The following is a 72,089-nucleotide window of genomic DNA, read 5'->3' as shown; positions in this document are numbered from 1 at the left end:
ACTTTTGGATTGTGTGAGGCCCACTGAATATCTGAGCGCTATGTCACAGGCTCGATGGCACAGCTGTGACCAAAGTGACTAGAGGATAAGGGAGATTTTGAATTTCTGCAGACACTTGTGGACGCTGGACACTTTTGGATTGTGTGAGGCCCACTGAATATCTGAGCGCTATGTCACAGGCTCGATGGCACAGCTGTGACCAAAGTGACTAGAGGATAAGTGAGATTTTGAATTTCTGCAGACACTGGACACTTTTGGATTGTGTGAGGCCCACTGAATATCTGAGCGCTATGTCACAGGCTCGATGGCACAGCTGTGACCAAAGTGACTAGAGGATAAGGGAGATTTTGAATTTCTGCAGACACTTGTGGACACTGGACACTTTTGGATTGTGTGAGGCCCACTGAATATCACAGCGCTATGTCACAGGCAGAAATTGGCTAGTGTATCACAAACTACAAGGTGTATGTAGAATTGGGCAGAGTAGGAATCTCCCTAGAGTGCAGGTCTGTAAGAACGGAACATGTCCTCGACTTATTCTCACAGAGTGACACAGATAGCTTCACTGTGGCTGTGATAACAGCCGTTACACGGTACTGTGTGAGGAGCGTACACCGCTGTATGGTGTGAAAAAATGCACGCTCAGTACCTCAGCAGGACAAAAAAAAAAAATTGGGATTGCTTTTAAAAAAGCAGTTTGCAGCTCAGTACCTCAGCAGGACAAAAAAAAAAAATTGGGATTGCTTTTAAAAAAGCAGTTTGCAGAGCAGTGGGTAAACAGCAATGCAGCTGTCAGGAAGCCTTAGAATGCAGCCCAACAACCAACACCACTGATACACCACAATATAGCCTCCCCTTGCACTGCACACACAGTGACTGGTGTGTTGTACAGGCACAATCGCTAGCAGCAGAAGCAGTTTTTTTTTCTTCTTCCCTGCCTAACGCTCTCCCTACAGAATCAGCAGCAACCTCTCCCTATGCTAAGATCGGCAGAAGTAAGATGGCGGTCGGCGTGCACGCCCTTTTATACCCCCTGTGACGCCCACCAAAGCAAGCCAATCACTTGCATGCCCTTCTGAAAGATGGTGGTGACCCGTGCCTATGTCATCACGTTGCCCACAGTGTCCGTGGATCCTGATTGGCTGAAAAAGAGCGCAAAACAAACTTTTGAAATGCGACTTTGGCGCGTAAGTGGCCGACCTCATCCTAGGGTCGGGTTTCGTTTCATGAAACCCGACTTTGCCAAAAGTCGGCGACTTTTGAAATTTTTTGACCCGTTTCGCTCAACTCTAGTCACTACTTCCCTTCCGAGCCCCGACACGTACCCAAACAGTGGTCCCCCCACATATGGGGTACCAGCATACTCAGAACAAACTGGACAAGAACTTTTGGGATCCAATTTCTCCAGTTACCCTTGTGAAAATAAAAAATTGCGGACTAAAAAATATTTTTTAGGAAAAAAAATGTTTTATTTTCACGGCTCTGCGTTATAAACTTCTGTGAAGCACCTGGGGGTTCAAAGTGCTCACTATGTATCTAGATAAGTTCCTTAGGGGGTCTAGTTTCCAAAATGGGGTCATTTGTGGGGATGCTCCAAAGTTTAGGCACACAGGGGCTCTTCAAACACGACATGGTGTCTGCTAACGATTGGAGCTAATTTTCATTTAAAAAAGTCAAATGGCGCTCCTTCCCTTCTGAGCCCTGCCGTGCGCCCAAACAGAGGTTCCCCCCCACATATTGGGTACCAGCGTACTCAGGACAAACTGGACAACAACTTTTGTGGTCCAATTTCTCCTGTTAGCCATGTGAAAATAAAAAATAGCGTGCTAAAAAATCATTTTTGAGGAAAAAAATGATTTTTTATTTTCACTGCTCTACGTTATAAACTTTTGTGAAGCACTTGGGGGTTCAAAGTGCTCACTACACATCTAAATAAATTCCTTAAGGGGTCTAGTTTCCAAAAAGGTGTCACTTGTAGGGGGTTTTCACTGTTTAGGCACACAGGGGCTCTCCAAACGCGACATGGTGTCTGATAACGATCGGAGCTAATTTTTCATTCAAAAAGTCAAATGGCGCTCCTTCCATTCTGGGCCCTGCCATGCGCCCAAACAGTGGTTTATAACCACATATGAGGTATCAGTGAACTCAGGAGAAATTGCCCAACAAAATTTAGGATCCATTTTATTCTGTTGCCCATGTGAAAATGAAAAAACTGAGGCTAAAAGAAAATTTTTGTAACAAAAAAGTACTTTTTTTATGGATCAATTTGTGGAGCACCTTGGGGTTCAAAGTCATCACTATGCATCTAGATAAGTTCCTTGGGGGGTCTAGTTTCCAAAATCAGGTCACTTGTGGGGGAGCTCCAATGTTTAGGCACACAGGGGCTCTCCAGACACGACATGGTAGCCTCAAAATATTCCAGCATATTTTCCATTCAAAAAGTCAAATGGTGCTCCTTCCCTTCTGAGCCCTACCATGTGCCCAAACAGTGGTTTATGATCACATATGAGGTATCGGTGAGCTCAGGAGAAATTGCCCAACAAAATTTATGATCTATTTTATCCTGTTGCCCATGTGAAAATGAAAAAACTGAGGCTAAAAGAAAATTTTTGTGAAAAAAAAGTACTTTTTTTTTTACGGATCAATTTGTGAAGCACCTGGGGGTTCAAAGTGATCACTATGCATCTAGATATGTTCCTTGGGGGGTCTAGTTTCCAAAATGAGGTCACTTGTGGGGGAGCTCCAATGTTTAGGCACACAGGGGCTCTCCAGACACGACATGGCAACCTCTAAATATTCCAGCATATTTTCCATTCAAAAAGTCAAATGGCGCTCCTCCCTTCTAAGCCCTGCTGCGCGCCCAAACAGTGTTTTATAACCACATATGAGGTATCGGTGTACTCAGGAGAAATTGCCCAACAAATCTTAGGATCCCTTTTATTCTGTTGCCCATGTGAAATTGAAAAAAATGATGCTAAAAGAAAATTTTTGTTGGAAAAATTAAAATGTCCATTTTTTCCTTCCACGTTGCTTTAGTTCCTGTGAAGCACCTGAAGGGTTAATAATCTTCTAGAATGTAATTTTGAGTAGCTAGAGGGGTGCAGTTTTTAGAATGGTGTCACTTTTGGGTATTTTCTGCCATATAAACCCCTCAAAGTGACTTCAAATGTGAGGTGGTCCCTAAAAAAAATGGTTTTGCAAATTTTGTTGTAAAAATGAGAAATCACTGGTCAACTTTTTACCCTTAATACTTCCTAACAAAAAAAATGTTTCCAAAATTGTGCTGATGTAAAGTAGACATGTGGGAAATGTTATTTAGTAACTATTTTGTGTCACATAACTCTCTGGTTTAACAGAATAAAAATTCAAAATTTGAAAATTGCAAAATTTTCGCCAAATTTCTGATTTTTTCACTAATAAACGCAAAAATTATTGACCTAAATTTATCACTAACATGAAGCCCAATATGTCACGAAAAAACATTCTCAGAATGGCTAGGATGCGTTGGAGCGTTCCTGAGTTATTACCTCATAAAGGGACACTGGTCAGAATTGCAAAAAATGGCCAGGTCATTAAGGTCAAAATAGACTCGGTCATGAAGGGGTTAATGTCCCTCACATGCTCCCTAACCCTGATGCGAAGTTCTCAGGAGGTTAGGCCCACATAAATCAGATTACAAGTACAGATTGCATAGTACACCATGTAAGTGGTACTACAGGATATATAGCTTGTGATCCGGTAGTCCCTACTACCATCTGCCATTGTGAAAGTGGTTGCTCTGACAATGTTGTTGCAAGCCATGCAAGAACCACACGGATAACATCCCCATCTTTGAGGTCCCACACCGAATGGATTAGTTGGTTTAGCCACATAGTGACTTCTCACAAGCAAGACCTTTAGATTTTTTCTCCTCCTTGCTGTGAATAGGTGTCTATCTGGCAAAATCCTTTTCAGTGTAGTATCTGTTTGCAACACAGACCAGTGTTTATCCATGATTTCTCTGATTTTCCTCCACTGGTTGTTATATGTTATAATACATCTAAGTGGTGGGTCCCTAGAGATATTATGTTTTTTTGCTTCAAGGAGTTGATGGCGGGGAGTCCTCCTCACACAAGAGCAGCACAGCTTGATGTTCCTCATGCTGTATCCCCGATCCCGGAATCGCTGGGTCAGGTCCCGGGCCCGGTCCTCAAAGACCAAATCTGTGGAACAAACTCGTTTCATCCTCAAAAATTGACCTATTGGAATGGCATGAATAGTTGATGTCGTGTGTGCAGATGTTGCTTGTAGTAATGAATTGACTGATGTTTCTTTACAAAACACATCGGTTTGAATAGTACCATCTGCACACAACATTATTTTAATATCCAAAAAATCAATCTCCTTCGTCGCCACTCTATAGGTCAACTTGATGTTATGGTTATTTTGATATAAACCACGGATGAAGTCCAGAAGACCAGACTCGGAACCCTGCCAAATGAAAAAAACATCGTCGATGTAACGATACCAACACTGTGCATGGGACGTGGCCCACACGTCATCCCCAAAGACTTCCCTCTCCCAGTAACCCAGGAAGAGGTTAGCATAGGATGGCGCGCAAGCCACGCCCATCGCAGTGCCGCAACACTGCAAATAAAATTTGTCCTTGAAAGTAAAATAGATGTGTTAGGCCAAACTCCAGCAACTCCAGGATCAGGGAACGCAATACTGGATCTAGGTTACTCATGCTGAGAAAAAACTCAACAGCCTCCAATCCATCCCTGTGTCCTATGCTCGTATAAAGGGACTCTACATCCACTGTTGCAAACAGCATACAGGGTTCGAGATGGAAACCATCCAACTTCCTCAGGACATCCGTAGTGTCCCTGACATAGGAGGGCAGGATCTCCACTAAGGGGTGAAGATAATAATCAATGAATTTACATATTGGATCACAAAGCCCTCCTATGCCAGAGACAATAGGACGTCCAAAAGATACTGCTGGTATTGCCGGGCAGAGGAAGCTGCTAGTAAGAACAGGGCCTGTCCAGATGACAGGGAAAGAAAGGAAGATGACTCTGTGTGTAATGTATGTCGGCAAAGTAAAGACTGCTAAATTCTTAAGTAAAGTTATACTGTTGAGCAAGAACATTGATTACTGAGTGATTTATAGGACTTATGCATCAGAGGCTGAAGTAACAGGGAACACAGAAACTCCAGCAGCTGAAGTGAGTACAGTACTGCATGCAGAGCTGAAAGGACTTGTTTCATCTGTGAGGCCCCAGGGTGTGGGAACTGAACAGCCAGTTGCCTCAACTACCACCCTGGCCACCTTACACATATGTACAAAATCAGAACCACCATCAGTACATGAATCCGGCACTAGAAACATGGTCAGTACATAAATGTGGCAACAGAACCACCCTCAGCACATGAATGCAGCGCTCGAACTACCGTCACTACATGAATGCATTGTCAGAACCATCATCATCAGTGCCAGAACCATGGCCAGTACATAAATGTGGTGCCAGAAAAACTGTCAGTATATGACTGTAGTGCAATAAACTACCATCAGTATATGAATGTGATACCAGAACCACCATCAGAACATGAATGCGGTACCATAACCACCATCAGTACATGAATTTGGCACAGAAACTACCGTCAGTACAATAATTCAATGCCAGAACCACTGTCAGTACATGAATGTGGTGACAAAACCACCATCAGTACATGAATGTAGTACCAGAAACAACTGTCAGCACATGAATGTGGTGCCAGACACTGCCATCCATAAGTGAATGCATGGCAAGAAACTACTCTCAATACATGAATGCAGTACCATGATCACTGTCGGTACATGAATGTGGTACCAGAACCACCATGAGTACATGAATGCAACACCAGAAACTACAGTCAGCACAGGAATGCAGGGCCACAAACTACTGTCAGTACATGAATGCAGTACCAGAATTACTGTGCGTACATGAATGTGGCAGCAGAACCACAGTGTGTACATGAATGAAGCACCATAAACTACTGATAGTACAGGAATGCAGGGCCAGAAACTACTGTTAGTACATGAATGCAGAGCCAGAAACTTCCATCAGTCCAAAAATGCAGTGCCATAAGTACCATAAGTACATTAATGCAGAGCCAGAACTACTATCAGTACATGTATATAGCAACAAGCTTACTACAGAGATCAATTGCAATGTCACGTTAGCCCTATATTACCAGTATGTCCGTAACAAGGGTAAGAAGATACTGGCAGTTGTTGCTATCAGTTATCATTAGATTGTGGACCACACAGGAACCACAGTACTGAGATGTAATCACTATCAAAAATAAATATTTACATCCAGGTACTTTATAGACAACATCTTATCTTATTATTATTATTATTATTTATTGTTCTAGCGCCATTTATTCCATGGCGCTTTACATCTTATTGAAGTCATTCTCCTTTTTTTTCTATATTGTCCAGACCCCATGATGAGATTCCACACCCAAAGATTTTCTTTGTAGATTTTCCTCTTCTTAGTATTCAGCAGCACTTCCCGGCAATATGCCCTCAAAAATGAAAATATCATTTTATTGAACCATAAATCAATATATCTCCCATGCTGTGCCCCTAAATAAATAATTGCCCCTCACTGTACTACATAATAAAAAATATCCCCCCACACACTGCCCTTCTCCAAAATATCACCCCAAACTGCTCCTTTCCATATCTCACCCACAATGCACCTCTCCATAATACCACTCCAAATTGCTCTTTTCCATATCTCACCCACAATCCCTATCTGCAAAATGCCCCTGCCACTTCCTGTACTATACCCCCTTCCACAATCCTCCAATTGCCCCATTATGTGCTCCATTGCCCCATATTGTACCCTCATAGTAACCCCAACTCTTCTCTACCAAGACCGATCTATCCAAATTCCTGGGCATAATCAGTATTAAGTGAAGAGACCTCTACATTATTAAGATAGGAGATGGAAGATACTGCTGGTAAGACTGTGTACAGACATGAGGGGTAGGAGAAGGAAGGAGCTCAGCAGGAGCCACTCTCTTCTCCTTCCTTCCATCTACATAAAAATTCATAAAGAAAATGAGTCGGAGCATATGTTGGTATAAGTGCAATACATAGGTGTGCATTCACACTGTTGCCAGTTAACAGACAAAACCCAACAAAAAAAACAAATTGACCAAATACCTTGTAATAAGTAAATGAATGGTAATAGCATATGTAAATAAAATAGGATGCTTAAGGGGGTTTTACACATAGCGATATCGCTAGCAATATCGCTATAACGTCACCGATTTTGTGACGTTATAGCGATATCGCTACATGTGAAACTTACCTCCGACCGGCTCCCCCGCTGTCCATCGCTGATCACGCGAGATCGGCCGGCTCCATTTCTCGTCGGGCGCTTCCTGCTGGGATTCCTGTGGCGCCAACAAGCGACGTGTGGACGCGGGCGGGAGGACGTCTACATCGCCGCGTCTGAAAGGTAAGTATCGTCCGCTGTATCGCTGCTGCATCGCTGTGAGATCTGCCTGTGTGACAGCTCACTAGCGACCATTTAGCGATGCACCAGCGATCCTGACCGCGTCATATCGCTGGTCGGGATCGCTGGTGCATCGCTAAATGTAAAAGGGCGTTTAGTTTAACACCATTTTCATCATAAAAGCATAAAAGCCATCCCACCACGACAAGGTGTACCCAATCGGGACAGTATCTAACTCTTGTAGTCCACCTCACTATGTGTTAACAGACATCCAAACAGAATCTCATCAGCGGTGGTAACTGCCATCTCCTATCTCAGTAATGTAACATTCTGGCTTCACTGACTGTTACCCCTGAATTGAGAATGCTGAAAATGAAAGATCAGTCTTGGCAGTGAAAAAAGCTAATCTCTCTGATAACATATACTGCAAAGTTTTTATTTTTACGTGTAGTATTCATTTATGTAACAGAAATTTAAAGGACGGTTATTCTTTATCTTGTGGACCATTCTCTGGACAACTCCATGAGCAATGCACTGAGACTTCTCAAGAATGCTGAAAGAAGCTGATGTCTGGCTATAATCATGATAGCAGTGGGTCATAATAGCCAAAGGTGCTCTATTAAGTACTAAAGATCCTAGTCATGAAGGGGTTGGATAAGGGGTTGGATAATTTGGCATTTTTGTGTTGAATTTGATGAAAACAGTTAATTTGCTTGTTGTGTTAAGGTTAAGCCATTAATATTGTTCTTATTTGGTTAGTTTATTGCAAACTTTACAATAAACCTTGCAATGGGGGTTAAGTAATTTTGATTTACTAACATGTTTTTATCTTTGTTTTTGCTTTCAGTAAAATAATATTCCGAATACCACATTTCCCATAAACTTCATTTAGGACTGTGGTAATGTAATTGTTTACTCAGTGTGACTATTATTATGTTACTATGTGACCTCATGCTGGTTTTTAAACATTTTCTTGGGGCAATTATTATTAACAGATTTTTTTTATTTATGAACCTTCCCCAGTATTATTTCTTGTGAAAAGTTTAATTCTAAACCTTCTGTACAAGCAGCTCTATATGGTCAATGATTACTTAATGTACCATAGTCTCAAAGTAAGACAACTGGCAGATCATCTTGGACTTGTAAAACCTGTTTGAAAGGAACTTTGGGTTCTACTTGTACCATACTTCGGAGCTGAAAAGAATGTAGCTGATCTTTTGCCTATATATCAAAGAGATGTCAATTTTATGTGTCTCTTGTCATTAGGTTATTGTGTCAGACTATTTTCCTAGTCATTTTTTCAATTCCTGGTGTTTCTTCAGGCAAGCTTAGATAATTCATATATTCTGCATGGCAAAAAATTATGAAAACATAAATGTAACATAAAAATGAAGTAAATTTTCACTATGATCAGTATAATTCCACTGAAATCAAGGGGAACTTTAACCTCTTCATGACTGGAGCTTTTTTTCAGTTTTGCGTTTTCGTTTTCGCTCACCTCCTTCCCTTTTTTATTTTTCTGTCAATATGGCCATGTGAGGGCTTATTTTTTGTGGAACAAGTTGTACTTTTGAAATACACTATTGGTTTTACCATGTCGTATACTACAAAATGGGAAAAAGATTCCGTGCGGTGAAATTGCAAAAAAAAGTGTAATCTCACACTTGTTTTTTGTTTGGCTTTTTTTTGCTAGGTTTACTAAATGCTAAAACTGAGCTGCCATTATGATTCGCCAGGTCATTACGAGTTCAGATATTAGACTTTGGTCTAGGAGAGAATTCACATTAGGTTCCCATAAAGTTGTAGATTGTCTAAGAGATGATTGGCAATGTTAGGTCCTGATATATGAGAATCGCCTTACCGTGTCTACCAGGTACACATGAATTGGCCAATTTATGCGCTAAGCATTCTCAATTTTTCATATTTCAAGTGCAGTAATGCAATTTAATTTTCATGTTTCATTTTTGCATGCTATAGCGCTGCAGTGTGCTGCCTTGTTTGTTTGTATACGAGTTGGCATCTCTAGGTAGGTACCTGTTCACACCTAATTCATGTTTGGATGTAACGGTCACTTTTTTGATTTGTATGCATTGGCCTTCTGACTGAGCACTCCGCCCCTTATCCTCAGGCGGTTTTAATCACAGTAGGATCACTACCCCTCCATGAAGATTTTAGACTTTAGTCTAGGAAAGAATTCACATTTGTTCCCATAGAGTTGTAGACTGTCTAAGAGAGGATTGGCATTGTTAGGTCCTGGTATAGGAGAATCGCCTTACCGTGGCTACCAGGTATACATGAAATGGCCAATTTAGGCGCTAAACATTCTCAATTATTCATATTTCCAGTGCAGTAATGCAATTTAATTTTCATATATCATTTTTGCATGCTGTAGCGCTGCAGTGTGCTGCATTGTTTATTTGATTATGAGTTCATAGTCACCAAACATGTCTAGGTTCTTTTTTATTTAAGAGGTGATAAAAAAATTCCCACGTACTGGATGGCCACATGAAAACCAAGTTCACATTTTTAATTTGGTACTCTCATATTGTTTGCTTATGTATTGAATGCAAGGCCTGCCCCGCACCAAAGTTACACGCACCCCAATAAGCCTTTGAGCTCACATACTGGATGGCCACATGAAAACCAAGTTCACATTATTCATTTGGTACTCCCATACTGTTTGCTTATGCATTGAATGCAAGGCCTGCCCTGAACCAAAGTTACATGCACCCCAAATCAAAGCACCCATTATTCTGATTTTTTTTAAGTCACCTAAAGTTTGCCCATCAAGTGAATACAAGGTCTGCCCAAAATTTGCACGCACTCTAATCCCCCAAAGAAGAAATGTGGAGGATGGTCTCCGAAAAAATGTTTTCCCAGTTTAAAGAAGCTGGTCTCCTATACTTGTAATGCCCATACACTAAGTGTATGGACTGAAAAATATTTTCCACTGGGGGATACACATCAGCCTACTGTGTAAATATTTTTTTTACGGCCATCATAAACACCCTTGCAAAAAATGATAGTGGCTGTTGCATCACGGAACACATTCACCCTGGTGATCTAGTGGTGGTGTCGGAAGAGATGTGGAGGATGGCTTCCTAAAATGTTTTCCCAGTGTAAAGGAGCAGGTCTCCTACACTTGTAATGCCCATACACTAAGTGTATAGGCTGAAAAACATTTTCTCATGGGGTAAGGGCACCTCAACATACAATGTAAGCACTTTTGGAATGGGCATCACAAACACCCTTGAAAAATATTACTTGGCTGTTGCGTTACGGAACACTTTCACGCTGGTGATCTAGTGGTGGTGTCGGAAGAGACATTGAGGATGGCCTCCGAAAAATGTTTTCCCTTTTTGAAAGGAGCAGGTCTCCTATACTTATATTGCCCATACACTATGTGTATAGGATGAAAAACATTTCCCCCCGGGGAGTGCACATCAACATACTTGTTAAAAATTAGTTACGGGCATAATAAACACCCTTGCAAAAATTTCTAGTGGCTGTTGCATCACGGACCACGGTCACCATGGTGATCTAGTAGGGGTGTCTGAAGAGACTTGGAGGATGTCCTCCTATAAATCTTTTCCCAATTTAAAGGAGCGGGTCTCCTATATTTGGAATGCCCATACACTAAGTGTATGGGCTGACAATCATTTCCCACTGGTGGGTACACATCCACATATTTATTAAAAGATTTGTTATGGGCATCATAAACAGTAAACACCCTTGCAATAGTTTCTAGTAACTATTGCATCAAGAACCACGGTCACCATAGTGATGTAGTGGTGGTGGATGATGAGGATGAGTAAAAGGAGGAGGCTAACACCAAATTGCCAATATCAGGAAGTGTTTACCCATGTGTGGGTGTAAAGAGGTGCATGGGAATACACCTCCCAAAAAAATACACTGTATTGGAGGTTATGTTTCGCTGTTATCATTCGTTCAACTTTATAAGAGATGCTTACCTGTATGAATAGGCCTCAATACATATGCACTAAACAGGGTACAGCGGACCCAAGTAAAATAGCAACTGCACAGGTGCAAAATACCAAATGAGACAGCCAGCCTACAATCAGGGATTGGCCGTATGGAACACCAGTGCAAAAATGGATGGAAATGTTTTTAAAATTCCGCAATAATGACTCAAAGTTACTGTACCATTTTAGTACACCTGTCTGCCTCTGGAAGAAGATATTGAAATTTCTCCTTGTAGCGTGGGTCTAGAAGTGTCACCAACCAGTAATGAGTGTAAGCGAAAATTTTGATAATACGAGGGTCACGGGAAAGGCAGCGCAACCTAAAGTCAGCCATGGTGCCAGACTGCTAACAGGCAAGACTTCCGTGTCCTCACCAAGAGGATGATTGACCATGCTGTCCTCCTCCTCCTCCCCCCTGGCCTCAGGCTATCTGGGCTGAACAGACGGTATGACAGTTGTGCTTGTACTAACATCTATAACTCCTGTTCTTCTTCCTCCTCTTCCTCTTCCTCATTGTCAACCAATCCACATTGGGATGACATGAGGTTGGGCTGTGTGTAATCACCCTGTATGGTTCCTTTCTCCATCTCATCGTGCTACGCCTGCAATGCATCCTCTTTCTTTGAGCAGAGAGCTTTTCAGAATGCAGAGAAGCGGGATGATGATGCTAATTATGGCGTCATCGCTGCTCACCATCTTAGTGGAGTACTCAAAGTTTTGTAGGATGGTACATATGTCTGACCTCCATGTTCACTCTTGAGGTCTTATGTGTGGAGTCTGAATTGAATACTGATGGCCTTGTTGATGCTGGTAGTCAACAACTTCCCTCTTCCGCTCACAAATCCTTTCCAACATCTGCAGTGTAGAGTTTCAAAGTGTGGAAAAATCACACACCAGTCGGTGAGCCGGAAGATGCAAACGCTACTGAAGCATGGCAAGGGCAGCTGAAGCTGTAGCTGACTTTCTAAAATGGGCACACAGGTGGCGTATTTTCACAAGCAGATCCGGCAGCTTCAGGTAGCTTTTGAGAAACCGTTGAACAACGAGGTTAAGCTCATGGGCCAGGCATGGTACGTGTGTGAGCTCGCCTTGCCTCAGAGCCGACACCAGGTTCCGATTATTGTCACACACAACCATGCCTGGCTGTAGGTTTAGCGGTGCCAGCCACACATCTGACTGCTCTTTCAGAGCAGTCCACAACTCTTTAGCATTGTGCGGTTTGTCACCTAAGCATATTAGCTTCAGCACAGCCTGTTGCCACTTTGCTGATGCAGTGCTGCAGTGCTTCCAGCTTTTGACTGATGTGTTTATTTTGGAGATGGAGGCTGAAGAGGAGGAGGAGGTGCAGGAGCTGTAGATTGTGGTGGCAACCCTGATTGATGTAGGGCCCGCATCATGTTCCATCCCAAGTTCTGACTGGGTCCCTGCTTCCACCATGTTAAGCCAGTGTGCCATCAGTGAGATGTACTTGCACTGCCCACAAGCACTTGTCCAGTCCATGTGTCCATGGTTAGGTGGACTTTTCCAGTAACAGCATTGTTGAAGGCACGGGTAATGTTGTGGGACACGAGCTTGTATAATGCCACGATGGCACATCAGGAGAAATAGTAGCGGCTGGGGACCAAGTACATTGGGACAGCCGCCGCCATCAGGTTGCGGAAAGCTTCCGTCTCCACTAGCCTAAAAGGCAACATTTTGAGCGTAAGCAGACGAGAAATGTGTGAATTTAGTACTGTGGCCTGTGGGGCATTGGCTGCGTATTTCCACTTGCATTCCAATGACTGGGGTATGCACAACTGAAGGCTGCGCTGGGATAAAGACGTGGACGTGCTTGATTATGGTGCTAGTTGAGTGTGGACAATGACAGGTGCCTGGCAAGAGGCATCTTCGCATGCACCATGGACAGTGGATTGGATTGCACGCACAACAGTGGAAGAAGCAGTGGTGTCACCCGCAGACACTATTCCTGGAGCCTGGGGTTCGGCCCCCAAATTCGGGTCCTTTCGCCATGTGCCTGATCATGCTGGTGGTGGTCAGGCTGGTAGTTTTGCTACCCTTGCTGATGTGGGCATGGCAGGTGGTGCAAATGGTCTGTTTGGGGTTATCGGCAAACTCTTTAAAAAACAACCAGACTCGGGAAGACCTAACAGTTGGACTGGCAACTTCCTTAGTGTTGGTGTTACGGGGAACCGTTGCCCACCTTCTTTCTGCGACCACCACACTGCTTCTTCCTGTCTGTTGGGGTGCTATGCTTCCCTGTCCCTGAGTGCTGCTGTCCTCGATCTGCATGTCCTCCTGCCAGGTTGTGTCAGTTACTATATCATCCACTACCTTGTCTTCCACCTCGGCACCTTGGTCCTCCTCCTGACTTTCTGGCAATTGTGTCTCATCATCGTCCACCTCTCGTGACACGTTCCCACCGTCACTTCGCGTGATCGTGGCTGCTCAAATATTTGCGCATCGCTACATGCAATCTCATCTTGCCCTGCTTCAAGTGGACTGAGAGAGAGGCCTGAATCTATAAATGGAAAAGTGAACAGCTCTTTGGAGTGTCCAAGTGTGGGATCAACTGTCTCCGGAAACTCAGCATGGTGGGTGGAAGGAGAATCAGGGTGAGGAATATGCAGTCCTGACTCACGGCTACTCAGACATGAACGTGTGGAAGTCAAGGTGCTGGTGGTGGTGGAAACATCACTGGAAGCATTATCAGCTATCCAACCAACAACCTTTTGACACTGCTCTGTCTTCAATAGTGGTGTGGTGCTGCGGTCCCCTAGTAATTGGGACAGGAAGGTCGAACAAGCAGATGTGGGTGTTTGTTGTGGCCCAATTTCAGCTTGCCCACGGCATCTGCCTCTACATGCACCATAACCATCACGTCTACTTCACCGTCCCTTGCCATGCACCTTGCCCATTTTAAATGGACTACAATATTTTCCACGTTCACTACAAATGGCTTAATTGGGAGTGAACTTAAGTGTGATCCATGTGCGTGAAAACCACACTTTAAAATATCTGGACTGTAGGAAATTATTTTTTTTTGTTTTTAGCAAACTGGTGTCTATAACTAGGGTAAAACACAGCAAAAACAGTTGAATGGAGGCCTCAAATGCCACAATTTTTAGTCCACAGATAAATGAGGCATCTGATGGAGATACTACACTGTTAAATATGTGGCCTGTATTTTTTTGTTTTTACCTCAAAATAGTCTATAGAACAGGGGTAAAGCCGGTTTCACATTTGCACTTTATGGTCATCGCTGAACGCAGCATGTTGCATTTTGGCGCGCACGGCGCACCTTCATAAGTGCGCAGCGCACGGCAAAATCATGCTAGCACACGGCCAGCGCACGATCTGTGCACCCTATGCTAAAGATAGGGTGCGCAGATCGCAAGCGTCCATGTGTGCTAGTAGGCGGCGATGACCGGATGGGGCGGGCAGGGAGCCGGCAGGGGGCGGGGCTTAGCGGCGGCCATGCGCAGGCCGTCGCAGTGCCATAAAGCGCAAATGTGAAACTGGCCTAAGACACAGCAAAAAAAAGGGGAATGTAGGCCTGAAATGCCACAATTTGTAGCCCACAGATAGATGAGGCATCTGATGGAGATACCACGCTGTTCAATATGTGGCCTGTATTTTTGTGGTTTTTTTACAGCAAAATAGTGTATATAAATAGGGTAAGACACAGCAAAAACAGTTGAATAGAGCCCTCAAATGCCACAATTTTTATCCCACAGATAGATGAGGCATCAGACAGAGATAGCCCACTTCAAATATCTGCCCTGTAATTTTTTTTTTACCTGCAAAATTGTGTCAATAAGTAGCCTATGACACAACAAAAAAATTCCATGGAGGCCTGAAATGGCACAATTTTGCGTGCAATGATATGCAATCCATGTGGCGTACAAAACTCAGTGTAAAATATCTGCCCTTTAGCTAAATATTTTTTTGGCAGCTAAATTTTTTTTGGAAGCAAAATGGTGTTAAAAATTGTATAAGACACTCTACAAAAATCTACAGTGCCACAAAAAATGGCAGATTTTTCTGCGCACTCAGATGTGGTGTCTGGGACTGTCAGACCAATTAAAATTGCTGGATTTTTACGCTGTACTATGAAAAGGATCTGACTGTAGAAATGAAGAAAATAAAAGGGGTTCTAGATTGTTTTGGAATAAAATAATCAGGATTAAGATGCAAACAAATTATTCTTAGCCACTGATACCTGGGGCTAAGTGTATACAGTCAATATATGTAGTAGGCAGCAGCAGAAGCAGACAGTAATGAACTGGACCCTCTTGATGTATGCAATATTATCTATATACCCACATAAAGTGCCTACATGCCTTGCACTGATATGTATTTAGCCACATACACTCCCTTGCCTACCTAGCACTGCAATCTATATACCCCGTAATTAGTCCTTAGAAGGACTGTTGGTTTAGCTGGATTTGTGGATTCTATGATGGTATACCCACACTAACTTATAAACAGCCAAATCTGACCCTATCTCAGAAGCAGCTTTCCCTCACTGTCTGATTCCGGAGGTGACTGTGACGAGCAGGGTGGCAGCAGGTCTCTTATAGACCTGATGACGCTGTGCGGCCAGCCAATCACTGTAATACCACAACAAAGATGGCTGCAGCATTACAGTGTGTGGCAGACAATCCCTGCATGTTGATTGGCCCTCTAAAGAGCGCCAAACATGCAGGGCAGGGACCTGAGCTCCCACCGAATAATACCAGAAATGCTTGGCTCTCGCCGAGTACCGCGATTACAGCGATGCTCGGGCGAGTACCGAGCATTACCGAGCATGCTTGCTCATCACTATTATATTTCTCAAGAAAGGCTTGTTTTGTAGTGTAGTGAATCAACCATTGTAAAATCATTTAGCAGACAATTCCATGATCTCACTGCTCTTACTGTAAAGAATAACCATCTGTGATTATGATTGAACCTTCTTTCATCTAGACATAGATGGTGCCCCCTTGTACCCGTTGCAGGTCTAATTGTAATATTCGATAATCATTAGAAAGATCTCTGTACTGTTCTTTCATATATTTGTATATTGTACTAAGATCACCCTTAAGCCTTTGTTATTCTAAACTGAATAACCACAAGTTTGATAACGTCTTGGTACTGCAGTTCATCTATTCGCTTAATAATCTTGGCTGTGCTTCTCTAAACCCACTTGAATTCCGTTAAGTCCTTATTATATACTGGAGCCCCAAATTATACACATCATTCTAAGTGTGACTTATATACTGTAGAGGCAAAACTATGTTCTCATCTTGAGCATCTATGCCTCTTTTAATGCATCCCATTATTTAATTTGTCTTGGCAGCAGCTGCCTGGCACTGGTCACTAAAGTTTAGTTTGCCATCCACCTATACACCCAAGTCTTTTTCAGTGACAGTTTTATCCAGAGTTTTACACATTAATTCCATTATTTTCAGCATTTGCACTGTATGAAAATTATCAACTTTATTTAGAACATTTAAAAAAAATACATAAAACAAACCTAGCTGGGTCACGTCCTAGGCTACTTTCTGTAGTTTTGATACAATCACTATTTTATCTGCTGCAGCTCTGCTAGTTCTCTCAACAAAAGGCTATATCTAGTCACGTCCATGGCATTGATTGATAGTAGACACGAGTGGATTTTTTGAAATTTGGATTTGACAACTCTGCCGCATTTACCCCAAAATTTTGATTTGCAGCGAATAAATTCACATGAATCTAAGTACTGAAAAGGTTGTAAATGCTCGTAAAATACATGCTGGGAAGAGGACAGAGAGCAGGAGAGATAGAACCTTACTGACCAATAAAGCTTACACTCTACAGGTCAGAGAAACATCCCCGCTGATCATAAAAGATTACTTACTTCAGGAACGAGAGGACCCGTCTGACCACATTAGCTTACACTCTACAGAAAAGAGAAGGAGAAAGAGAGATGGAGGTCTCCACTTCTCATAAGAGCTTACCTTCTACAGTAGAGAGAGAGAGAGATGGAGGTCTCCACTTATCATAAGAGCTTACCTTCTACAGGAGAGAGAGAGAAATGGAGGTCCCCACTTCTTATAAGAGCTTACCCTCTACAGTAGACAGAAAGACAGAGAAGACCCAGCTGATGATAAGATCTTACACTCTACAGAAGAGAGACATAGATGGAAAATGACTCTGCAGTACAAAACTGTGTTCCTCGGGGAACCGCTGATCTGTGATGTCCCAGGTACTGACCGCCACTGAACAAGGTATGATAATGCACAAGATGTCATAGTGACAGGGCATTATGGGAAAGCTCATGCGGCAATATAAAATTACCAGTCTTTGATTCTTCAACGTTATTACAAATGGTGTGCAAATTTTTTTTTTTGCAAAATGCAAATTGAATCTCAAAATGTTCGAATTCACTTAAAACTGTAGATTCCAGAATATTCAACTTGATCCTCCGTGGAACAGTCCACTCATATCTAGTTAACATCTTTATGCCTACACCATGCACTGAAAGAAAGCTGCCACTCAATGACAGGAGGCAGATAGTTGGAGATGATTAATGATAAGAAAAAATAGCAGGAGCCCGTCAGTGAGAGGGTAAGCAGAGCAGCAGCAGGAAAAGCAGTGTTTTTAGCAAAACTAGAGCAAGCAGCCCAGAAAATGATACAACGTTAGATTTAGGGCCTCTTTCCCTATTTTATACTTTTCTTAGGAGGGGCAGCATAAACCTGTGGCAGATTCTTTTTCACTATTACGGTAATTACAATTTTATGATGAAAGGAACATAAACTTACATTTTTTAAGTTAACCGTAAGCATATAAAGCCTTACCTTTGGATATATTTGCAAGTTATATGCATTCTCTTTAACACATTTCTTGTACCATTTTGGCACAGGTGTTATTTTCACATAAAAAACAGAAACATGGCCAAAAATGGTGTGAAGGGAGCCTAAGGTTTTCATAAAAAAAAGCAGCGAGACTTGCTGTAGTCTACAGTGTGAGCCATGATAACCTTCCTACTAAAGATATTGTGCAGAGTTCTAGTACAACCTGCTGGTGGTGGGAAGAATAGCAGCGGACATGATAAGGGTTTCTTTTTTTTCCATGATTAAAGGCAACACTATAATTTTTTATCTTAAACCATAAGTTTTAATCGTAGAACAATACAAAGGAACACATAAAAATAAAATAATCTGTGCAACAGTTTCAAACCTTACGGTAACGATGAAGAAGGGAAAGTGAATTCTTGAAGTATGATCCTACAAGAATTGGAGTGTAGAATAAGGAAATAGGAGTTACGCAAACTGGACTTGTGGTTTTCCTCAATATGCATCTTTTGACTATAAAGACTATAACAGGTTAGTTACTATATTATTACAGAGATTTGGTAGTAGGGATGAGCGGACAGATCTGCCAAGGATCGCATTTGAGTCCAACTTCCTGAAACTCGTGATTTCACATGAGTTTGAATACCTTGACATTAGATATGTGGTTCATAAAAAAAATGCCCAACTTTATTTCCCATACTGCTGAAGCATCAGAGGGCAGATTCATTTGATTTTGTGTTGCCGCACTGACCACTCCATAATGCTGTGCAGATATGGCATCTAGCAGATTATTACACCTTGTACATTGGTGGTCAGTATCTGGGTCATCACTGATTAGCAGTTCCCAGAGCACCACAGTTTCTAAGGCAGAGTCGTTTTCCATCTCTAGCATCATTGGGTAATACTTTCTTTCCTGTAATGTGTAAGCTCTTATGATCAACAGGAGCCTGTCTCTCTCCAATAGAGAATAAGCTCTTGTGGTCAGTGGGGTTCTCTCTTTCTCTCTATTGTAGAGTGTTAAGCTATTATGATCAACAAGGCAGTCTCTCTATATTTCTTTGTCTCTTCTTTAGCGTGTAAGCACCCATGATAATTGAAGTCCTCTTTCTTTTTCTACTGTAGGGAATAAGCTCTTATGATCAACAGGGTCTTTACTTTCTCTGTAGAGTGCACCCGGCGAGATCTGCACCCGGCAACAATAGAACTTTTCCTATTGGTTCATTTTGATCACTGTGATAGACCCTATCATAGTGATCAAAAAAAAAAAATAGTAAATCAACCCCCCTTTATCACCCCCTTAGTTAGGCAAAAATTATAAAATAAAAAAAATTATTTATTTCCATTAGGGTTAGGGTTGGGGCTATTGTTAGGGTTGGGGGTTAGAGCTAAGGTTAGAGTTGTGTAACGAATGGAAGCGGAGGAACAGATGGTGAAGTGCACATTCGTTTATTGCTATTTTGGTGGAACCACTGGACCACGAAGGGGGCTTGACTATTCGAACCCCTGACACCCGTAGTAAGACCACTCAAACAGGATCAGAGTGGAATGTCAGAGGGACACAGGTGCTACCTCCAGTTAGACCCCGGACACATGGAAGCTGGCCCAGCGAAACAGGTGCTCAAACAGGGATAACAGACAGTGTAGAACTCAACAGGCGGGATGAGGCTGGGCCGGATGGAACTGGCAGGCAGTACTGACGTCGTCGTAGGTAATGAAGAGACGGATGTCTGAGCCGGATGGAATTTGCACAAGTAGTACTGGTGCCCTCCCGAGGATGGAGTAGCAAGCTACAGGTAATCTGAGAAGATAAGCAGTATTAGCTGGGTACTGTCAGGACACAGGCAAAGCACAACAGGTTACAGGAATGTCATATCACAGAACTGGAAACTAACAACAGGAAACACTTGTTGCTCCGGCACCCTCTCTATGGCAGAGGGGCCAGAAATAACACATGTGAGAATATCATTGGTTAACAACATTTAAAAAAGTGCACTGTCTCTTTAAGAGACCGGGATCGTGTGTGACCTAAACACCATACCAGGGCATGTGCTGGCCGCACACCAGGAAGAAGGAGCAGGGGAGAGAGCTGAGGCAGAGCGGCAGGGAGCAGACTGAGAGCAGGGTCCCTGAACTGGGGCCTCACGGAGGTACGGATGTCACAGTGGGGGAATGGGAACCCCGGACGGGGACTCCGTGCAGGCACAGGTTTTACAGGTTGCAGTTATAGTTGGGGTTATAGCTATGGTTAGGGTTGGGCTAGGGTTAGTGTTATGGTTGGGGTTATAGTTAGGGATATAGCTAGGGTTAGGGTTGGGTTAGGGTTAGGGTTGGGGCTAGGGTTAGAGCTAGGGTTAGGGTTGGGGCTAGGGTTAGGTTTGTAGTGTTGGGGTTAGGATGGTTTTGGGGTTAGGGTTGTGATTAGGGTTATGGTTGGGATTAGGGTTAGGGGTGTGTTGGGGTTTAGGGTTGGGGTTAGGGTTATGTTAGGGTTGGAGTTAGAATTGGGTGTTTCCATTGTTTAGGTATATCACGGGATCTCCAAAAGTGACATGGTGCCCACCATTGATTCCAGCCAATTTTGCGTTCAAAAAGTCAAACAGTGCTCCCTCACTTCTGAGCCCTGCTATGCGCCCAAACAATGGCTTTCCCCCATATATGGGATATCGGCATACTCAGGAGAAATTGCACAACAAATTAGGAGGTCCATTTTCTCCTGATACCCTTGTGAAAATAAAGGTTTGGATCCAAAGTAAATTTTTTGTGAAAAAAGTAAAATGTTCAAATTTTCCTGCCACATTGCTTTAGTTCTTGTGAAGCACCTGAAGGATTTATAAACTTCTTGAATGTGGTTTTGTTCACCTTGAGGGGTGCAGTTTTTACAATGGTTTCACTTTTGGGTATTTTCTGTTATACTGACCCCCGAGCTCACTTCAAATGTGTGGTTTTGTAAATTTTGTTGGAAAAATGAGAAATCATTGGTCAACTTTTAACCTATGTAACGTCCTAACAAAAAAAAATTGTGATTCCAAAATTGTGCTGATGTAAAGTAGACATGTGGAAAATGTTATTTATTAATTATTCTGTGCAATATGACTCTGATTTAAAGGCAAAATAATTAAAGGTTTGAAAATAGCAAAATTTTCAAAATTTTTGCCAAATTTCATTTTTTCCATAAATAAATGCAAGTCATAAAGAAGAAATTTTACCACTACCATGAAGTACAATATGTCACCAATAAATGTTCTCAGAATCAGTGGGATATGTTGAAGCGTTCCAGAGCTATAACCTCATAAATTGACCGTGGTCAGAAATGTAAACATTGGCTTGATCATTAAGTGCTAAATTGGCTCTGTCACTAAGGGATTAAATAAGGACATCTAAAGTGGACCTAGGAGCAGGGGCACACCTACCATGAGGCAAGTTGAGCACTCTGCCTTAGGCGGCAGTGTGTCCCTGAAGAAAAGGGGCCACATCTGCTCGGGTTGCTCATAAATGGTGGTTCTGTGCGCACAGGACCTGTGATGAGGTCACAGGATGGGAGGAGTAAGGGGTTACATGATAAGGGGCCTCGGTGTATGCAGGACTCTGCTGTACTGTTGTCATGGTGCTGGATGAGGGGAAGTTTCTGTGTGGTTTCAGGAAGGGTTTGAAGGGCGGATGTAGCAGAACTGTGTGTACGAGGTGTACGGAGTGGAGCCGTGTGTGTACGGGGTGTGTGGAGCGGAGCAGTGTGTGTACGAGGTTTGTGGAGCTGAGCCGCGTGTGTACGAGGTGTGCGGAGCTGAGCCGCATGTGTACGAGGTGTGCGGACTTGAGCTGTATGTGTACTAGGTGTGCAGAGCGGAGCAGCGGGTGTACAAGTGTGCGGAGTGGATCCGAGTGTACGAGGTGTGCAGAGCCACATGTGTGTAAGGTGGAGGCTAGCTGCGCGTGTACTTGGTGTATGGAGCGGAGCCATGTGTGTACTTGGTGTTAGGAATGGAGCAGTGTGTGTACAGGGTGTACGAAGCGGAGCACAGTGTGTACGAAGTGTACGGAGCTGAGCCTTGTGTGTATGGAGCTGTGTGTGTATGCGGTGTATGGAGCGGAGCTGCATGAGTATGAGGTGTATGGAGCAGAGCAGCATTAGCACAAGGTTTACGAACTGGAGCCATGTGTAAACGAGGTGTACATAGCGTGGCCATGTGTGTACAAGGTGTACGGAGCAGAGCCACATGTGTACGAGGTTTATGGAGTGGAGCCATATGTGTACTAAGTGGAGCTGTGTGTGCGCGAGGCATACAAAGCAGAACCGTGTGTGTATGAGGTGTGCAGAGCCGTGCGTGTACGAGGTTGGTGTATGGTGGGGAGCATTCATACCTCTCAACAGTCCCGGATCCAATGGGACAGTACCGATTTTGAGAGTCTGCCCTGTTGTCCCGGCCTGGAGCTTACTTTTCCCGGAGACACAGGTGTACATGGCGGAGCCCCGAGAAGCATGTGACGTTCTACCGGAAGTGACGTGCTGGAAGCTGACAGAACCATGGAGGCACTTCATGGAATGCATCAGATCCATGACCATGTCCTCCTCTGACAGAGTGAACAATGGGATCACCTTGGAGATGGGGATGCCGGCCATGTGAGCGGATCATGATATGTCCTGCACTGGGAGGCTCAGGTGGGCACTACAGTGGGAGCCGGGCTGCTATAGTATCTTTATAGAAACTTTCTTTCTTTCTCTGTTTCTTTCTCTCTCTCTGTTCTTTCTTTCCCCTCACTTTCTTTCTCACTGTTGTTTCTTTCTCTCTGTGTTCTTTTGCTCTCTGTTCTTTCTCTCTCTCATTTCTTTTTTTCTCTCTCTCTGTTCTTTCTATCTTTTCCCTCTTTCTTTGTTTCTCTCTCTGTTCTTTCTCCTCTTTCTTTCTTCCCCTCTTTCTTTCTCTCTGTCTGTTCTTTCTTTCTCCTCTTTGTTTCTCTCTGTTCTTTCTTTCCCCTCTTTCTTCCTCTATCTGTTCTTTCTTTCTTTCTTTCTTTCTTTTTCTCTCTATTCTTCCTTTTTTCTCTCTGTTCTTTCTTTCTCTCCATGTTCTTTCTTTCTTCCTTTCCCCTCTCTTTCTCCCTCTCTGTTATTTCTTTCTCTCTTTGTTCTTTCTTTCTTTCTTTCTTTCCCCTCTTTCTTTCTCTCTGTTCTTTCTTTCGCTCTCTGATCTTTGTTTCCTCTCATTCTTTCTCTCTCTGTTCTTCCTTTCTCTCTCTGTTCTTCCTTTCTCTGTTCATTCTTTCCCCTCTATCTTTCTCTCTCTCTGTTCTCTCTTTCTCTCTCTGTTCTGTCTTTCTCTTTCTGTTCTCTCTTTCTTTTTTCTCTCTGTTCTTTCTTTCTTTCCTCAGTACCAGTCAGTGTGATCAGCAGTGATAAATGGGTGTGATTGGGGCGTGGATATGGGTGTGACTAGTTGTGAAATGGGTGTGGTCTGGGGCATGGTCTAAAATTTGCCACAGGGCGGAATGGAGCACAGGGCGGCGGAATGGAGCACGGGGTGGCAGAATGGAGCACAGAGGGAGGCAGAATGGAGCACGGAGACAGAATGGAGCACAAAGGGGGCAGAATGGAGCACGGAGGGGGTAGAATGGAGCACAGAGGGGCAGAATGGAGCACGAGGCAGGATCATGGGGCAGGATTGGAGACAGATGGGGTAGGATGATGGGGCAGGATGGATAAGATGGAGACAGATGGTGCAGGATCATGGACATCACATGGGAGCAGAATGGATACTCATGAGGGCAGGATGGGAGAACATATGGCTGGAGCCATAAATTTGACCCACGGGGGCCAGGATATACCATAAGGGCTAATTAAGGGATTATCTGTGTAGCAAGTTGGATATTAAAATTTAACCTTTGTGATGGAAGTGCCCTTTATCTAATGAACAGAAAAGGTGGGGGGTTGTTAAATAGGTAATTCTGGCCTCTCAGATCCTCAATATTAATCTAACCTGATAGCAAAATGACTATAGTTGCACTTCCTATACTGTGGTACCCCTTTGTTTTTGTTTGACTAATTTGTCTTTTTACAATTTTACCTAATAAAGGTTAAGTTTTAATATCCACCTTGTTACACAGATAATCTATTTTGTGGATTGTTCTATTCCTGGTTTATATGCAAATTAAGGGAAATTATTACTGCATTGAAGTATTTATTTTATTTTTTGAGGATAATGTTTTAAATGGGTGGGCGGTCCTGTTAATGTGCAGAGCGACACTGTCGCTTTTTTTCTTCATCTGATGTAGTTTAGAATTTGGGATAATCTTAAGTAATGTATTCTGGAAGTGGTGCTCTAGATAACTGTTATTTCCAGCAGAGATGAGCCCTGGCTGGAAGAAGTGACGGTGGTCTGTGCTGGATGAAAACCAAAGATGAAGAACTTCACCTAGAAACATCACTGGTGAGTTAGTGTGATACCTGTACACTGACACTGTACACTGCATGCTATATACAGTGGTCCGGTGTATAATGTCACCGGTGATCACTGTATTACCTGTACACTGACACAATATACAGACTTCGTGTGTATGTCACTGGTGATCACTGTATTAAATGTATACTGACACTATAAACAGAATTCCTATGTATAATGTCACCAGTGATCACTGTATTACCTGTACACTGACACTATATACAGAGCTACTGTGTATAATGTCACCAGTAGAGTTGAGCGAAACGGGTCAAAAAAATTCAAAAGTCGCCGACTTTCGCCAAAGTCGGGATTCATGAAACGAAACTCGACCTTAGCGTGAGGTCGGCCTCGAGGTCGGCGACTTTAGCGCCAAAGTCGCGCTTCAAAAGATGCTTTAGCTCCCTTTTTCAGCCAATCAGGAAGAACGGACACTGTGGGCAACGTGATAACATAGGCAGCGGTCACCACCATCTTGGAGAAGGGCATGCAAGTGATTGGCTTGCTTTGTGTGGTGTCACAGGGGGTATAAAAGGACGGGGACGTCGACCGCCATTTTATTCATGCTGATCTCAGAATAGGGAGAGCTGCTGCAGCTGCTGATTCTGTAGGGAGAGCATTAGGAAGGCAAAAAGAAAAACAAAACTGCTTCTGCTGCTAGCGCTTTTCACTGTAGTTACTGTGCAGTGAAAGGTGAAGATTTTTGCTTTTGTTCAGCAGCGCTGGTGGTGATTAGCCTGCCTTTTAAGGCTAGCTGCATTGCTGTGTGCACACTGGTGTTCAAACTGCTTTTTTAAAAGCAATCCAAATTGTATTGTTTTGTCCTGTGAGGTAGTGAGCGTTCATTTTTTCACACAAAGGACAGCAGTGTACGCTCCTCGCACAGTACCGTGTAACGGCTGTTATCATGGCCAAATTGAAGCTATCTAAGTGTGTGACTCTGTAAGGAAAAGCCGAGGAGTTTGTCCATTCTTACAGACCTACACCTTACAGTTTTGTCCATTTTTCAAACAGTTTAGTATATTTGTTGTTTGATTACATTCAAAACTAGAGAGAGACAGCGTGCTTGACAATTTTACATACACCGTACAGCGGTGTACGTGCACGCTCCTCTCTCAGTACCGTGTAACGGCTGTTATCACGGCCAAATTGAAGCTATCTACGTGTGTGACTCTGTAAGGAAAAGTCGAGGAGTTTGTCCGTCCTTACAGACCTACACCTTATAGTTTTGTCCATTTTTCAAACAGTTTAGTATATTTGTTGTTTGATTACATTCAAAACTAGAGAGAGACAGCGTGTGTCAGTCCATATACAAAAACACGGAGCTTGACAATTTTACATACACCGTACAGCGGTGTACGTGCACGCTCCTCTCTCAGTACCATGTAACGGCTGTTATCACGGCCAAATTGAAGCTATCTACTTGTGTGACTCTGTAAAGAAAAGTCGAGGAGTTTGTCCGTTCTTACAGACATACACCTTATAGTTTTGTCCGTTTTTCAAACAGTTTAGTATATTTGCTGCTTGATTACATTCAAAACTAGAGAGAGACAGCGTGTGTCAGTAAGTATACAAAAACACGGAGCTTGACAATTTTACATACACCGTACAGCGGTGTACGTGCACGCTCCTCTCTCAGTACCGTGTAACGGCTGTTATCGCGGCCAAATTGAAGCTATCTAAGTGTGTGACTCTGTAAGGAAAAGCCAAGGAGTTTGTCCGTTCTTACAGACCTACACTCTAGGGAGATTCCAATTCTGCCCAATTCTATATACACCTTGTAGTTTGTCATACACTAGGCAATTTCTGCCGGTCACATTGCGGTGTTATAGACACAGGACCTGACAGAATCCAACTGTGTCCTGAAATGTAGAGAGATTCCAACTCTCCACTGTCCTCTATCCACCTTTCTTACAACATCCAGAATCTGCCTGTTACATTGCGGTGTAAAATAAAAAGGGCCTAACAGAATCCAACTGTGTCCTGAAGTCTACAGAGATTCCAATTCTCCACAGTCCTCTATCCACCTTTATTACACCATCCAGAATCTGCCTGTCACATTGCGGTGTAAAATAAACAGGGCCTGACAGAATCCAACTGTGTCCTGAAGTCTACAGAGATTCCAATTCTCCCCTTTACTATATACACCTTGTTTTACAGTACCATATAGTTGGTGGGTTTTTGGGTACATTTTCCCCAAAAATGAGGAAGTGTGGTGGAAGAGTCCGTGGAAGTGGGTGGGGGTTGGCAGCTGGTAATGATGGTGTTGGTGTTGGTGGTGGATCTGCTGGTAGTGGCAATAGCAAAATAGCACCTAATGCAGGAGGTGTTGAGCCTGCATCATCATCTGGCTCCACAAGGCCTCGAAGGCTCCCCTTTCTGGCAGTAGATAAACCGCTTTTAAAGCCGGAGCTTCAAGTACAAGTTTTGGCTTACATTGCTGGAACAACCACTTTCCTTGTGTCCTTCACCCCCACCAAAAGTGAAGGATGCGGCAGGCCACACTACAGATTACTCCATGGAGCTGTTTTCACATACCATGCCTGAGTTATCAAGTCAAATCGTGAATTACCCAGGCAATGATGAATCTGTCATGGAGAGTACTGATGCACAGCCACTGATAGATGATTCTGCTGGTACAATCACTCAGAGCACTATATTGTCCTCGCAGTGTACTGAGCCAGAATCTGACCCAGATGAAACTCAGGTGCCCCTTCCCGCATACTATACCACCATACAGGGTGACACAGAGGAAGGTGCACATGACATTGAAGAGGAGGTGATGGATGACCCAGTTGTTGACCCAGATTGGCATCCATTGGGGGTAGAGGGTGCCGCTGCCAATAGCTCAGAAGAGGAGGAGGAGCATCCGCAGTGGGCATCGACATCGCAACACCTGTTATCTGGCAGGCCCGGAGCAGTAAAAAACGGGTTACAAAAACCAAAAGAGTTGCAGGACAGCTTGGCCAGGCAATCAAAATAGCACAGCGTGCAAGGCCTCAAAATGTCTTCCATAGTAGGAAGAGTGCAGTGTGGCACTTTTTTGAACAAAATACTAATGATCAGGCAAAGGTTATCTGTAAGAAGTGCGCAAAGACCTTTAGCCGGGGGAAAAATCTCAGAAATTTGAATACCAGTTGCATGCTAAGACATTTAACCACCATGAACTTGCAAGCGTGAACGGACTACCAAAACTCACGTACCACATGTGCTACTGCTCCCAAAGAGCAACGCTACAATGTTTCCCCCACTGTAAGTCCACCGGTTAGCACACCACCAGCAGCAAATGTTGAGTTGTCGTCGCAAGGGCAAATCAGTCAGGGAATCACACTGTTATTGCAATGAAAGACTGAATCTAGGCCATCAGAAAGAACACCAACTCCATCACCATCATCTACCCTATCTCAGTCCACCATGTCCACCGCTAGTTCGACCATATGCAGCTCTCAAGTCCAGCTCACCCTACCAGAGACTATGAGTAGGACAAGAAAGTACTCATCCTCTCATCCGCGTACACTGGGTATGAACGCCCACATTGCCAAACTAATCTCGTTAGAGATGATGCCCTATCGGTTGGTTGAAAGCGCAGCTTTCCACGAACTCATGGCCTACGCAGTACCACGCTATGACCTACCCAGTCGCCACTTCTTTTCTCGCAAAGCCATCCCAGCCCTCCACCTTCATGTGAAAGACCACATTGTCCATGCACTCAAGCAATCAGTGAGTGGAAAGGTGCACCTCACAACTGATGCATGGTCCAGTAGGCATGGCCAGGGCCATTACGTGTCCATATCTGTGCACTGGGTTAATGTGGTGGATGCAGGGTCGACAGGGGACAGCTGTGATGGCACAGTGCTGCCTAGCCAACGGTATAGGAAACAGTTGGCTGTAGGCATTCGACCCTCCTCCTCCTCCAGATGCGAAAGCTCGTCCATAGAGCGCAGTTGCACGAGCACTGCATCCGCAGCTGACAGTGGTGCACACGATGTGTCCCACTATTGATCAGCTAGTAGAAAGCGTCAGCAGGCTGTGTTGCAGATGATGTGTTTGGGCGACAGACACACGGCGGAGGTACTGGCCGACTACTTTCAGCGACAAACTGAGTCATGGCTGGGCAGTCTACATCTTGAGGCAGGCAAGGTAGTTAGTGATAACGGCCAGAATTTTGTGGCAGCCATAGCCCTTTCAAAACTCAGACACATACCTTGCTTTGCTCACACCATGAACCTGGTGGTGCAGTGCTTCCTCACTAATTATCCGGAGTTAACAGCCTGCTCCATAAGGTTCGAAGACTGTGCTCGCACATCCGCCAGTTGCCGGTACACTCCAGTCGTATGCAGAAGCTGCAGCGATTGCTCCACCATCCCAAGCACCTCCTAATTATCGAGGTTGCAACAAGGTGGAACTCCACCCTGCACATGGTTGCGCAGCTGTTCGAACAGAGGCAGGCCGTAATGCATTTGTGGGAGGATACACGGGCAGGCACTTTGAGGGCAGACATGGAGTTGACAAGTGTGCAGTGGTCGAAGCTGAATGACCTCTGTAAAGTGCTTCAATGTTTTGAGGAATGCACATGGCTGGTAAAGGCAGACGACGCCATCATAAGCATGAGCATCCCACTTATGCGTCTGCCCATGCAAACTTTGACGCACATCAAGGAGCAGGCGTCTGCAGCTGAGAATGATGAGGAAGAGGAGGAGGGAAGCCTTGATGACAGTCAGCCATTATCTGTTCAGGGAACTGTCGTAGACGAGGTGGAGGAAGAAGAGGAGGAGGAGGAGGATGATGATGGGGATGATTATTTATGTGAGGCAAGAGAAAATGTTGGCATGGAAAGGTCTGGTACTGGGTTTGTGCGTGACTGGAGGGATATAGATTTGCCTGAAAGTGCTCCTCCACCCAGCACTCGCAGTGCATCATTGACACCGGGAACATTGGCCCACATGTCAGATTATGCCTTGCAGATCCTAAAAAGGGACCCCCGCATTGCCAAAATGATGACCGATGATGACTACTGGTTGGCCAGCATCCTGGATCCACGCTATAAAGGCAAATCCCAAAACATCATGCCACAGGAGAACCTTGAACTAATATTGGCTAACAAACAAGCAACTCTGGTAAACCGGTTGGTTGAGGCATTCCCAGCACACAGCAGTGGTGATGGTTGTCACACGAGCCGTAGGGGCCAGGGGCAATTTGGAAGAGGTGTTGGTGGTGCACACATCAGAAGTGGCATTGGACACAGGGGTTTCATGACCATGCTGTGGACTGATTTTTCAAGTCCCGCTCACACGACTGGTAATACTGCATCAATTGAAAGTGACAGGAGACAGCACTTGTCAACTATGGTTACAAACTACTTTTCCTCCCATATCAATGTTCTCCCTCACAGGTCATTCCCATTTGACTATTGGGCAGCTAAACTGGACAGCTGGCCTGAATTGGCACAATATGCCTTACAGGAGCTCGCTTGCCCAGCTACAAGTGTGCTATCGGAATGAGTCTTCAGTGCTGCTGGATCAATCCTGACAGAAAAAAGGACCCGTCTGTCAACCCAAAATGTGGATGATCTAACCTTCATTAAAATGAACCATGCATGGGTTTCCAAGGATTTTGTCACACCTTACCCTGATGACACATAGGGTGACAGAAAAATGGCTTTCTTTGGTCCGCCTCTTCCTTGGACTTGACCAATTTCGCCATTAGCAGCAGGTGAATGTCCCACATCAACATATGCCATTTTGTAAACCTCCCTAACTGGGCTGCCTCCTCCCCCCCATGGCCGGAGTCACCACCTAGCGCATGCAACCGTACGAGTGCCGTTGCCCTGGACAGGTGGGTGGGCCGACTCTTGGGCGCAGGCACTGGCACAGGGTCCCTCATAGTGCAATCAAGTGTCTCTGATGGTGGGGGTGCACACCCGCTGTCAGACACACCGCCGTACTATGAGGGGCCCAGTGCCAGTACCGACACCCTCGAGTGGGCCCCCCTTGCTTGGGCAGGGCCCCAGCATTTGCAATATTTACCTCTCCCTGCTCCTCCGCTGTGTAGTCTGGGCTGTCAAATCCTTCACTGGGACTGCCACTACAAATTTGGTGAACTGATAGAAGATGATGGTTAAGATGTAGCTATGCCCTGTCCCGCTGGCCGGGATCTAGCTTCAGATGATCAATGGCTTCCATTTCTTATGGACGTTGACTCACAATGAGATGCAGTGGTGGTTTCTCATCAGCTTTCACAGTTTTCCTACCCACAGACGTGTGACATTCCAGCGCACATTTTTAAATGTGTCCTCTCATGCTAATCCAAATGAATCGCCTGTGGCTTCTGTCTTTTGCACTCCAAAGTTACGTGACAGAGCATGATAGGCAGTGAGCACCATGTTTACATCTCTCCCTGTGATCAAAATTATATGGACATGAGTAATGGCGATGGGATCAACGGTACTGCGATACAGCAACACTTTCTTCACAAAGAAAGGTTTTCGCTGTCTCCACACACTAATTAATTGAGGGTCTGCATCGCCTCTGAGAATTGTGACGGAAGTTTATCCTGTGAATAGGAATTCCTAGATTTCTGCAATCACTAGAATTTATGTCAGTAATTGTATGCATCTCATTTCCTATTGCGGAGAGTCTGGACTGTCTTACTGAGACAGAAATATATATGAAGATTTAAAAATACTCCCAAAAGTGTATACTGGTGTACGCTTCAAATACATTTCCTTTTTTCTACTTTTTAGATTGTTGTCTAATCCATACTGAGAACATGGAGATTTTAAATATTTAAACTATGCTATATATACCTGCTATCCAGTGATAATGTACCCTTTCTCAACTTTGTACAAGCTGGTCAAATCCATACTGGGCCTGAGACCATCTGAGCCTGCCTCCTGATCTATAGACATAGGTTTTTAATGTGTAAACTATGCTATACATACCTGTAATCTGGTGATACGTTACCCTTTTTCACCTTTGTCCAATCACGTCTAATCCATACTGGGCCTGAGACCGTCTGAGCCTGCCTCCTGATATATAGATCTACGTTTTTAATGTGGAAACTATGCTATACATACCTGTTATCCAGTGATACGGTACCCTTTCCCACCTTTGTCCAATCATGTCTCATCCATACTGGGACTGAGACCGCCTGAGCCTGCCTCCTGTTATATAGACCTACATTTTTAATGTGTAAACTATGCTATACATACCTGTTATCCAGTGATACGGTACCCTTTCCCACCTTTGTCCAATCACGTCTAATCCATACTGGGCCTGAGACCGTCTGAGCCTGCCTCCTGATATATAGACAGGTTTTTAATGTGTAAACTATGCTACATATATGCGTGTCACCCGGTGAAACTGTACCCTTTATCAACTTTCTAGAATCTTGTCGAATCCATACTGGCCTGAGAACGGCTGCCGAGCTGTTAAGCAAGCTACAGCAACTGTGGTTTGGACACGTAATTTTTTGCATTTTTTCAGGAATGCCGGTTAGGCCTAATTCAGGAATTGGCATGGTGGCATGGTTGTGGTTTCCCGGGTGGAGTCCAATTAAGCCGTAGGCTCCACTCCTGGTGGTGCCCTTTTGGACATTTCTTTAAGGTTCAGCTTTGCAATCATACTGCCCCCGGAAAGCAAACACTTTGCCTTCATGGACGCTGTTTGGAGGTTCGTGGGAATAACGCCGCCTGATCGCCAGTTGGCGTAATTTTTTGGTGGGAAGTCCGACAGTATATGATCGTGTTCAATTTCAGAATTTTTTTTTTGTGGGCGCGGGGGGGGCCACCTGGTGATGATGGTGGTGGTGCATCTGCTGGTAGTGGCAAAATCACAATAGCAGCTAAGGCAGGAGATGTTGAGCCTGCATCATGGTCTGGGTCCGGAACGCCTGGAATGATACCTTTTCTGGGAGAGGTTAACCGCTTTTAAAGGCGGAGCATGAGGAACTGGTTTTGGCTTACATTGCCGAAACAGTCTCCGTCAAATATGCACGCCTCTTCTGAAGTTTCAAAAAATGCAAGCACTGAGTGGTCAAGTGCTGGCTCCTGGTCAGGAAGAACCCCTTTCCTTGTGTCCTGCACCCCCACCCAAACTGAATGAGGCAGCAGGCCACACTTCACATTAGTCCATGTAGCTCTTTCTATCATACCATGCCTGGGTTATCAAGTCAAATCGTGAATTCCCCAGTCCAAGATGAATCTGACATGGAGTGTGGGTGGCCAGCCAGGGCAGTGGGGTTAATTTGTACCGGGCCGGTGTCTCACAGGGATGTGTCATGGTGGTGGTGATCCGTTCCGTGGCCCTGGGCGTCCATGCAAAGGGGTGAATTACGTTTATAGGTGAATGATACGTGACGCCACCTCTGGTTTCTGATTAGATTGACCAGCGCTGCAGTGTCGCTTCTGTGGGACAAATGTTGTGGTGCAGCTAAGATGTAGAAGACCTGCACAGGTAGGGCCATAGTCGCAGGGCAGATGAAAGAGTTGGGAGATGGTGTGCGGTGCAGGATGTAGCTGAGCCGTGCGCCAGGCGCAGGAGAAAGATGACAGACACAGTCGTGCAGTTCCTTTACATGTACTTGGTAGGTGCTGTCCAGGACCCAGAGTACAGCTGGAGAAGGAGTTGGTCAGCCTGGAAGCCAATTTGGATTTCTCTCTCTGCAGATAGGTACTGTGGCCTCCGTTCTAGCGCTTATCTGAGGTACTCGCAGTGCTGAGTTCAATGAAGTTCCCCCTGTTGACTCTCTTTTGGAACTTTCTCATATGGCTGACAGCCGTAGCCTTTTCCTTCTGGCTCACACACGTCGATGCTGGGGCCTCCGAACCTCAGTTGGGTACAGAGTATTTACAGCTGCTACTTCCTCCGGATTCTGCTGCTGGAATGTCAGTGTGCCTACAAACTCGGAGACCGGAATCCGGACCATGTGCTCCAGCTAGGAGTGAGCCTTAACTCTGCTCATCCTCCAGCTCCCCTTCTCACGTCCACACACTTCCCCTTCCCTGCACAGAATGGCCTAACTTACCTCCTCCCGACCACAGAGAGCAGCTCCTCAGCAGTCATGTTCAGAAGTCTCCCTGCTGGCGTGTAGTGGGAAATGTGTTGTGTGTTGTTTTAACTGCTAGAGAGATCCTTCGTTGCTCCCAAGCATGACATCACACTCCCTAGAAGGAAGGTAATGCCACTGTGGCGACCATACTCCTGGGGAAGCCACAAGTGCACTGATGCCCAGCCACTGCTAGATGATTCTGCTGGTACATTGACCCAGACCACTACATTCCCATCACACTCTACACAGCCAGAATCTGACCCAGAGGAAACTCAGGTTCCCCTTCCCGCATACTATACCACCTTACACGGTGACAAAGAGGAAGGTGCAGATGAAAGTGCAGGTTCCTTGAGCTGGTGGGGGGGCATACTCATGGGCGACAGCACTGGCACAGGGCCCCTCATAGTACGCAAAAGTGTCTCTGCCCACCCCCCACCCCCACCCGCTGTCAGACACACTGCCACACACCGCCGTACTATTAGAGGGGCCCTGTACCACTGCCGTCGCCAACGAGTGGGCCCCCCCTGCTTGCTCAGGATCACAGCACTTGCAAAGTTGAAATACTTACCTCTCTCTGCTCCATCGCCATGACATCGTCCGCGTTTCCTGACAGTGATAGTCTGATCAGAGAGCGCAATGACATCACGTCTGTACGCCTCTGCCTAAACAGCCAAGTGCAGTGAGATGGACGATGGGGACGACGAGGAGTCCAGACTAGTACAGGGATTCCATAGCGAGGAGACTTATTTAATTGTTTTCAATGTTGGGACAGCAATTTTTGTGGAGCACTATACTCTGGAGAATGATATATGGGGCCCACCATACACTGGAGCATTCCAAAGGAGGACATCAGACACTGGAGCAGCATTTACAGGGCAAATTATACACTAGAGCATTAGAAATGGGGCCCATTATGTATGGAGCATTATTTGGGCCCATAAAACAGTGGAGCTTCATCCATGGGGACCAACATATACTGTAGCATTATGTGGAGCTCATCATATACTGTTTCAAACATTATATGGTACCAATGATTCTTATGGAGAAATATATGGGCCTCATTACTCTGTATAGCGCACTATGCGGTGGCCATAATAATGTATGGAGTAATATACTGTCTGTTTTTGAAGCTATTAAAAATGGATATCAGTCATGAGTAGAGTTGAGCGATACCGTCCGATACTTCAAAGTATCGGATCGGAATGGATCGGCCGATCTTTAAAAAAAGTATCGGTATCGCCGATTCCGATACCGGAAGTCCCATATAAGTCTATGGGACTTCCGGTATCGGAATAAGAAAAACCCTGTTTTTGCCTTGTACAGCCTCTCTGGGGTCTGTACGGGCCTTTCGGGGGGCTGTGCCGGCCTGCCAGGGGGTCTGTGCAGGCTCCGGTGGTCTGTGCCGGCCTGCCGGGGGGCTGTGCTGGCCTGCCGGTGGTCTGTGCAGGCTCCGGTGGGCTGTGCCGGCCTGCCGGGGGGCTGTGCAGGCTCCGGGGGGCTGTGCCGGCCTGCCGGGGGGCTGTGCCGGCCTGCCGGTGGTCTGTGCAGGCTTCGGGGGTCTGTGCAGGCATCGTCCGATGGGACTACAAGTCCCATCGGGCAATGCCTGCTACCATGACAGTGATTGACACATTAGCCAATGATGGGACAGTAGTAGTCCCATCATCCGGCTAATGTGTTAAATGTTAAAAAAAAAAAAAAAAAAAAATACTACATACATACTACATGCATGCTACATACATACTACATGCTACATACATACTACATGCTACATACATACTACATGCTACATACATACTACATATATACTACATGCATGCTACATACATACTACATGCTACATACATACTACATGCTACATACATACTACATATATACTACATACATACTACATACATGCTACATATATGCTACATACATACTGCATGCTACATACATACTACATACATACTGCATGCTACATACATACTACATACATACTGCATACATACTACATGCATGCTACATGCATGCTACATACATACTGCATGCCACATACATACTACATACATACTACATACATACTACATGCATGCTACATGCATGCTACATACATGCTACATGCATGCTACATACATACTACATGCTACATACATACTACATGCTACATACATACTACATATATACTACATACATACTACATACATGCTACATACATGCTACATACATACTGCATGCTACATACATACTACATACATACTGCATGCTACATACATACTACATACATACTACATACATACTACATGCATGCTACATGCATGCTACATACATACTGCATGCTACATACATACTACATACATACTACATACATACTACATACATACTACATGCATGCTACATGCATGCTACATACATGCTACATGCATGCTACATACATACTACATGCTACATACATACCACATACATACCACATACATACTACATACATACTACATGCATGCTACATACATACTACATACATACTACATACATACTACATACATACTACATACATACTACATGCATGCTACATACATACTACATGCATGCTACATACATACTACATGCTACATACATACCACATACATACTACATACATACTACATGCTACATACATACTACATGCATGCTACATACATACTACATGCTACATACATACCACATACATACTACATACATGCTACATGCTACATACATACTACATATATACTACATGCATGCTACATACATACTGCATGCTACATGCATGCTACATACATACTACATACATACTACATGCTACATACATACCACATATATACTACATACATACAATACATTCATACAATACATACATAGACATACAGTACATATAACATAGAGTAACATACTTACCAATACTTGTCACATTGTTCCCCGAAGCCATTGTCTTTTCCGGAATAAATATTAACATAACAAACCACAAAAATACTCACCCACGATCCGAAGCAGTCCACGAGTGTGTTCCATGACGATCTTGGGTAGAGAACTGCAGCATCAGATGATGCTGCCGTTCTCTACGGGCTGCAGGAATCCAATGACGGAAGGTAGGTATCCTTCCGCACTGTATTCCTCCGCCACTTAAAAAAAAAAAAGTCCCTAGTCTCACTTTATGCCATTGCTGCGTGGGAAATTCCCACACAGCAATGGCATAAAGTGAGACTAGGGACTTTTTTTTTTTTAAGTGGCGGAGGAATACAGTGCGGAAGGATACCTACCTTCCGTCATTGGATTCCTGCAGCCTGTAGAGAACGGCAGCATCATCTGATGCTGCCGTTCTCTACCCAAGATCGTCGTGGGACACACTCGTGGACTGCTTCGGATCGTGGGTGAGTATTTTTGTGGTTTATTATGTTAATATTTATTCCGGAAAAGACAATGGCTTCGGGGAACAATGTGACAAGTATTGGTAAGTATGTTACTCTATGTTATATGTACTGTATGTCTATGTATGTATTGTATGAATGTATTGTATGTATGTAGTATATGTGTGGTATGTATGTAGCATGTAGTATGTATGTAGTATGTATGTAGAATGCATGTAGCATGCAGTATGTATGTAGCATGCATGTAGTATATATGTAGTATGTATGTAGCATGTAGTATGTATGTAGTATGTATGTAGTATGTATGTGGTATGTATGTAGCATGTAGTATGTATGTAGCATGCATGTAGTATGTATGTAGCATGCATGTAGTATGTATGTATGTAGTATGTATGTAGTATGTATGTAGTATGTATGTAGCATGCAGTATGTATGTAGCATGTATGTAGCATGTATGTAGTATGTATGTAGTATATATGTAGTATGTATGTAGCATGTAGTATGTATGTAGCATGCATGTAGTATATATGTAGTATGTATGTAGCATGTAGTATGTATGTAGCATGCATGTAGTATATATGTAGTATGTATGTAGCATGTAGTATGTATGTAGCATGCATGTAGTATATATGTAGTATGTATGTAGCATGTAGTATGTATGTAGCATGCATGTAGTATATATGTAGTATGTATGTAGCATGTAGTATGTATGTAGTATGTATGTAGTATTTTTTTTTTTTTTTAACATTTAACACATTAGCCGGATGATGGGACTACTACTGTCCCATCATTGGCTAATGTGTCAATCACTGTCATGGTAGCAGGCATCGCCAGATGGGACTTGTAGTCCCATCGGACGATGCTTGCACAGACCCCCGGACATCAGCACAGCCCCCCGGCAGGCCGGTACAGACCCCCACAGGGTGCACAGACCACCGGCAGGCCGGCACAGCCCCCCGGCAGGCCGGTACAGACCCCCACAGGGTGCACAGACCACCGGCAGGCCGGCACAGCCCCCCGGCAGGCCGGTACCAACCCCGGGCAGTCCACACAGCCCCCCGGCAGGCCGGCAGAGACCCCCGGAAGGCCCGAAATGACGGCGCATCATGATGCGCACACACCGCGCATCATGATGACGTCAGGCCGTCAATCAACTTTGAACTTCCGATTCCGATGCCGAATTCCGATATTGAAAAAATATCGGAAGTCGGTATCGGAATTCCGATACAGCAAGTATCGGCCGATACCCGATACTTGCGGTATCGGAATGCTCAACACTAGTCATGAGATGTAAAAAGTGAAGTATTTTTCATTGTACAATGCTGCTATTTCTCTGCGGTATCGGAGCATCATGAGTTGTGGTATGTGTTAAAGGGACGCTCTTTGGCCCAGGGCACATGAAAACCTGGAGCCAGCCCTACCCCCCCACAAATGTAGCCAAATAACCCCCATTTTTCAGTGCGTAACTAGTATTATGAAGTAAATTAAGGTTGAAAAGCTTCAGTAATCAGAATTTATGTTTTTGGCATTCAAAAGGGCACTGTAGGTGTGTTTCCTGTCCTCCACTCCCTGCCGACTTTGCTTCCCCATTGACATGCATTGGGTTTCGTGTTTCAGTCGGCCTTCGACTTTTCACGATAATCGGCCGATTTCGTTCGATCCGACTTTTGCGAAAGTCAGGTTTCATGAAACCCGACTCGACCAGAAAAAAGGCAAAGTCGCTCATCTCTAGTCACCAGCGATCACTGTATTACCTGTACACTGACACTATATACAGAGATCCTGTGTATAATGTCACCGTCTCCACCTTCTATCTGCGCCATCTTGTGACTGCAACTTCTGTCTGCGGGAAGTCAGAAGTAGCAGAAACCCTCTATCAGGCCACATTCACATGTTCAGTGTTTTACCTCAGTATTTGTAGGCCAAAACCAGGAGTGGAACAATCAGAGGAAAAGTATAATAAAAACACTTCACCACTTCTGGATTTCTCACCCACTCCCGATTTGGCTTACAAATACTGAGGTAAAATACTGAACATGTGACTGTGGCTTTAGGCTGGTTTCACACATCCTGATATTTCTGGTACCGAAAAAAACGGTAGTGGAGATATCCGTGTCTGTGTATGTAATACGTGTGGCAACTGTGTGCCGCATCAGTCCCTTATGGACGGCCGCCGGGGAAAAAGCGCTACAGTAAGCACTGTTCCCCAGCCAGGGGTGCACCTAAAATGAAGCAAGTTGATCACTTCACCGCAGACGGCATTGAGTCCCTGAAGACAAGTGTAAAGATCGATGTTTCAAATATAATCCTATTTAAAAGTGTATGTATTTTACATGTGCGTCAGGTTAGGCTAGTAAAAAGAAAAACAGATTTATTTGTACTGATTTTACTATGGGGAGGCCATTTTGCAGTTCGCCTCAGGCAGCAGAGAGGCTAGGTTCACCCCTGCCTAAGAGTGATCTGGAAACATAGTAAGTTTGTGTGTAGGGGAAATTGTGTGACGGTGTGACCATTTAGGACTTAAAGGCTCTTGGTTACACCTGGTGTCCAACAATATTTTACTTGGAAAGAATCAATAAGCTTGGTGAATCCATGTTGTTCCAAAGACAACACATTTGGTGATTATAAACATTCTCACACAAGGCACCACCTTTTAACAGAGATATATGCCACATATATAACAGCAAAGCACTCTGACAGTGCTTGGGGAAGCCTCTTTACATGGTTACCTCTTTTGAGAGTTATGCATGGCCAGAGTTGGATTGGGATGCCGAGGGCCCACCAGTAACCAGCTCCAGGGCCTCACTTTTCAGCTACATGCAAATGTGACATTATCATTAATCACAAACTTATATAACAATGAGCTGGGTAGATTGTTACATGAATAAGATGCTGCCTTTCTCTGAACATAGTGATTCAAGTATATTGTACCAAGTACTGCTCATAAAAGAGGGTGGTGGACCAGTCTGGCCCAGGGGCCCACCGGAGGATTCTCCTGTTCTCCTGTGGGCCAGTGCAAAGCTTTGCACTGCAATAGGATATCTGGCAAACGTGCACATTGCTCACTCACCAAGTTATTGCTTATCAGTAGATATGAGCGACTTTGCCTTTTTTAGGATCGAGTCGGGTTTCATGAAACCCGACTTTCTCAAAAGTCGAGTCGAACGAAATCGGCCGACAATCTGGAAAAGTCGGGGGTCCGACTGAAACATGAAACCCAATGCAAGTCAATGGGGAAGCAAAGTCGACAGGGAGTGGAGGACAGTAAACACACCTACAGTGCCCATTTCAATGCCAACAACATCAATTCTTATTACTTAAGCTTGTCAACCTTAATTTACTTTATAATAATAGTTACGCATTGAAAACTGGTAGTTATTTGGCTAAAGTTGTGGGGGGAGTAGGGCTGGCTCCAGGTTTTCGTGTGCCCCGGGAGAAAGGGTGTCAGTGGGCCCCTTTAACACATACCACATTTCATGATGCTCCGATACGGCAGAGAAATATTGGTATAGTACAATGAAAAATACTTCACTGCTTACATGACATGACTGATATCTATTTTAAATTCTGCAATAGCTCAAAAAACGGACAGTATATTAGTCCATACAGTATTATGGCCACCACATAGTGCGCCATACAGAATAATGAGCCCCATATATTTCTCCATAAATAATAATTGGTCCCTTATAATGTTCCATACAGTATATGATGAGCTCCACATAATGCTACAGTATTTGTTGGTCCCCATGGATGATGTTCCAGTGTCTTATGGACCCAAATAATGCTCCGTATATAATGGACCCCATTTCTAATGCTCCAGTGTATAATGGGCCCCGTAAATACTGCTCCAGTGTCTGATGTCCCCCATTTGGTATGCTCCAGTATATGATGGGCCCCATGAATGATGCTCTTAGTGTCTTATGGGCCAAAATAATGCTCCATATATAATGGGCCCCATTTCTAATGCTCCAGTGTATAATAGGGCCCGTAAATGCTGCTCCAGTATCTGACGTCCCCCATTTGGAATGCTCCAGTATATGATGGGCCTCATGGATGATGCTCCAGTGTATGATGGGCCCAAATAATGCTCCATATATAATCTGCCCATTTAGAATGCTCCAGTATATGATGGGCCCCATGAATGATGTTCCAGTGTCTTATGGGCCCAAATAATGCTCCATATATAACAGGCCCCATTTCTAATGCTCCAGTGTATAATGGGCCCCGTAAATGCTGCTCCAGTGTCTGATGTTGCCCATTTGGAATGCTCCAGTATATGATGGGCCTCATGGATGATGCTCCAGTGTTTGATGGGCCCAAACAATGCTCCATATATAATCTGCCCCATTTAGAATGCTCCAGTATAAGATGGGCCCCATGGATGATGCTCCAGTGTCTTATGGGCCCAAATAATGCTCCATATATAATGGGCCCCATTTCTAATGCTCCAGTGTATAATGGGCCCCATAAATGCTGCTCCAGTGTCTGACGTCCCCCATTTGGAATGCGCCAGTATATGATGGGCATCATGGATGATGCTCCAGTGTATGATGGGCCCAAATAATGCTCCAGTGTCTGATCTGGCCCATTTAGAATGCTCCAGTATATGATGGGCCCCATGGATGATGCTCCAGTGTCTTATGGGCCCAAATAATGCTCCATATATAATCTGCCCCATTTAGAATGCTCCCTTATATGATGGGCCCCATGGATGATGCTCCAGTGTCTTATGGGCCCAAATAATGCTCCATATATAATGGGCCCCATTTCTAATGCTCCAGTGTATAATGGGCCCCATAGATGCTGCTCCAGTGTCTGATCTGCCCCATTTAGAATGCTCCAGTATATGATGGGCCCCATGGATGATGCTCCAGTGTCTTATGGGCCCAAATAATGCTCCATATATAATGGGCCCCATTTCTAAAGCTCCAGTGTATAATTGGCCCCGTAAGTGCTGCTCCAGTGTCTGATGTCCCCCATTTGGAATGCTCCAGTATATGATGGGCCTCATGGATGATGCTCCAGTGTATGATGGGCCCCATATATCATTCTCCAGTGTATAGTGCTCCCCAAAAATTGCTCCCAACCTTTAAAAAAATTAAATACCTCTCCTCACTGGGCACTGCTCTACTCCTCAGCATCACCCTATTCCAGCTCTCTGCACTTGGACTGTTTAGGCAGAGGGCATACAGACGTGATGTCATCGGGCTCTCTGACCTGAACGTCACTGTCGGGAAACGCGGAAGGCGTCACGGAGGTGGAGCAGGGAGAGGTAAGTATTGCAAGTGCTGTGGCCCTGAGCAAACATGGGGGGCCCACTCGTGGGCGACGGCACTGGCACAGGGCCCCTCATAGCACGCCGGTGTGTCTGACGGTGAGTGGGCCCTCCCACCAGCAGAGACACTTTTGCATACTATGAGGGGCCCTGTGCCAGTGCCGTCGCCCACAAGTATGCCCCCGACCTGCTCAGGGAACCAGCACTTTCAACTGCACATTCCTCTGTGTCACCGTGTAAGGTGGTACAGTATGCGGGAAAGGGGCACGTGAGTTTCATCAGGGTCAGATTCTGGCTCTGTAGAGTGTGAGGGAAATGTAGTGCTGTGGGTGAATGTACCAGCAGAATCATCTAGCAGTGGCTGTGCATCAGTGCATTCCATCTCTGATTCATGTTGGACTGGGGAAGTCAGGATTTGACTTGATTACCCAGGCATGGTATGTGAAAAGAGCTCCATGGAGTAATCTGAAGTGTGGGCTGCTGCATCCTTCACTTTTGGTGAGGGTGAAGCACACAAGGAAAGGGGTTGTTCCTGACCAGAAGCCTGCACTGACGACTCATTGCTTACATTTTTTGAAACTTCAGAAGAGGAGGCGATAGAGCAGGAGGCTGTTTCAGCAATGTAAGCCAAAACCAGTTCCTGATGCTCCGGCTTTAAAAGCGGTTTACCTACTCCCAGAAAAAGGAGCCTTCCAGGCCTTCTGGAGCCAGACCATGTTGCAGGCTCAACACCTCCTTCCTTACAGTTGTGGCCAAAAGTATTGACACCCCTGCAATTCTGTCAGATAATACTCAGTTTCTTCCTGAAAATGATTGCACAAATTCTTTGGTATTATTATTTTCATTTAATAGACGATGGCATCAACATAGAGTTTACAGGAGAAAAAAAGAGGCATTCAAAGAAAAGAACACGGTCCCTACAGTCAAACATGGCGGAGGTTCCCTGATGTTTTGGGGTTGCTTTGCTGCCTCTGGCACTGGACTGCTTGACTGTGTGCATGGCATTATGAAGTCTGAAGACTACCAACAAATTTTGCAGCATAATGTAGGGCCCAGTGTGAAAAAGCTGGGTCTCCCTCAGAGGTCATGGGTCTTCCAGCAGGACAATGACCCAAAACACACTTCAAAAAGCACTAGAAAATGGTTTGAGAGAAAGCACTGGAGATTTCTAAGGTGGCCAGCAATGAGTCCAGACCTGAATCCCATAGAACACCTGTGGAGAGATCAAAAAATGGCAGTTTGGAGAAGGCACCGTTCAAATATCAGGGACCTGGAGCAGTTTGCCAAAGAAGCGGTTGGTCGCAGTTATTTTGGCTAAAGGTTGTGCAACCAAGTATTAGGCTGAGGGTGCCAATACTTTTCTCTGGCCCATTTTTGGAGTTTTGTGTGAAATGATCAATGTTTTGCTTTTTCCTTCATTCTCTTTTGTGTTTTTTCATTTAAGACAAATTAAATGAAGATAATACCAAAGAATTTGTGTTTGCAATCATTTTACGGAAGAAACTGAGTATTATCTGACAGAATTGCAGGGGTGTCAATACTATTGGCCACAACTGTACGATGCTGTTTGAGAAGCGGACAGCTCTATACGGTGTATGGAAAAATGGAAATGTCCGTACATGTATTTGCGGACTCACACACACACGCTGTCTCTGTATAGATTTGATCGTAATCCAAAGAGCAGATATACGATACTGTTTGAGACGCGGACAGCTCTATACGGTGTATGTATGGAAAAATGTAAATCTCCATCTATTTTTTTCCGGAGTCACACATAGATAGCATGTATTTGTCCGTGATACCAGCCGGTACTCGGTAGTGTGTGAGGACCGTACACCTCTATACGGTGTGTGAAAAAATGAACGCTTGGTAACTGTGCAGGAAAAAAGAATAAAAGTATATTTGCTTTGAAAAAAGCAGTCTACACAGCAGTGTGCACACAGCAATGCAGCTATCAGGTAGCCTAATAAGGCAGCCTAATAACCACCAGCACTGCTGCACACAAATATATCCTCCCCTGTCACTGCACACTAACTGTACAGTGAAAATCGTTATCAGCAGAAGCACAGATATTTTTTTCTTTCCTGCCTAACACTCTCCCTATTGAGAATGAGCGGCAGCAACCTCTCCCTATGCTAAGATCGGCAGAATTAAAATGGCGATCGGTGGTCAGGGCTTTTATAGCCACTGTGATGCCACACAAAGCAAGCCAATGACTTGAATGCCCTTCTCTAAGATGGTGGTGGCCGCTGCCCATGTCATCGCGTTGCCCACAGGGTGTGTCCTTGATCATTGGCTGAGAAAAGGCGCTGGAAGCATTATGGGAAACACGACTTTGGCGCTCGGGTCGGTGACCGCATGGCCGACCTCACGCTATGGTTGGGTTTCGATCGGCGAAACCCGACTTTAGCGAAAATCGGCGACTTTTAAATTTGACCGACCCATTTCGCTCTACTCTACTTATCAATCTCTCAAACTCTTGCACCAGTCTTCTTGTAGTCTCTGTGTTGGCTAATCTATCCACTCTCGCATGAGCATATAGACTCCCTTTGGTTTGATTATATCCTCATGCTAGTAATAAGTCTTTGCTTTCCCCTACTATGGCTAATTTTCACTCTCTGGCTGATTCATTCTTTAGTTACAGAAATAATCTTCAGCAATAAAATAATGCAGAAATAATCCTATCTCAGTAACAGTGGCTCTTGCTCTTGCAAGGAGACTGATCTACCACACCTGGAACAGTCTATGTGATGGCAGTACTAGTTGAAGCATCATACATTGCTCCCCTGCATGCCATACTATAGCATAGGGATGGAGCACCAAATTTGGCACAAGCACTATATTTGACAAGATTTGTTTAATCAATTCCCACTTATAGCTAGCTGTAAAAGCAGACACTGGCATATCTTCTACTCTGTCCATATGCAAGTGTCTGACCTCTGGTGATCTGGCTCAGTTGCTTGCTAAAATGTAGATTATGGACAGCACTTGGTCAAGGAAAGCGATCACAGTCAATCACTGGAGAAGGAGAGGTGCACATATGTTATACCAGTGGAAGAATTCAAGTGGACTCTTCAGTCCAATGCAATAGTCCATTCAAACACTCAGCCATCTCAAGCTGTTGTCACTGATATTTCCAGAGGTTTTGCAAGTGTCTTTCGGTATTGACCTATTCTAAGAAATGATGAATAGAGGAGGAGAATGCAAGTGAACTGCTTTTTACCTCAAAAGCCACCAGCTACACATCTGGGTGTGCCCAGTCTAGAGCACAGCAAAAGGCAATGATAAAAATAGTGCATGCCATGGCCATGGTTAGGTTTTTTGTTCAAGCGAGCACTGTTAAATAGAGTCAGGTGAAATGTTCAGTATTAAAATTGAGGGGGTGTAAAGATGCACAAAGCTCTTTGCCATGCCAAGGGTGCACCGAAGCCCCCTCTTTTGCATATGGAATAAAATAAGTTTTAGAATTAATTACAGCAATTAAATATACACTGCTTATATAACATTTTATAGAGACTAAATGCCCCGTCACACACAGTGATCTCGCTAGCGAGATCGCTGATTTTGTGACGCCACAGCGATCTCGCCCATGAGATCGCTGTGTGTGACGGGGATCAGCGACCGGCCCCCCTGCCGGTTATCGCTGATCATGCTGCATGTGGCAGCAAGAGACCAGCGATCAGCGATGCTGGACGCTGGTTTCTAAGGTAAACAGCAGGTATCCAGGAGTCGCGTGGCTCTTAGATACCCGATGTTTACCTTGGAAACCAGCGTGTATACCGGTTTCCAAGGTAAACAGCAGGTATCCAGGAGCGCGGCTCCTGGATACCCGATGTTTACATTAGAAACCAGCGTCCAGCATCGCTGGTCCTGATCGCTGGAGGGACTGTCTTGTGACAGCTCACCAGCGATCAGCCTAACGATGTCCCAGCGATCCCATCATGTCGGATCGTTGGCGGGATCGCTGGGACATCGTTATGTGTAACGGGGCCTTAAGTCCCCTGTATAACAGTAAAACTAGTTTAATTTGTATTTCAGAGGTGTCAGTCACTCTAATTTGTTTTGTAGCTAACATACATGAGTAAACCCTAAGTGTACAGTGCTGAACTCCGAACACTGACTTCTGGAATTCATTTTACTCTTCAGAAGGAAATAGAGAGAGAAGAGAGAGAGAGAACCCCAACTTTCAGGGGTCCGCTCATAACTAGGTGCTAATTATACTTCCAGTTTATTTAAAATTATTTTTGCAATTTGAGATTTACAGGGTAATATTGCTGGTAATGGCCCTAAATCTGGAAGAGTCCCAAACTTTCTGCAAGGCGTGTGATCTGGGTACCAAGAATTTTAGGTCAGGAGACAAGATTTGTTTAACCAATTCCCAAACATTGCTCATTGTTCATTTAATCTTGAAAACAGGCTCCAAATATAGCACAGTAAAATCTCTAAAACAACTAGGTAATTTGTGTAAACCATGTGCCAGGATGGGGCATAAATTCTTAATCAGTTTAACAATGCAGAGCTGTACAAACGAGTGTAATTCACAGATTGAGGTGCTATTAATAAATCTCTCTTTTTATTTCAATTCAATTTGGCAGCTGAACTCAGGGAGATGTTTAGTAACAATAAATATTTCAACAAAATTATTATGATAGTCTAAATGTGTTTTGAGCAGTGAGAGTGCTAAAATTAAGAGCGTCATAGTAACCCACTTCTATAATTTCTATCTATTGGATTTAATATTCTGTTAAAACAGTACAGAGTATTTTACAGACAGATAACAATAATTTGTAAGGTGGTGTGAAAGGGAAAAAAGGAATGGTAAGTGGCTGAGAATTGCCATTCCTTGTTGCGTTGTCTAGCGATATTCACTGGACAGCTGTGGCACAAGTTTTTAAAGGTGGAGACTTGCCCCCAATTTACCTAGATTTCAAAGATCTATGGGATGTGATGGAAGAACAAGTGTGGTGCATGGAGGCCTTTCAACAAAACTTACAGCACTTAAAGGTGTAAAGAATAGTGATGAGCGAGTGTGCTTGTCACTACTCGTTACTCGCTAGAGCATCAGTGTGCTCAAAATGCTTGTCACTCGAGTAAGTTTTGAATGCTTGAGTGGGAACTCGAGTTCCCACCCTGCATGTTTAGCACATTTCAGCCAGCCAATAAACATGTGGGGATTGTCTGTCAGTCAATGCAATGCCATAGCCATCTTGTTTTTTTGGCATTACTGTGATTGGCTGATCGCATAGTGTCGTCAGATCTTTATAAGACTCGTGATGCTATGCTCATTATTCTTTAGCCCAGAAACAGGTAGAGCAGGGAGAGATGCTGCTGAAAGAAGGACAGAATTGTAGCAGTGTATTAGCCAGGGATTCAAACAAATTTACTGTATATACTCAAGTATAAGCTTACCCGAATATAAGCCGAGGCCCCTAATTTTGCCATGGAAAACTGGTTAAGCTTAATGACTCGAGTATAAGCCGGGTGTACATTGTCCCCTCATCCCTGTCCTGCTCTGTGTGGCTCTCCCCCCTCCCAGTACCCGTGGCTCAGCTCCCCCTTCTATGTATGGCTCAGCTCCCTGTCCTCTCCCGTCCTCCTCCATGCTGCACCCGTCCTCTGTGCTTCCAATGCCCTCTGTGCAGCCCCCGTCCTCCTCTGTGCAGCCCCCGTCATCCTCTGTGCAGCCCCTATCCTCCTCTGTGCAGCCCCCGTCCTCCTCTGTGTAGCCCCCGACCTCCTCTGTGAAGCCCCTGTCCTCCTCTGTGCAGCCCCCGTCATCCTCTGTGCAGCCCCCGTCCTCCCCCTGTGCAGCCCCCGTCCTCCCCCTGTGCAGCCCCCGTCCTCCTCCTTCATACTCACCCCTCCCATGCCTTGCTGAACGTCCCCTGAATCCTCCGTTGTCCAGCGCTGACAGCTTCTTCCTGCCTTCAGTGGTCACATGGTACCGCTCATGAATATGCTTCCACGCCCATGGGCATCCATATTCATGAGCTTAATGAGCGGTACCATGTGACCGCTGAAGGCAGGAAGAAGCTGTCAGCGCTGGGACAAGGAGGATGCAGGGGACATTCAGCAAGGCACGGGAGAGGTGAGTATGACTTCCCAGCCACCGGCTCCTGCTGCCGCTCCCCCTCCCCCGCTGAATGACTCGTGTATAAGCCGAGGGGGCATTTTCAGCACAAAAAAAAATATTTTAAATATTTTAATTTCAACAACAGTTCTTCTTAGGGTTAATGATAATCAATAGTAATAAGGATGTTAGCAGCACTTAGGGAGAGATTGTGCCGAAGGGATCATGTAGGACAGGATAGGGTGAATTGCATGTCCTTTGTGCTGCAGCCTGCAACTCATACCAAAACTCATTCTCAGGGCTAATGATATTCTTTTAGCTCTTAATCCTGCTATTTGTTCTGAGCAGGGAAATATTATACACCACGTTTATTGCGGCAGTTGTGCTTAAAAAACATACAGCCAGACTTCGTTGGATCTCAACAGCATTGCTATATTGTGTATATATATACATATATATATATATATATATATACATATACATATATATACACTGTATATATATATATATATATATATAATGTGTATTGTATATATATTTATATTGATGCTATATTCATCTCTCTCCTCACTATTCCTCTGCTTCTCCCCTCTACAAATCTCTTCATTGTATCCCATTCCCTCAGTGTATCCAGTTCAAATTACTAATACTGACTTACAAGGCCATCTATAGCCTGTCTCCTCCATATATTTCTGAACAAATCTCCTGATATCTTTCTTCACGTAATCTCTGGTCCTGCCAAGACCTCCTTCTCTCCTCCATATTTATTCGCTCCTCACCCAACCGCTTCCAAGACTTCTCTCGAGTATCCCCCATCCTCTGGAATTTTTTTGCCCCAACTCGTCCGACCGACTATCAACCTCATTTGGATCCTTCACATGGAACCTGAAACCCAACTCTTCAGGAAAGCTTACAGCCTGCAATGACCCCGCTGCCTCCTCACCACTACTGGAGCTACTGCCTCACCATCACCAGAGCTGCTGCGACCCCCCAACCTACTGTCTCCTTCCCCATCATCCTGTAGAATGTAAGCCTGCAAGGGCAGGGTCCTCTCCCCCCCTGTACCATGTCTGTGATTGTTATTTTATTTACTGTAAGTGATATCTGTAATTTGTATGTAACCTCTTCTCATGTACACACCATGGAATCAATGGTGCTATATAAATAGATAATAATAATAATAATATTGTTCCTAGAGTGTAACCAGTCCATCTGAGATGTGTAAATTTCCCTGCCATAGTAATACTGCAAAATTTTTTCAGCAGTGACATATTATATGGCATTCATAATGCTCCAGTTGTGCATCAAAACAATGCAAGAAAACTTGGCTGTTAGAAATAACATCGCTGTATTGCTACTGCAGTGTAAAAAATCCATCTGAAGTGGTCAAATTTTCCTGCCATTGCAATACTGCAAATTTTTTGCAGTGAAATATTCTACGCTATTTATAGACTTAGACTGGTTACACTGCAATATCAATATAGTGATGCTATTTGTGACCAACCATCTGAGGTGGGCCAATTTATCTACAATAGTAAATTGAAAGTTTATACGGCAAATTTTCCTGCCATTGTAATACTGCAAATCTTTTTCAGCAGTTAAATTTTAAACAGCATTTATAGTGCTCCAGTTGTGCATCAAAACAAAAAAGACAGACTTGTTTGGTTAGAAATAGCATCACTATAATGATACTGTAGCGCAAGATGTCCATATAAGGTGAGACAATTTTCCTGCGATGATAATACTGCAACATTTTCTCAACAGGATATATCATACGTAATTTAAAATGGGCAAGGCACATTGTAAGGGACAGGGAAGTGGATGTGATGCTGATGGTGAGCACAGAGGCCGAGGCTGTAGGCAAGTTGGGCAAACACACACATCATGTTGATCTAGCTTCCTGTCCCACTTTGTATGGGGGCATGGAACACCACTCTTGAAGACAGACCAGCGTGAAAAGTGCGTTGGCTGGATAGCAGATAATGCTTCCAGTCACTTTGCCAGCACCACCCTGCCTTCTGCACTGTCCAGTCTCAGTAGACGTGATTCTGGACCACATAATGCTCACCCTGATCCTCCTTTCCGCTACTATGTCAAGTGTCCGTAGACTAGAAATTCCACACTTGGACACTCTAACGAGCTTTGCACATTTCCATTTATAGATTCTGGCCTACCGTTCTGCATGGTTCAAGCAGGGCATGAGGAGATTGCATGTAGTCATGTCCAAATATTGGAGCAGCCACAATCACAAGAAGGCGACGGTGGGAAAATGCCATTAGTGTCACAAGATGTGGATTATGATAAGGCCTCTTTCACACATCCGTTTATTTCTGGTACCGGAAAAACTGGTACCGGAGATATCATTGTCCGTGTGGCTGTGTGTGTACTACGTGTGGCACACGTGTAGCAACAGTGTGCCATCCATCTGCCACATCAGTACCACGTGGACGGCGACCAGGGAAGAAGCGCTACTGTAAACACTGTTCCCTGGCGGCAGGTGCTGAGCGTGACTCTTATTCTCCCCTGCTCTGCCGGCGATCAGCGTGAGCAGAGGAGAATGAATGAATGTAAAACCCGACGTGGGTTCCCCCTATGGATTTTAACCCACCCGGCAAAACTCACAGGTGCGGGCTGCTATTCTCAGGCTGGTAAGGGGCCATGGATATGCAACACGAAAGAGGAAAATAGCTGACTGCTATAGCTCCAGGCCTGAACAGGGGAAATGGAAATGTCACCGACAACTCCCAGCAGCAGGCTGGGAGTCTATAAACACCCAGGTCTATGTGTGTTAATTAGAGCCGGAGAAAGATTGCCACTGTGTCAAAGAGTCAGAAGGGTTAAGAAGGTGTCTGCAAGGCCAAATGCAGCGACCTTCTGCAGCTTGATGCAGTGCGACTGTCTGCAGCCTCTGACACCCCCCTGACACTGCAGGGGAGAGGGATCGCAAAATGCCTGAATACAAGCACATGCTGGCATGTCCATAAAACAGAGAAATATGTCACACAAAATAGTTAATAAATAATGTTTCCCATGTGTCTATTTTACATCAGCACAATTTTGGAACCAACATTTTTTTTTGTTAGGAAGTTATAAGGGTTAAAATTTGACCAGCGATTTCTCATTTTTACAACACCATTTTATTTTTAGGGACCACATCACATTTGAAGTCACTTTGAGGGGTCTATATGATTAGAAAATACCCAAAAGTGATACCATTCTAAAAACAGCACCCCTGAAGGTGCTCAAAACCACATTCAAGAAGTTTATTAACCCTTCAGGTGCTTCACATGAATTTTTGGAATGATTAAAAAAATTAACATTTAACTTTTTTCACAAAAAATTTACTTCAGATCCAATTTGTTTTATTTTCCCAAGGGTAACAAGAGAAATTGGACCCCAAAAGTTGTTTGGGCGCATGGCAGAGTTCGGAAAGGAAGGAGAGCATTTGACTTTTTCAATGCAGAATTGGCTGGAATTGAGATCAGACGCATGTCGCGTTTGGAGAGCCCTTGACGTGCCTAAACAGTGGAAACCCCCCAATTCTAACTCCAATCCTATCTCCAACACACCCCTAACCCTAATCCCAACCCTAACCATAACCCTAACAACAAACCCAACCCTAACACACCCCCAACCCTAATCCCAACCCTAACCCTAACTTAAGCCCCAACCCTAACCCTAACTTTAGCCCCAACCCTAACTTTAGCCCTAACCCTAACGAGAAAATGGAAATAAATACATTTTTATATTTTATTATTTTTCCCTTACTAAGCGGGTGAAAAAGGGCGTTTGATTTACTATTTTTTTTATAGTGGGTTTTTGTGTTTGGCAGTTGTCACACACTAAAAGACGCTTTTTATTGCAAAAAATTGTTTTTACATCACCACATTTTGAGAACTATCATTTTTCCATATTTTGGCCCACTGAGTCATGTGAGGTCTTGTTTTTTGAGGAACGAGTTGACATTTTTATTGGTATCATTTTCAGGCACATGACATTTTTTGATCGCTTTTTATTCCAATTTTTGGGAGGCAGGCTGAACAAAAACCAGCAATTCATGAATTTCTTTTGGGGGGCCTTTATACCGTTCCACGTGTGATAAAATTGATAAAGTTTTATTCTTCAGGTCAGTATGATTACAGTGATACCTCATTTATATCACTTTTTTATGTTTTGGTGCTTTTATACATTAAAAACTATTTAATATAAAAAATAATTATTTTTGCATTGCTTTATTCTGAGAGGTATAACTATTTTATTTTTTGTTTATGTTTGATTGTAGTGTGCCGGGGGTGGTCCGTGACCACTCCTGGCACTTAGTGCCGGGTGTCAGCTGTAAGAATAGCTGACACCCGGCCTCGATCAGCCGTGCTCCGCCCATGAGCTTGGCTGATTGCATATGATGTACTATTCTATCCATGGGAATTAAGTCCCAGGTCACATGGACAGAATAGTGCCTCCAATGGCAAAGAAGGGTTAAAAAAAAAGCTAAATTGGGTGTTAGGCATCAAATTTCCACCACTGAACAAGGGGATTCAAGCCTTGTCCTCTGCAGTCTCCCATCCTTCTGCAGCTGCAGAGGTTCCTGCTCAGCAGAGACGTTGGTCCCAGCATCTTGCCCAGGTTAACGCTAGACGTCTTTTTGCTCCTTCAGGCTCAGCTATAGCACCATGCATTAGCCAGTGGTGAGCAGATGCTCCTGAGACTAAGGCTTGTTTCACATTTCCGTTTTTTGGCATCCGCCAAAGTGTGAAAAAACGGATCTGTTTCTGTTTTGCACAAACGGATGCTACCGGATCCGTTTTTTTGGACGGATCCGCTAAAATTCTCTGGGAAAAAAAACGGATCCGCCAAAAAAAATGGCGAATCCATTTTTTTTGCAAAATGGCGGATTTTGACAGACGTCAAAAAACGGAAGTGTGATCCACCTCTAAGTCCTGCTTTTCTCCATCTGAGCATGCCCGTGTGTCGACCACTCATTGGTGGTTGGAGGTCACATGCTCAGGTCCTCAAGCAGCTCGGATTGGGCTATCAGGAAGGTCCCGAAAGGCTGCGCCTATAAAAGGTTCGCACGGCAGCACAGCCATGCACTAGTTTAGTCCATGTGGAGTGAGAGTTGTATGCACGTATGAATGTCTCTGGTGAATGACTCATTAAGAAACCCCTGCCCTTGGTACGCATGTGTTGTGTAGCCTTGCCTATCAGCATCTAGGCTGAGGCATAGGTAGGAGGCTGAGTCAGAGACTGGCTGCAGCACCAAATAGTGGCTTGTCTATACGCCACGGCTCACTTGGTCGGCACTCCACGATAGTCTGCGTCTATAGTGGTGTCCGCAGTGGTGATGTCGCGTACTCAGAAGGTGTAGAGGGACTCTGACCCCGTGTCCTTGGGGCAGAATTCTGTGATCGCATTCTGTGCACTCCCTTTTGCCGAGCTCTGTGAGTTTCAACAGGCTCCGGCATATATGTTCTGCGGTAGTGCGGCTCTGTGTGGAAACAGAGTCCGCCCCTGTACACATCGGGTGACTTTAACCTGAGTGTGTTCTTCTTTTATACCGCCCGATAGCATTCGCCATTACTGAGCAGCAGGTTACCATCTCTGCACGGTGGACTCCAGGCTGTGAACGCATCTCATTATCATTTCTTTATTATTTGGTGCGTTCTGCCAGCCTAACAGTGGGTTACCCTGTATTTTTGATAACCAGTTACTCAAAACTGACAGCTGCGGGATGCAACCCTCAGCTGTCAGCATTAACAAGGCTGATTGTCAAGAATAGAGCGCTCCCCAAATTTGTATTGTCTGGTGACATCAAGCCCAGAGGTTAGTTATGGAGAGGAGTCTATAAAACACACCCATTACTAAACCCATAGTGATATTGTGTAAAAAAAAAAACAAACACCCAGATAAAAGTCCTTTACTTGAAATAATGACAGATTCATTTAATGACTCTAAATTAAATGATAGTCATGTCATCACCTAGTCCACTGAAACCAATGTCCCCTGAAAATGAATTAAAATAATATACAGCAATATTCCCCACCTGTCTGAAGTGAAGAGATAATCCATAATGTCCCATAATGATCCTGATAACTGTGAGAGCAGTCACTAATGTGACTACTCTATTCAGCAGCATACTGACAGAGCTTATAATCACTCCAGCAGTGTGTACCGCAGAGCTGTAGTGAAAAAGTTCACTGCAGTTTATCAGCTGAGGAGCCTAGGTGATCTCATTTACAGCATCTCCGCTGTGTGAGAACTTTCTCACACAGTGGTCCCATAAGTGTGGTCACCAGGGAGCATCAGCTGTTGAACTCTGGCGACCTCACTTACAGCAGCTCAGAGCTTCACACTGTACAAGTGATTACATGCTCCTGTCAGTGTGTAGGCGGCTAATGGGTAGAACAGTCGCATCAGCTGATGTGACTGCTCCACAAGTTATCTGAATCATTGCGGGACAATATGGGATTACACCGGATAGGTGAGGGAAATGGTGGTGTATTATTTTTCTCTTTTCCAGATGACATGGGCATCAGTGATTAGGCGATAAGGTGAATGTATGATGTTTTTTGATTTTAGTTTTTACAAAAGATAAGGGCTTCAGGGAATAGGTGTCAGGTGAGTATGTGCTGTATTTTTTTATTTCAATATTTATTTCTTTATGTTCTCTTTATTTTTTTCTTTACTTTGAGCACAGGCGCCGGCAGATGACTATGTCCATGAGTCACCCCCTGCTTCCGCTGTTATCAGCGATGGTAGGCGTAGGCTGATGTGAATAGTAGTCTGGCATCAGCTGATGCCTGGGCCCTGCGGTACGATTTTTACCGTGGGTCACATTCACAGCTGCAGGATCATGCTGACATCTGACAGCCTGACTCCGCATCTCTCTGACCAACAATAACTACACTGCTCAAAAAAATAAAGGGAACACTTAAACAACAGAATATAACTCCAAATAAATCAAAGTTCTGTGAAATCAAACTATCCACTTAGGAAGCAACACTGATTGACAATCAATTTCACATGCTGTTGTGCAAATAGAATAGACATCAGATGGAAATTATTGGCAATTATCAAAACACACTCAATAAAGGAGTGATTCTGCAGGTGGGGACCACAGACCACATCTCAGTACCAATGCTTTCTGGCTGATGTTTTGGTCACTTTTGAATGGTTGTTGTGCATTCACACTCGTGGTAGCATGAGACAGACTCTACAACCCACAGTGGCTCAGGTAGTGCAGCTCATCCAGGATGGCACATCAATGCAAGCTGTTGTGAGTTCATTTTCCAGTCCACTGTTCATTTCATTTTCCAGTCCAGTTCTCCTTCCAGGCTCCCTATGGTGGTAACTGGAGGTAGTGAGGCTGATTTAATCAGTAGACATCTGCCACCTGATAATGAGGATGACGATTGGACCTCAGGAATCTCAGACTGGATTTAAGACAGCCGACGCCCTAGTCTGGTGCTGGTGATTCCTTCTGGCTTGTCAGGTCTTTGTTTTCAGCTCTGTGCAAGTCATCTAAAGCTAAGTTTTTCTGCTAATGTTCACACTTGATTTTGTTGGTCTATTCAGTTTTTTGTGTGGTCAGCCAGCCCTAGCTGGGGCTGCACTAAATTTCCACTCTTATTTATCTGTATTTGCCAATTTGCTTTTTGTCCCTTATTAGATTGGCCTCTTTTTGCGCTGTCTCAGAATGTTTCAAAGTGCTGATATAGTGGGAGAAGTCTAGTGACTTCAGGATTAATTTTGCTATCAGAAGTGTTGGACTTTATTTTTGTAGGGTTTTTTTCAGATTGCAGACAATGTCTTTCCTTTCCTGTCCTTTCTGGTTGGTTTGGGCCCCATCGTTTGCTCAGCCTATTTTCCAGCCTGTGTTTGTGCTTTCATCTTGTTTCACCGTCAATACATGTGTGGGGGCTGTCTTTCCTTTGGGGTCTGCTCTGGGGCAGTTAATTTTCCCCTTTTCTTGCTTGAGGCTTATTTAGTCCTCCGGCTGTGACGAGGCATTTAGGACCATCGTGGGTACGCTCCACGGTTGCTGCTGGTTGTGTGGTTGGGATAAGGGATCTGCAATCTGCATGGTTGCCAACCTCTCTGGTTTTCTGTGACTTAGCTTGTTTTGTTTTTTTCTCCTCGGTGACCCATTCATAACAGCAAGCTGTGGCAAGAAGGTTTGCTATGTCTGTCAGCATGGTGTCCAGAGACTGGAGGTGCTACCAGGAGACAGGTCAGTACACCAGGAGACATGGAGGGGGGCCGTAGGAGGGCAAGAACCCAGCAGTAGGACCGCTTCCTCAGCCTTTGTGCAAGGAGGAACAGGAAGAGTACTGCCAGAGACCTGCAAAATGACCTCCAGCAGGCCATAAATGTGCATGTGTCTGCACAAACAGTTAGAAACCGACTTAATGAGGATGGTCTGAGGGCCCAATGTCAACAGATGGGGGTTGTGCTCACAGCCCAACACCATGCAGGACTCATGGCATTTGCCACAGAGCACCAGGATTGGCAAAATCAATACTGGCACCCTGTGCTCTTCACAGATGAAAGCAGGTTCACACTGAGCACATGTGACAAACGTGACAGAGTCTGGAGACGCCGTGGAGAGTGATCTGCTGCCTGCAACATCTTTCAGCATGACAAGTTTGGCAGTGGGTCAGTAATGGTGGGGGGTGGCATTTCTTTGGAGGGCCGCACAGCCCTCCATGTGCTCGCCAGAGGTAGCCTGACTGCCATTAGGTACTGAGATGAGATCCTCAGACCCCTTGTGAGACCATATGCTGGTGTGGTTGACCCTGGTTCCTCCTAATGCAGAACAATGCCAGACCTCATGTGGCTGGAGTGTGTCAGCAGTTCCTGCAAAATGAAGGTATTGAAGCTATGGACTGGCCTTTCTTTTCCGCAGACCTGAATCTGATTGAGCACATTTGGGACATCATGTCTCGCTTCATCCACCAACATCACGTTGCACCACAGACTGTCCAGGAGTTGGCAGATGCTTTACTCCAGGTCTGGGAGGAGATCCCTCAGGAGACCATCCACCGTCTCATCAGGAGCATGCCCAGGCGTTGTACAGTAGGGAGGTCATACAGGCACGTGGAGGCCACACGCAAAACTGAGCATCTTTTCCTTGTCATGAGGCATTTCCACTGAAGTTGGATCAGCCTGTAATTTGATTTTCCATTTTGATTTTGAGTATCATTCCATATCCAGGTCTCCATGGGATATTCATTTTGATTTACATTGATAATTGTTTTATTGTTCTGAACACATTCCACTATGCAATGAATAAAAATTTGCAACTGGAATATTTCCTTCAGAGATATCTAGGATGTGGCATTTTAGTGTTCCCTTTATTTTTTTGAGCAGTGTATATCACTGGCGGTAACATTACAGCCAATCAGAGCTGCGATGTGCACGCAGTCTTAGTGGAAACTCGATCATTTACCGAACTTTGGCCAAATTTTGATGATGTTGAGGAAAATGCTCGGGAATTCTGAACTTGCATCTAAATGTGCAATATTAGTGCCGAGTTTGAGATTTGTGAACGTTTTCCAAACAAGTTTGCTCATCTCTACTAGAGAGGAGCGCACATACTCGGTAATGCTCGGTATTCACCCGAGCATTGCTGTACTCGCAGTGCTCGAGCATTTCTGGGATTGTTCGACGTGAGCTCAGGTCCCCACCCTACATGTTTGGCACTCTTTAGAGCACCAATCAACATGCAGGTATTGTCTGTCACACACTGTAATGCCGCAGCCATGTTGGTTGTGGCATTACAGTGACTGGCTGGCCGCACAGCGTCAACAGGTCTATTTCAGACCTGGCGCTGCCCTGCTCATTCCAGTCAGCTCTGGAATCACCAGTGTAGGGAGAGTTGCTGCAGCGATTGGGACAGAATAGGTGGGGTATCAGTTACTGTGGGTATACCATAAGTGAATACACAAATCCAGCTAAATCAACAGTCCTAAGGACTAATTATGGGGTATATAGATTGCAGTGCTAGGTAGGCAGGGAGTGTATGTGGGTATATACATATCAGTGCAAGGCATGCAGCCACTGTATGTGGGTATATAGATATCACTGCTAGTAAGGCAGGCATTGTATGTGGCAAACTTCATTGCATTCATCAAGAGGATGCATTCCATTACTGTCTGCTGCTACTTATTACATATATTAACCGTATATACATAGCCCCAGGTATCAGGAATAATTTTTTTTGCATCTTAATCATGAAAATTTTATTCAAAAGCAATCCAGAGCACACGTTTTTTTTCTCCATTTGCTTGTAGACACTGCAGAATACAGCCAGATCCTTTTCATAGTACAGCGTGAAAATCCAGCTATTTTAAACAGGTTTGCCTGAAGTTGCGGTCCAGCAGCGATACGTGTGGGGCTGTCCTGTGCCCAGTCCCTGAGCCTCCTATCCCTGTATTGTAGATGATCTCTCTTTGGTATTTTCCTCTGGCAGTCAGGGTTAGGTGGTACTTCTCCCAAAGTGACTTGTTGCTGCTATTTTTCTGAACACAGTTTTGACTGATTGTTCACAATTGGTTTCATTTGGTCCTGTCCCCTTGTGGGCTGGTGGCCTTTTTTGCACAACAATTTATATCATTCAGGGAGGCGGACAACCCAGTGCTTCAACATTGATGTTTTTTCCATCAGGTTGGTTATTTGCTGCTCATGGGGACACCCTTGACAGCTATATGCTCATTTGGATTAATCTAGGGGTACTTGCTTTTACATTTTCTTGAGGTTTTTACTTATCTTGTATGTATTTCTAGACTTCTAACTCAGCCTCTTCTCATTCCCCATTATTGGGGTGCATTATATTATAGGTGTTAATCTGTTTAATTATTGTCAGCAGTAGTGTTGAGCATTCCGATACCGCAAGTATCGGGTATCGGCCGATACTTGCTGTATCGGAATTCCGATACCGACTTCCGATATTTTTTCAATATCGGAATTCGGCATCGGAATCGGAAGTTCAGTTGATTGACGGCCTGACGTCATCATGATGCGCGGTGTGTGCGCATCATGATGCGCCGTCATTTCGGGCCTTCCGGGGGTCTCTGCCGGCCTGCCGGGGGGCTGTGCCGGCCTGCCGGGGGGCTGTGTGGACTGCCCGGGGTCTGTACCGGCCTGCCGGGGGGCTGTGCCGGCCTGCCGGTGGTCTGTGCACCCTGTGGGGGTCTGTACCGGCCTGCCGGGGGGCTGTGCCGGCCTGCCGGGGGGCTGTGCTGATGTCCGGGGGTCTGTGCAAGCATCGTCCAATGGGACTACAAGTCCCATCGGGCGATGCCTGCTACCATGACAGTGATTGACACATTAGCCAATGATGGGACAGTAGTAGTCCCATCATCCGGCTAATGTGTTAAATGTTAAAAAAAAAAAAAAAATACTACATACATACTACATGCATGCTACATACATACTACATGCATGCTACATACATACTACATGCATGCTACATACATACTACATGCATGCTACATACATACTACATGCATGCTACATACATACTACATGCATGCTACATACATACTACATGCATGCTACATACTACATGCATGCTACATGCATGCTACATACATACTACATGCTACATACATACCACATATATACTACATACATACAATACATTCATACAATACATACATAGACATACAGTACATATAACATAGAGTAACATACTTACCAATACTTGTCACATTGTTCCCCGAAGCCATTGTCTTTTCCGGGATAAATATTAACATAACCAACCACAAAAATACTCACCCACGATCCGAAGCAGTCCACGAGTGTGTCCCACGACGATCTTGGGTAGAGAACTGCAGCATCAGATGATGCTGCCGTTCTCTACGGGCTGCAGGAATCCAATGACGGAAGGTAGGTATCCTTCCGCACTGTATTCCTCCGCCACTTAAAAAAAAAAAGTCCCTAGTCTCACTTTATGCCATTGCTGTGTGGGAAATTCCCACACAGCAATGGCATAAAGTGAGACTAGGGACTTTTTTTTTTAAGTGGCGGAGGAATACAGTGCGGAAGGATACCTACCTTCCGTCATTGGATTCCTACAGCCCGTAGAGAACGGCAGCATCATCTGATGCTGCAGTTCTCTACCCAAGATCGTCGTGGGACACACTCGTGGACTGCTTCGGATCGTGGGTGAGTATTTTTGTGGTTTGTTATGTTAATATTTATCCCGGAAAAGACAATGGCTTCGGGGAACAATGTGACAAGTATTGGTAAGTATGTTACTCTATGTTATATGTACTGTATGTCTATGTATGTATTGTATGAATGTATTGTATGTATGTAGTATATATGTAGTATGTATGTAGCATGCATGTAGTATGTATGTAGCATGCATGTAGTATATATGTAGTATGTATGTAGTATGTATGTAGCATGCATGTAGTATATATGTAGTATGTATGTAGTATGTATGTAGCATGCATGTAGTATGTATGTAGCATGCATGTAGTATATATGTAGCATGCATGTAGTATGTATGTAGCATGCATGTAGTATGTATGTAGTATGTATGTAGCATGCATGTAGTATGTATGTAGTATATATGTGGTATGTATGTAGCATGCAGTATGTATGTAGCATGCATGTAGTATATATGTAGTATGTATGTTGCATGTAGTATTTATGTAGTATGAATGTAGCATGTATGTAGTATGTAGTATGAATGTAGCATGTATGTAGTATGCATGTTGTATGTATGTAGCATGTAATTTTTTTTTTTTTTTTTTTTTTTTTTTACATTTAACACATTAGCCGGATGATGGGACTACTACTGTCCCATCATTGGCTAATGTGTCAATCACTGTCATGGTAGCAGGCATCGCCCGATGGGACTTGTAGTCCCATCGGACGATGCCTGCACAGACCCCCGGAGCCTGCACAGACCACCGGCAGGCCGGCACAGCCCCCCGGCAGGCCGGCACAGCCCCCCGGAGCCTGCACAGACCACCGGCAGGCCGGCACAGACCACCGGAGCCTGCACAGACCCCCTGGCAGGCCGGCACAGCCCCCCGAAAGGCCCGTACAGACCCCAGAGAGGCTGTACAAGGGCAGGAAAGGGTTTTTCTTATTCCGATACCGGAAGTCCCATAGACTTGAATGGGACTTCCGGTATCGGAATCGGCGATACCGATACTTTTTTTAAAGATCGGCCGATACCATCCGATACGATACTTTGAAGTATCGGACGGTATCGCTCAACTCTAGTCAGCAGTCAAGTTACCTCTTAATGAATGCTTACCCATTATTATATTCATGTTGATGCATACATTTTGTACTTTCAAGTGTTCACTAGTCATATGTTATGGCCCTTTTTTTCTTGCATTGATCGCGGTTTCTTCCGTACATGTAGTTGCACCTTGCTATTCAAGTGATTGTATTATCCCATTGTGGTGCACCCAGCGTTTTTTGTCAATCACATCTGAGAGTGCAGCAAATTCTGCCATTTTTGTGGTACTGTAAAAATTTTTTGGGGAGTGTTTTATACAATTTCTTGACACCATTTTGGTGCCAAAAAGAAATTTCCCTACATGGTAGATATTTTACACTGGGTTTTGTCTGCCACACAGATCGCATATGATTGCGGTCAAAATTGTGCCATTTCAGGCCTCCATAGAATTTTTTTTTGTGTGTCTTAGCTTATTTATTGACACAATTTTACTGGCCAAAAAAAAATGCAGGCCACATATTTTACAGTGTGGTATCTCCATCACACACCTCATTTATCTGTGGGCTACAAATTGTGGCATTGAGGCCTGAAATTAAACTGTTTTTGCTGTGTGTTACCCTAGTTTGAAACTATTTTGCTATAAAAAAAAACTAAAAAAAAAGGTCACATATTTTACAGTGTGGTATCTCCATCACACACCTCATCTATCTGTGGGCTACAAATTGTGGCATTTGAGGCCGTCATTCACCTGCTTTTCCTGTGTCTTAGCCTAGTTATTGACACCAGTTTGCTGAAAAAAAAATTGTTGCCTACAGGCCAGATATTTTAAACTGTGTTTTTCCCGCACACGGATCACATATACATAGTGTACACTCCAAATTCAGTCATTTGTAGTCAACGTGAAAAATATTGCAGTCCATTTAAAATGGGAAAGGCGCATGGCAAGGGATGGGGGAAGTGGATGTGGACGTGATGATGATGGTCCATGCAGGGGCCGAGGCTGAGGCCGTGGGCAAGCTGAATTTGGGCCACAACAAACACCCATATCTTCTCGCCCAACCTTCCTGTCCCAATTACTAGGGGACTGCAGCACCACACCACTATTGAACCCAGAGCAGTGTCAAAAGGTTGTTGGCTGTTGGTTGGATAGCGGACAATGCTTCAGTCACTTTGCCACCACCACCACGTCTTCCACACAGTAAAGTCTGAGTAGCCGTGAGTCTGGACTGCATATTCCTCACTCTGATCCTCCTTCCTCCTAACATTCCGAGCGCCCGAAGACAATTGATCCTACACTTGGACACTCCGAAGAGCTTTTCACTTTTCCATTTGTAGATTTGAGCCTCTCGCCCGGTCCACTTGAAGCGAGGCAAGATGAGATTGCATGTAGCGATGCCCAAATATTTGAGCAGCCATGATCAAACAAAGGCAACGGTGGGAATATGTCACAAGAGGTGGACGATGATGAGACAGTGTTGCCAGGAAGTTAGGACGAGGACCAGGGTACGGAAGTAGAAGATGAGGTGGAGAATGATGTAGTAACTGACCCAACCTGGCAGAAGGACATGCAGAGTGAGGACAGCAGCACACAGGGGGAGGGAGGAGTAGCAACAGTGTGGTGTCCGCAGACAGAAGGCGGGAACCGTTTCTCGTAACACCAACATGACGGAAGTTGGCAGTCCAACTGTTAGGTCTTCCCGAGTCTGGTTGTTTTTTAAAGACTCTGCCAATAACCCCAAACAAGCCATTTGCACCACCTGCCATTCCCGCATCAGCAGGGTTAGCAAAACTACCAGTCTGACCACCACCAGCATGATCAGGCACATGTCAGCAAAGCACTCGACTTTGTGGGCCAAACCCCAAACCCCAGGAACAGTGTCTGCGGGTGACACCACTGCTTCTTCTACTGTTGTGCATGCAAGACAATCCTCTGTCCACTGTGCATGCGAAAATGCTTCCTGCCCTGCACCTGTCATTGTCCACACTCAACTAGCACCATCATCAAGAAAGTCCACGTCCTTGTCCCAGCACAGCCTTCAGTTGTCCATACCCCAGTCATTGGAATGCAAGTGGAAATTCGCAGCCAATGACCCACAGGCCACAGTACTAAATTCACACATTTCTCATCTGCTTGCGCTCGAAATTTTGCCTTTTAGGCTTGTGGAGATGGGAGCTTACCGTAACCTGATGGCGGCGGCTGTCCCGAAGTACTTGGTCCCCAGCCGCTACTATTTCTCCTGGTGTGCATCCCGGCATTAAACAAGCATGTGTCCCACAACATTAGCCATGCCCTCAACAATGATGAAAGTCCACTTAACCACGGACATATGCACAAGTGCATGTGGGCAGGGACGGTACATCTCGCTGATGGCACACTGGGTTAACAAAGTGGAAGCCGGGACCCAGTCGGACCCTACATCAATCAGGGTTGCCCCCACAGTCTAAAGCTCCTGCACCTCCTCGTCCTCTTTAGCCTCCATCTCCGATATTACCACATCAGTCACAAGCTGGAAGCACTGCAGCTCTGCCTCAGCTAAGCTGCAACAGGCTGTGCTGAAGCTAATATGCTAAGATGACAAACAGCACAATGCTGAAGAGTTATGGACAGCTTTGAAAGAGCAGGAAGGTCTGTGGCTGACACCGCTGAACCTACAGCGAGGCATGGTCATGTGTGACAATGGCTGGAACCTGGTGGCGGCTCTGAGGCGAGGCAAGCTCACACACGCACTATTCCTGGCCCATGTGCTTAACCTTGTTGTTCAATGGTTTATCAAAAGCTACCCGGAGCTGCCTGATCTGCTTGTGAAAGTACGCCACCTGTGTGCCCATTTTAGAAAGTCAGCTACAGCCTCTGCTGCCCTTGTCATGCTTCAGCAGCGTTTGCAGCTTCTGGCTCACCGACTGGTGTGTGATGTCTCCACATGTTGGAACTCTACACTGCATATGTTGGAAAGAATTTGTGAGCAGAAGAGGGCAGTTGTTGACTACAAGCATCAACAAAGCCATCAGTTTTCAGTTCAGACTCCATGCATAAGAGCTCAGGTGTGAACATGGATGTCAGACTTATGTACCATCCTACAAAACTTTGGGGAGTCCACCAAGATGGTGATCGGCGATGACGCCATAATTAGCATCATCATCCTGCTTCTCTATATTCTGAAAAGCTCTCTGCTCCCATTGAAAGAGGATGCATTGCAGGCGGAGCATGATGAGATGGAGCAAGGAACCATACAGCCTCATGTCATCCCAATGTGGATCGGTTGACAATGAGGTAGAGGAGGAGGAGGAAGAACAGGACCTACTTTCATGCAATATAGATGGTACTACAAGCACAACTGTCATACCGTCTGATTGGCGTAAATGGCCTGATGACAGGGAGGAGGAGGAGGAGTAGAGTATGGTCAGTCGTCCTCTTGGTGAGGACATGGAAGTCTTGCCTGTTAGCAGTCTGGCACGCATGGCTGACTTTATGTTGCACTGCCTTTCCCGTGACCCTTGTATTCTTCAAATTTTGTATGATAGTCATTACTGGTTGGTGACACTTCTAGACCCATGCTACATGGAGAATTTTCAGTCTCTTCTTCCAGAGGCAGACAGGTGTACTAAAATAGTACAGTACCAGAAGGCCATTGTTGCAGAATTATTTTAAAAATTCCCATCTGAAAACGCTGGTGGCAGAGGTCACAGTTCATTCGACAACCAAGGAGTATAGGCAAGAGAGACACAACTATAATCCAACAGAGGCAGGGGAACACTGACAAAGTTCTGGGACAGTTTTCTCAGACCCTCCCATCGCTCTGGCCCTGAGGCGCAGGGTAGTCTCACAAGGAGTGCAAAGTTTTGGAAGATGCCGAGGGAGTACCTTGCTGACCGTACCAACATCCTCCGTGATTCCTCTGTGCCTTTTATTGGGTATCCAAGCTGGACACGTGGCATGAACTGTCTCTCTATGCCTTGGAGGTCTTGGCCTGCCCTGCCGCTAGCATTTTGTCAGAGTGGATTTTTAGTACCGCTGGTGGAATTATAACTAATAAGCGCATCCACCTGTGAACTGAAAATGCTGACAGGCTGACTATTATAAAAATGAACAAGGGCTGGATTGGGTCAGACTTCTCTACACCACTGAAAGATAACAGCGAAACATAACTTCAAATCCAGTGTCATATTTTGGGAGGTCTATTCCCATGCACCTCTTCACACCTATACATGGGTATATGCTTCCTGATTTAGCCTATTTGCTGTTATCCTCCTCCTTCTCCTCATCCTCATCAGCCACCACCACTAGATCACCATGGTGACCGCGGTCAGTGATGCAACAGCCACTTTTTTGTGTTAAAGGGTGTTTTTTATGTCCGTAAAAAAATTATTTTACAAAGTATGTTGATGTGTACCCCCAGGGGGAAATGTTTGTCAGCCCATACACTTAGTGTGTGCACATTACAACCATAGGAGACCCTCTCCTTTAAATTGTGAAAAGATTTTTAGTAGGCCCTCCTCCACGTCTCTTCCAAGGGGTATTGGTGTGCATCCAAATTTGGAGCAGTCCTTGCATTCAATTCATGGGCAAGTATTATGGGAGTAGCAAATTAAGAAAAATGGGAACTTTGGTTTCATGTGGCCATCCAGTAAGTTGGTTCAAAGGGTTAAGGGTTATTGTGGTGCGTGTAACTTTATGGCAAGGTGGGCCTTGCATTCAGTGCATAGGCAAACATGGCAGTACAAAATCTCTACTAATGGGAACTTTGGTTTCATGTGGCCATCCAGGGTGTCTGTTCTAAGTGTTATTGGGGTGCAAGTAAGTTTGTGGCAGGACAGGCATTGCATTCACTTCATGGGCAAACTGTTGGGAGTAAAAAAAAATAAGCATAATGGGAACTTTGGTTTCAGGTGACCATCCAGTATGTTGGTTCAAAGTGTTGTTGGGGTGCGTGTAACTTTGGGGCAAGGCAGGCCTTGCATTTAATGCATAGGCAAACACTATGGAAGTCCCACTTTCTTATAATGGGAACATTTTTTCATGAGGCTCTCCTGTACGTCTCATCACAGGGGTATTGGGGAGCATCCTAATTTTTTGACAGCCCAGCCACTCACTGCATTGGCAATAACAGTATAGGAGACCCACTGTTTAATAATGGGAACACCAAAGCATAGCCAGCTGATGGCCCTTTTACGAATATTAATGCCACCTGATGCCCCTATAAAAAAAGGCTTTGTGACTTTCAGAGTCCCTCCTTCATAAATGAAACAGGATGTGTCTGATGTGTCACACAACACATGGCCAGCTAAGGTTATTAAAATGACATTTCCCTGTGAATGCATTTATATTGGTTGAAAGCAATGCTACAGTGTAAAAACGCATCAATAACGCTACATGTGAATATAGCCCAAGTGGTGGAGCTACGTTTTTGTTTTTTTTTTTGGGGGGTGGTTGATAATTATTTTGTCTTTCATAGAATTACCCTAAAAAGTATGTTCCTTAACATATTTACAAGAAAAATCCATTTGTAACAATTATGTAGGTACTAAGGAATCTGATAGCATGGGATAAAACCGGTCTGATAAGAAAGATGAAGCAAAAAGATGTATTTAAACAAAACAGAAATGCAAACAGAACACACATAAATATTCCTGCAATTGTAAAGAGGTGCTCAGCACAATCTAGTAAATCACAGCAAACTGAATAGTGGGACGTGACCGCTAACATGAACCAGTCCAGCAAGGATATGACACAGGAGTGCGCGAAACACAAATGAGGAAGTCCATTAAAGATATCAGTGGGTATGCATACAGTACTTAAACGTGGTTATCCAGCCAGGGAGTAGTGGAAATGCACAAAGTACTTAAACAAGAGAGTCTAGCAAAAATTGATCACACTTGGGTACAGCACTTGTTTGTGGGAGTCCAATAATATGTAGAAGAAGCAAAGACAGGGTAAGGTCTCTAAAGGTACCTTTAAGGGCTGACAAGTCCCGCTCAAGTCCCGCACACAGCCCAACAGACATACAGTGCCTTGCAAAAGTATTCGGCTCCCTGGAACTTTTCAACCTTTTCCCACATACTGTATCATGCTTCAAACATAAAGATACCAAATGTAAATTTTTGGTGAAGAATCAACAAGTGGAACACAATTGTGAAGTTGAACAAAATTTATTGGTTATTTTAACCCTTTAACGACCAAGCCATTTTGTAGGTTAAGGACCAGGCCTAAATTTTGAAATCGGACCACTGTCACTTTATCTGCTTATAACTCTAGAACGCTTCAACGGATCCTGCTGATTCTGACAATGTTTTTCATGACATACTGTGCGTCATGTTAGTGGTAAAATTTCTTCGATATGACTTGCGTTTATTTATGAAAAAAATGGAAATATGGTGAAAATTTTTAAGATTTTGCAATTTTCAAACTTTTAATTTTTATGCCCTTAACCCTTTAATGTCCATTGATGGACACAGTCCATCATTAGACATATCCCCTGCTTTGATGAGGGCTCCGGCGCTGAGCCCGCATCAAAGCTGGGACATGTCAGCTGTTATGAACAGCTGACATGTGCCCGCAATAGGCGCGAGCGGAATCGCCGTCCGCCCGCGCCTATTAACTAGTTAAATGCCACTGTCAAAGCTGACAGCGGGCATTTAAATAGCATTTCCGGCCGCTGGGCCGGAAATGACCTCATCGATGACCCCCGTCACGTGATCGGGGGTCGGCGTCATGTTGCCTGGACAACCAGAGGTCTCTATGAGACCTCTATGGTTGTTCCAGGCATATGGCTTTCAGCGCCACCCGGTGGTCGGCACTGAAAGCACAGCAGTAAATCTGCTACATATGGGCAATCTGCTCATTGCCCATATGTAGCAGAGCCGATCGGGTTGCGCAAGCTTCTAGCCTCCTATGGAGGCTATTGAAGCATGCCAAAAGTAAAGAAAAAAAAATGTTTAAAAATAAAAAAAATTAAAAAAAACTAAAAGTTCAAATCACCCCCCTTTCGCCCCAATCAAAATAAAACAGTAAAAAAAAAATCCCACATACACATATTAGGTATCGCCACGTTCAGAATCGCCCGATCTATCAATAAAAAAAAGCATTAACCCGATCGCTAAACGGCGTAGCGAGAAGAAAATTCAAAACGCCAGAATTACGTTTTTTTGGTCACCAAGACATTGCATTAAAATGCAATAACGGGCGATCAAAAGAACGTATCTGCACAAAAGTAGTATCATTAAAAACGTCAGTCCGGCACTGAAAAAATAAGCCCTCACCCGACCCCAGATCATGAAAAATGGAGACGCTACGGGTCTCGGAAAATTGCGCAATTTTTTTTTTTTTTTTTTTTTTTAACAAACTTTGGAATTTTTTTTCACCACTTAGATAAAAGAGGACATAGACATGTTTGGTGTCTATGAACTCGTAATGACCTGGAGAATCATAATGGCAGGTCAGATTTAGCATCTAGTGAACCTAACAAAAAAGCCAAGCAAAAAACAAGTGTGGGATTGCACTTTTTTTGCAATTTCACCGCACTTGGAATTTTTTTCCCGTTTTCGAGTACACGATATGGTAAAACCAATGATATAATTTAAAAGTACAACTCGTCCTGCAAAAAATAAGCCCTCACATGGCCATATAAACGGAAAAATATAAAAGTTATGGCTCTGGAAAGAAGGGGAGGGAAAAATGAAAATCTAAAACCAAAAATACCCCTGGTGGTTAAGGGGTTAAATAAGAGACATGTCACAAAAAATAGTTACTAAATAACATTTTCCACATGGCTACTTTACATCAGCACAATTTTGGAACCAATTTTTTTTTTGTTAGGAAGTTATGAGGGTTAAAAGTTGACCAGCGATTTCTCATTTTTACAACAAAATTTACAAAACCATTTTTTTAGGGACCACATCACATTTGATGTCACTTTGAGGGGTCAATATGACAGAAAATACCCAAAAGTGACACCATTCTAAAAACTGCACCCCTCAAGGTGTTCAAAACCACATTCAATAAGTTTATTAACCATTTAGATACTTCACAAGAATTGAAGCAATGTGGAAGGAAAAAATGAACATTTAACTTTTTTCCACCAAAATTGTTCTTTAGACACAATTTTTTTTATTTTGTCAAGGGTATCAGGAGAAAATAAACTACAATATTTGTTGTGCAATTTCTTCTGAGTACACCGATAACCCGATGTGTGGCGGAAGACCAATCTTTAGGCGCACGGCAGTGCTCAGAAGGGAAGGACCATCATATGAGATTTTTAATGTCAAATTGGCTAGAAACAAGATTGGACGCCATGTCGCATTTGGAGAGCCCCTGATGTACCTAAACAGTGGAAACCCCCCATAAGTGACCCCATTTTGGAAACAAGACCACCCAAGGAACTAGATTTGTGGTGTGCACTTTGAACCCCCAAGTGCTTCACAGAAGGTTATAACTCAGAGCCGTAAAATTAAAAAATCATATTTTTTCCACAAAAAAGATCTTTTCATCCCCAATTTTTATTATCCCAAGGGTAAAAGGACCCTAGAAGTTGTTGTGAAATTTGTCCTGAGTACGCAGATACCCCTTATGTGAGGTGGATCTACTGTTTGGGTGCATGGCAGAGCTCGGAAGGGAAGGAGCACCGATTTGGAATGCAGACTTTGATGGAATGGTCTGCGGGCGTCATGTTGCATTTGCAGAGCCCTTGATGTGCCTAAACAGTAGAAACCCCCCACAAGTGACCCCATTTTGGAAACTAGACCCCCCAAGGAACTTATCTAGATTTGTGGTGAGCACTTTGAACCCCCCAGTGCTTCACAGAAGTTTATAACGTAGAGCCGTGAAAATAAAAAAAATCACATTTTTTCAACAAAAATTATTTTTAATGAGCTATAATTTTTCCATATTCCAGCTGACAGAGTCATGTGCAGGCTTGGTTTTTGCGGGACGAGCTGACGTTTTTGTTGGTACCATTTTCGGGTACATAACATTTTTTTTTTTTTTTTTTTTTGGGCTAACTAGTGCTGTATATCAGTATTGTTTTCAAACATTTTTATTGGATTTTAGTAAATAACAGGGGTTGGGAAAAGGGGAGGGAAAGAAGGGAAAGAAAGGGAAAAGGGTGGGAAAGAGGATTAAGGGAATAAAAAGTAGAGAACTCAAGTCTTTTTAACAATGCCATACAAGTACATGAATATACATAAGTAATGTATCAAAACCCATACAATGCACATATATATGAAGCCAAGTTAGCGAATTCAAACCGCACCAAGTATAATTAAGTGTTACAGAATTTAGTGTTCCAAACCTTCCATTTGTTGGAATATCTGATTAATCCATCATTAACGGTTGCAAATCTCTTTTCTATGGAACTATGCTGATGAAGTCTGTCCAAAATTTCACAAAATAATGGTGGGTCAGATTTTTTCCACCAGTAAGCAATTGTATTCTTTACTACTAGAAAGATATGTATGATAACAAATTTAACTGACGGGTCAACAAGTTCCAAGTCTAGAGACAGCAAAGCTCTTTGGGGAGTGATTTTGAAATTTTGGAAAAAGGAATTGATATGCAGTGACACTCTGTTCCAAAGATCTTTAATCTTCGGGCAGCCCCAGAACAGGTGAAAAAGGTTTCCTTGTTGACCACAGTTCCTCCAACAAAGGGGAGAATGCTCCTGGTTTATATGCGATAATCTAATAGGGGTGAAATACCACCTGGTTAGAATCTTGAAATATGATTCGTGAAGAGTCATTGAAATATTAGACTGGTAGGTATATTTGATGGCGTTATCCCATTGCCTGTCTTCTATGGCCACATTCAATTCAGACTCCCACCTCCTCATGTATGCATTTTTGGAGCTAACCACATCACCATGGAAGAAGTTATGTACATTTTTTAAACTCCAAATATTTTTGTTATTAGCATTGCACAGCAATGATACCAATATCTCCAGGTTAATGTTTTTGACTTTTTTAAGTTTCTGAATGTACTCCTTTAGGATTAAAAAGGGCACTAATTCGGAAGATGGCAAGTCATATTTAGATTTAACATTACTAAAGGTGAGAAATTCGTCTCCCTCGTAGAGGCTTCCAACTCTTTTAATATCTGAACTAAGCCAAGACTCCGACAGAGGAATGTTGTATACAGAGACAAGTAGGTGTAAAGGGAATTTCCTGAATTGGACCCGATTGTTGTACATTTTTGAAGGCTTTAAGAATATTCTCCATGCAAGTATGATTTGCTTAAAAATTGGGTGGGATGAGATCAGCCTCGGGTAATGGAATATAAAATTAAGGAAATGCTCTTTTGCTGATACATGTCTACCTACATCATCTTCCAAGTCAGTCCAGGCAGGTCGAATCTTGTCACAAAACCAGAACCAGCTTTGTTTGATTAAGAGCGCCTGATAATACGCATGTATATTTGGCA

Source organism: Dendrobates tinctorius, unplaced genomic scaffold, assembly GCF_039654945.1.
Source record: "Dendrobates tinctorius isolate UK_male_01 unplaced genomic scaffold, ASM3965494v1 ptg000103l, whole genome shotgun sequence".
Taxonomy (NCBI): domain Eukaryota; kingdom Metazoa; phylum Chordata; class Amphibia; order Anura; family Dendrobatidae; genus Dendrobates; species Dendrobates tinctorius.
This window is presented reverse-complemented; position numbering follows the sequence as displayed.